Here is a 66,163-nt window from a genome sequence, read left to right as displayed (position 1 = left end):
CAATCATCGTTACTCAGCCCAAGACAGAAGTTTCCTGCTCACCCGTCGATGCTAATCTGAGTTGCTGACAAATCCCACATATATGTAAACATCGGAACCAGATTTCGAAAAGAAACTCAGATCATATATGTTGCCTGCTGCTGCCGTCGCTTTCACCACTCTCTATTTTCTCTCTCCCTCTCACGAGCCCACCCATCTGCATCTCGGACGTTGGTGCTGGCAGCGTCGGCACGGGGTCCTCCGCATCGGGGACGGCAGGCAGCCCCACGCGGCGAGCGAAGGCGGCAGCCAGCGACCTGCCCCCGCGGCGCAGGCGGCGGCGCGACGAAGGCTCCTGTGAAGCGTTAGCATGATATATTAATTTTCACTCTGTGGAGTTTGTGCGTTTTACATACGGTTCGTGTCTTCCAATTTGCTTGGGATAACTGATCTTTTAAACACTTCCGAGATGAGTGGCAAGTGATTCACTACGAGATCTTTACAAAAACTCTAATTTATGACAATCCGCTAAATTTTCAAGTGAAAGCAGTCATAACTCTCCCTAATGAAAAAGTGCCTTAACCAAGGATCATATATCATAAAGCCTCAAAAGGACTGAGCTGTACCCCGTCAATGCAATCCCTCTTGCCCTTTCGGAAAGATTATCATAAGCTAGAGTCTCTAATTAATTAGTCGAGATCAGTCAAAATTAGAGCCATACTTTATTGTGGTTGCACTGTTTTCCTAGGTGGTTCTCCATATTCCGATTAACAGATGATCTTGTGATTAACAACACAAAGAGCATGAACATGGATAAAATAGGTGTAGCATCATCATTATTATTATCATGATTACAAATTATTTTCAAATCAGAACCAGTCATAGCAACTAAGCAATAACTACCCAACACAAAGATAAAATTTAGGTTAGTAAAGAATGATCATTGCATATCCTTAATCAAGATTCATCTTAATTAAGATTCATCAGGTTAAGACACATGCATGCATAAAGAAAAGTTGTTTTTATTGTAATTGTTAGGATAAAAGAATGATCAAGAAAATAGTTGCCTTTATTTTAGAGAATAACTGTTCAGAGTCTTCAACTCTTATTCTTAAAACTCTTAATCTTCAAAAGTCTTCGATCGCGCTCCTTCTAACATCATACAAACATCGGGCCCAAGCATACAAGCAAGCAAATAAATAAGAACAACTAAGAATAGATACACCAAACAAAAGGAAAGCTTTAAAAGAGCGTACAAAAAGATAGTGCTCGCTGCTACGGTCACCAGAATGAAAGAAACGCGGAAAACGGAGCTACGATAGAAAAGAAACAACTGTCGGAAGATTTATATTATAAAGAGACAAAAAGAACTATAAACTTCATTTATTTTAATTTAGAAAACTAGGATATATTGAAAGAAATATCTAGATTATTATTAGCTTATATTATATTTGCATTTATAAAAATAAAGTAGAACTTAATCCAATTTTATTTATAATTGGCTAGGTATAAATTGCACTAGTTAAATAATTAATTAGCAAAAATGTTATGAGAATATCTAAACGCATAACTTCATATGATTCGTGTTGAACTAACAAATTATAATTAAAATATATTTATGCTGGTATTAATCAAGTTACGTTAATTAAGAAAACCGGAGTATAGATCTAATTGAATTTTAATTGGAAAAACTAGATGAGAGGTCATTAATCAAATTAAATTTATATTTAATTTTAAAAATAGAAACTATGGCACAACAACACTACTAAACAATAGCTTAGGGTTTTAGAAGACTAACGCAAAAAAAAAGGATCAAAACGGATCTAAAACTCGGAAACTACGCATGAAATAAGGTTGCTGAATAACTATAGATCTGGAGGGCTAGCAGCAAAGAATTGCAAGATATAGAAACAGTGCCCGCAAATTAGGAAAAGTATAGGGTTAGATTAAAAAAGACCACGGGTGGGGCTGGGTTGAAAAGATGCAATAGGTCCAGGGGGTTTTCTGCAAAGTTTCAGACACAGAAAAATACATGATAATTACAGATTTCTCTGGGGGCTAATTTGTAAAAGCTTCACAGAACAGCCATGGTGGCCGCCGGCTACTGTTTTGCAGATTCCCGACGTTCTAGGGCATGGAAGATCGCAAGGAGCGGGGCAAAAGAAAGAGGACGACGAGGGGATTCGATTTTGATGCTTACCAGCGGCGGGGACTCACCGAGGCGGCCGGAATTTGGCCGGCAAGGAGGCGGTGACGATCTGTTTTCGAAGAATAGACCTGGCAGCAGTGCAGGGGCGCCAGGGGGTGAAGGCGTGGCTGCATGTGGCACACGGCTTGCTGTAGAGGTGCACAAGGCTCACTGCAGGGGTGCGTGGTGAGGCAGGGAGCAAGGGAACCGACGGCGGCGGCTCGCTGCTCGGAATTGGCGAGCAGCCCGGGGCGGCGGCGCTAGGCAGGGCGCGTCTGGTGGCGGCGCACGGGCGCAGGGAGGCCCGTAAGGTAGGAGGACGGGGAAGGCCTTGGCGCTCGGCCTGCTGGGGGTGCTGCAGCGATTCCTAGTGATGGCGCACAAGGGTGATTCCCTGGTGGTGCTATGCGATGGGAGATGGCAGGGACGGGCATGGAGGTGGAGGCTAGGGTGCGATGCCGAGGGTTTTGCTAGCAAGGGCGCGGGAAGCCCTGGCCGTGCGATTTACAGGGGCGATGTGCATCCAGGCGCTCGTGTAGAGCACGCCAAAATGGCAGCGTGTGATGCAGTAAGGCTAGGGCAGGGATGCAGGCCTTGGAGACTGCTGAGGCCGATCTCAGCTGGCAGCTAATGGCGGGTTGGGTCACGCCGGGACATGTTCGTGTGGGCTGAAAGCTCAACCTAGGCTGGCCGAGCAGGTTCGGTTGGTGCTGGCTTGGAACACCGAACTGGGCTGCGGAAAGAAGAAAAGACGTGGAGGTGGAATCGGACCAGCGCAAACCGACGGGCTGGTCGAGAAAGAGGATTGAACGCGGATAGAACAAGACAGAGAGATAGAGATAGAGAAAGGTCGAGCGGGCTGCACAAATCCTTTCATAGAGCGTGGATTGCCGGGCTTGCGTGACGCACACGCCGAGGACAACCACGTGAGCCATCCAGTCTCGAATGAAACCAAAATGGCACGCACCAAACAACTAGCTCGGTCTGCAGGTGGCATACAAGAATATGATGAACTCGGGTATGTGTGGCTAGATCGGACTCGATCGACGAGTCCTACCACGCACACACAGGAAAGCTGAGTTTGGCATGACATAGCTGTCGTGTCGAGGAAGGAAAAAAAAGAGAGGAGAGGGATGTTGAGGGCTGAACAGGGACGGATCAGGTTTATGCGGAGGTAGGTTTGGCTCATTAGCGAAGATGGTCCGTTTGAGAGTACGGAAGAGAGAGAGAGAGAGAGAGAGAGAGAGAGAGAGAGAGAGAGGTCTGCAGCTACGATGCTAGGTGCCGGAGCTGGCGTTGACAACAACGGAGTATTACACAAAAATGCTGAAATCGAAGTACGACTTCGTTTCGAGTGAGATTTGATCGGGGGAGAAGGATTAGAGAATCGGAAGCTCGATGGAGCATCTTATGGTCTCGGATCGGATAGAGGAAAAAAAATAACGGATACTAAAGAAACGAATTGGTCCGGCTAGGACGAGATATTAGGAACTATACAGAGAAAGAAAGAAAGAGCAAACGGAAAGGCTTCTAGATAACTCCAGCTTTGTAGAGGAAGGTGATCGGCGGTGAGTGTCGGTCAGGTAGCTTTGATGAGCTATTAAGCTTTTGAAAGGAAGGGTAAAAGAAGAAAATAAGGGTGTTTCTTTCGATGCATCAAAGAGAAGCTTTTGATTTAATTTTTTATAGATAGTAAAGCAACGAACGACGAGATCAGGATAGTGGTTGGGCTCCAGCTTTTGCATGGCACGGTTCCAGGATCTAAGGCGGACTAGACCCAAAACGAGTTGAATCTAGTTCGAGATGAAAAGAAAATAAATTCATTTTCTAGAACATATATTCAAGCTTAAAATCAATCTAGAAAAGTCTAGGGCCCCGTTTAGATCGCTTCCAAATTCCAAATCTTTACACTCTCTCTCTATCACATCAATTTTGGGACACATGCATGGAGCAGTAAATGTATGTAAAAAAATAACTAATTGCACAGTTTAATTGTACATCACGAGACGAATCTTTTAAGCCTAGTTAGTCCATGATTAGATAAAATTTGTCAAATACAAACGAAAACGCTACAGTAGCAAAAAGTTCCAAATGTTATAAAGATTTGCGATCTAAACACCCCCTAGATAAATCTTTTAAACCATAAAAAATATATCCAGAAGAATACCAAAAATTTCGAGGAAACTCGGGAGGTAATTTGGGACGCGAGGAATCCAAATAAAATACTTGGAATTTAAGAAAAAGATTTTAGAACTTTCCAATAAATAGATTTAGCTCTACGGAAAAAGTGAATAATTTCCAGAAAAATTCTAAAACATTCTTGGAAAACCCTATTGATGGATGAACATATTTTAAAAGATACTTATATTCTAAAATTAAATATTTTAGGGTGTGACTGTGGAGGGGGCAGCGGCATGTGGCAGCGGCGCATGGCATCAGGAGCAGGCGCAGCGCAGGCGGTGCGTGGCAGCAGCCCTAGATGCTGATTTTCTTTGCACGTGCATTTGAACCTGCTCATCTAAATCTCGTCCTGTTCTGCAATTTCTTTGATGTCCTCATAGGCATTGTGAATAGCCACAAAATTGGCGTCTTTCTTGTTGATATTGAACTTCAAGTTTCAACTTGTATTTCTTGTTGTCAGATAATTTATGTTCATTCTTGTTTCTTCTTGATTCCTGTTGAGAATGATTCATGATCCAATCCTTCTTGATTCTTGTTGAGAACGATTCAGGGATTGTATTTTGCAAACTCGAGAACTTGCCAGTTTTGACTTCAGAGATTTCTGCTCATCTAGTGAACGAAGTAAGGTAGGTAAATAAAGTTCACTTGCAAGTTTCAAAATTGCCAAGCACTGTTTCTTAATCGATTCCTTTGGATCATTTAACTGAGAGAAAAAAGGGGCAGTGTCTTGTCGAGAAAATGTTCAAAAGGTTTCTTAAAAGCCGGCATGATCTCAGCGAGTGATGATAGAGCAGCCTGCGCCACTTTGTGATGGGAATCATCCAGATATCGAGAAACAAGCCTCAAAACCTTCTCAAAATTTTGTGCAACCTCCTGAATGCCTTTTGGTCCACGTTCTAACAAACACTGTCTTAAGAAATCAAATGCATATACCTTTATCATCCAATCTGTCCTTGGGTTAAGACCTAAAGAAAGTGCCTCCGTGAGAGATGAGGACATATCCATGTTGTTGATGAGTGCACTGATATAAAGCAACTAACGAGAGACTAACGGTGTTGAATGGGGGCAGGTGCCCACGAGGGCACGGAGTATTTTCCGTTGAAGAGAGTTTGGGATTCAGTAACCAGTGAGCAGCAGGCACTATTTCAAAAGGAGGTGTGGAATCTCTGAAGAAAGCAGAACCACCCTGCCTCATTTAGGTTTTTCTTGTTTAACAAAGCATGCCTCGTAGCAGAAGCATTAGTAACATCACAAGGCAATATTGCAGACTGCTCTGCGCTGATGGAACGATCCTGAACTGTGTACTGAAGATATGAATTTGCTCGGCTTCTTACGGTTCGAGGTGAAGTTTTTGATCACCAGGAACCTCGGATAGAATGCACTCTACGGTGTGCAACGACCGTATCACGATCGTTGCATGAGCAGTGCCTTTTTCGCCTGGGCCACCCATGAAGACATGGAAGTCCAACACACGCTGGACTCAACCGGCCATCGCGACCCGATATGACCCCATCAGTGACACTAGCACGCTAGTTTTGTTAAACTTCCGAAGGGTACTTTGGTGAAGATACCATCAGAGCCAGGAATTTTCAGCGAAATTGAGATCCAGGTCGCCACACGGACGCAGCGTGGCGCCGGGCCGGACAAGCACTAATAAAATACTTGGAGCTAGTAGTACACAACAAGTAAGACAACGAAACGAAGGAGACGGAGGAAACCAAGAAGAGCATCCACGCTGGCTAGTCCGGTCCTCGGTCCGCCGGTGACCCGAGCGGCGGAGCGGGTCAGGTTGGCATGACCCGCGGTGCCGGCGCGGGAGCCCGACGGCCCGGACACCCACCACTTCACCTCGTGGCTAACATTTATAAGCTGCTCCCCGTCGTCTCGGGTTGGAGTCAGGGCATAGCCTCGTCAACCCCCAGCCCACCATCCCCATCGATCCCCTTCCACTAGCTTCCTTTCGCCCAGGCCATCTTCCTCCTCCCTCGCTCCACCCAAGAAATCGGGTTCCAGCTCGAAACCTAACGCCCTAACCATACCAAATCATCCATGGACGAGGTTGGAGGAGGAACAATGTTTGATTTCTCATCGCCCGGCAGCTGGGTAAACGATCTGCTGAACGACGACGCCGCCCCGTACTCCGGCGGAGGCACCGGCGGCGTCGACTCGCTGGAGGCCATCGACCTGTCCACGGCCACCGACAAGGAGGTCATCGACTTCGTCCGCGCGAACTACGAGCGGTACAAGGAGAAGAACCTCTGCCAGCCGCCGGCCATCCACGACGACGACAGCCTCCCCCGGCTGGACCCCTGGGAGCTTGACCGCTCGTGGTTCATCAATAGCAAGAAGTTCGGCTCCGACGAGAAGACGCGCCGGGGATACTGGAAGGAAAAGGACAACGAGTTCACCGCGATCCGCGGCGACCAGTGGCGGCAGCCGGCGCAGCGCAGGCCCGTGTACATTGGGTTCAAGAGGACCCTAGAGTTCTACATGAACGACAGCACCAAGACGGAGTGGCTCATGAACGAGTTCGCCATGATCCATCAATCCGACGATGGCCAATTTTTTCTCAAGGTAGGATCACCACACGCGTACTGACAAAAATTTCTACAGGCACACTAACAGTTTCAAAAGATTCAAAAATACTAGTACAATTCTGATAAGTACTCTCTCGTGCTTGTATCTGTGCCTGCTTACTCGTAGGAGGAGGTCGTCATTAGCGAGGTATTCAAGAAAGACAAAGATGCGAACCTGCGCCCTCCGATGCATCCGCAGAATTGTCCCAGGGAAATGGCCAACGAGAACTGTCCCAGGGAAATGGCCAACAAGAACTGTCCGAGGGAAATGGCCAACGAGAACGGTAACTCCATTCACTGCTACGCTGCTATCTTCTTAATTTCTTTTTTTTTCTGGCTTTCTTTTTCTTCTATGAAATGAAGAGCAAAACGAACTTTGTACAGCCAGCCAGCCAGTTAGTCAGTAACCAAATACAAAGGACTAAAATCTCCATACCTTCCCTGTTCTAGGTGAGCAAGGTGATCGTGAGGATGAGCCGAACAGAGACGACAACACCGCCTCGCCCGGCGACCGGCCGCCGCGCCATGGCGCCGCGCGGAGCAACCTGCAGGCACCGACGGGGAAGCGCATGAGGCCCGACGACGATCCCAGCGGCAGCATCCGCGTCAGCGAATCAGAAGTCTGGCAGCAGCTCACCAGGGTGTACGTCGAAGTCCCGAAGGAGGCCGGGTCGTCGAGAAGGAAAGACAGCAAGAAGCTGGTGTACGCAGTGTGCGACCATTGCGACAGGGTGTTCAGAGCTTCCTCCAAGAACGGCACGTCGAGCCTCAGAAGGCACGCGGAAGGATGCCAGTGCAGGCACTCGAGCCAGGCGCGGGCGAGGGACATCGTTCTGCAACCGGGGCCAAGTGGCGGCTACGCTAGATGAGGGCCATGTCGTCATCAGAAGCCGAGGTTGCCAGTGCAGCAGGCACTTTAGCCAAGCACAGGCAGCGTCTACACTAGACTAGGCGTGCACGCTAGATGAGGGCCATGTTGTCATCAGAAGCCGAGGTTGCCAGTGCAGGTGGCACTTTAGCCAAGCACAGGCAGCGTCCGTGCGTTTGGTTGGGCTTTCCAACATGCTTTTGCAAAGCAAAAGCTAAAGCCAACCAAAGGGCTCAAAAGCCCTAGCTGTTTTTGCCTAAAAGCAGCTTTCACTGCAGTACAAATGCAAAATCATCTCTTCCCTTGCTTTTAGTAGCTTTTGAGGTAAAAAATTACCCATCTGCCACTGGTTATGAAAAAACAGTTCGCTATTCTATTCTCCCACCTGTCTCCCACTCGCCTCCCACCCACGCCTCCGCCCCGGCCGCCGCTCCGCCCCGCCTCCGTGCCGCCGTCTGCCACTGGTTATGAAAAAACGGTTCGCTATTCTATTCTCCCACCCGTCTCCCACTCGCCTCCCACCCACGCCTCCGCCCCGGCCGCCGCTCCGCCCCGCCTCCGCGCCGCCGCCTCCGCCCTGGCCGCCGGCCCGCCCTGGCCGCCGGCCCGCCCGCCTCCGCAGCGCCGCCTCCGCCCGGCCCCGGCCGTCGCCCTGCCGCCTATTTATGTGGATCATATGGATGTGGACCATATGGATAAAAAACTTAAAAAATTTAATATTTTTCTTTTAAAAAATACATTTACATGCGAGATAGTGAACATATTAGGTTCGTACGAGTATTTTGTATATAGACAGTCCCACAAAAACCTTCAGGAGTATTACAGGTATTTCACCCACAGCATACAGTTTCCCACAGCTCATAACCGTTCTAACCAAACGGTCTTCTACTTTTCCCACAACAGCTTTTTCACAGCAGCTTTTCCACAGCCCACAGCATAGGACAGGCTAATCCTAGGTCAGAAAAAATAGGATCTCTCAAATAACCTGGGTAGAGAAAAAACCCGCCCCCGCGTCGCCCAGCCTTGGCGACACCGGCGGCGACGACACAACTCCAACCCCTCCTCCCTCCCTCCCTCCTCGTGCCTCCTCGCCGCCACCGGAGCGCACTGCCGGAGGCCGCGTAGCCACATGATAGTGGCAGCAGGGCCCTTCCCCATCCTCTCTCCCTACTGATCTCCTTCTGGTCGCGGCTCCTCCCGATGGAGATGGTGGCTTCTCCGGCGGCCGGCAGCCGGATCCGCTCCCTCGGTGGCCGTATCTGGTGAGACCTCGGCCGGATCCGGTCCTGGCGCTGTGTGGCGCGGCTGGGCGCGGCCTGGCTCGGCGCGGACGGATGTGGCCGGGCGGGGCCTGGCGCGGCCTGACGCAGCCGGAGACGGCCGTCCACAAGGGGGAGGGTGGCGTCGGAGGCGGTGGTGCGGCGGCGCCCGCGGTGGTGGGATACACGCTTTGTGGGCTGCGGGTGGTGAAGTCGGCATCCACGGCGGTGGGTGCCAGAGCCGGCGTTGATGGTCTTTGACAGCCTCGACATATACGTGTTGCCCGATCGGAGGGAGTGGCGGCCGATGCAGCTGTGCGGCTGCTGCGTGCAGCCGGCGTGTTGATGCCCCTCTGAAGAGCCTGTGGGGTGGCGGGACAACGGCGATGGTGGTGTTGGATGGGTAGGGGCCCTGCTTCTTGGCGGACATCCGTGCTAGAGGGCTTCTTGGGCGAAAGCCTTAGCGATGGTGACGCCAGTGGGTGCCGCTTTCCTTGTTGGAGGCGTCGTATTCCCCTCTAGCTCCTTCATCCAAGTGTGAAAACCCTGCGACGGTGGTGCCACCGGCGTAGCTCCCTTCCTAAAGGCGTCGCATATGGATTTTTGTTGTGGCTTTGAAGTCTCCTTCAGTGGTTGCGCTTTGCTTCTTGGGACCTGGTTGTCACGTGGAGGCGAGTCTTGCAATGTGAAGTCAGAGCGGCTGTGTCGGGGACGTGGCTCTGCAACGATGACACACGGTGAGACCCCGTCCATAGAAGGTTGGGGCTCCACTGGGGGTTTGCAACAACTGGGGGCGAGGCGTGGCTCGTGTTTGGAAGTTGGAACTGCTCTTCGCGGGTGCTTGAGCTTGACAACAATGACCGGTCGTAGGCGCTTGCTTCGGGGCAGTTGGCGGATGGCTCGTGGGTGGCCTATCATGGGAAGTCGGAGCTGCTGGCAGCATTGCTTCCATGCTCGGTAACAATGACCCATGGCAGTGTGTTGTGTTTGTGCTCAACCGCGCCGCGTGGTTGCTTAGCCTCGTGGGTGCCCTGTTTGGCATCTCGTTCAGCTAGCATTCTTGTACATAAATTCTTTCATCTTAATTGAAGGTGCTATATTCTAGCTCTACTACTTCTGTGCTTTCTCATCCCCTCTTTTATTTTGTATCATGTAGGATGAAGGTGCTAGAATACGGAAGAAGAGGGTAGTACAACATCGGCTTCATGGACCTAGATGTTATTAACGTGAATAATGTACTCAAATGGTCAAATCGGATCGAGAACAATATATTCATAGCCTTGGATTTGCAATATACGCAGGGGCAGAACCCAGTGGAGGCGAAACTGGGTCCCCCCTCCCTGATGAAAGTTCTGACGCAATCAACAAAGCGCTATGAGAAATCTAGTATTTATTTAGCTAATAGCCTCCTGATAAATAGATTTTGGCAATTTGGCCCTCCCTTCCTTTTTGGTCACCGTCCGCCACTGAACATAGTTGTACATTCATTCTGTTGCCGTGCAATTTCAAGTAAGTCCTTTGACTCTATTTTCCATCCGTTCAATTTGATAAAAAAAGTATACCCAACATTTTATCTGTATATATATCAACAACTTTCACTGGGTCTTGCTCTCTATCGAGATTGATCGATCCCGAGTTGTGGTGTTTGACCCTAAGAAAAAACCGGTAGAAGAATATCAAAACCTCATAGACATCCTCCAAAAAGTATGGGCTCACTTCCATATAGTGTTTGAGACATGTAGAAGGAAATAACTTATGTGGCTACTACGTATGTGAGTTCATCCATAGGTTTTGCGGTCCAAAGAGAATGAGGCAACAAGAATTCGATGTACGTAAAAAAAAATAATTTTCTTATTTTGTTCCGTACATGTATTGATTTAAAATAATAATGATTGCACGTGATAGATTTGGCGAATGAAAGACGACCCCGTCGAACTGGAAAGAGTCAGGGCAATTCAAGAAGCACATTGTGGATTCCTGCTGGATGAGGTTATAAATTCCAAAGGAGAATTTCATACCGATCATAGGATAAGCGTGGGTCAACTTGATCCAAACAGGGGCGAGGACGACGATAAAGACTAGTAATATTTGAAGTACTTGTAAGGAAACAACTTACGTGGCTACTTGTAATATTAAAGTGTATAAAAATTATATATATATATAATATATATGTAATCTTTGTGTTGCTAGATACGAATACGAATATGAATACGAATGCTAGCTACACACAAACATGTACGAATACGAATTCGAATTAAAACTAAAAAGGAAAAGAAAAGAAACATAATAAGCAAACAAATAAAAAATAAAGAATTTAGTACCGGCTGGCGGTACTAAACTGCCGCCCCAACTGCCCTGTGTGGCGAGCAGTTTAGTACCGGCTGGTGTTATCAGCCGGTACTAAATGGCGCGCATTTAGTACCGGGCTGAAAGGACCTCAAGATGCCTAGAGGAGGTGTGTGTGGGGGGGGGGGTGAATAGGCTAACCTGAAACTTAAAAGACTTTGAACACTGTGAGTAACACAGATATCCGGATACTCCAGATATATGTCCGGATACTCCAGGATTTGTGTCCGGAGTTTCCGAAGATAAGGTCCAGACTATCCGGGTATGAAGCAATATGCATAAAAAGGAGATATTGATGCTGTAATTTAGATCGAGTAAATTTAGAAGAGCTAGTGGTACCTTTGGAGTGTTTCTTACCAGTTGTCTTGCTCTAGAGACTTGTATAATAGTAGATCGACCTCAACCCGTAGAAAGTTAGTCTCACAAGCAAATAACCAATAAAACAAGTAAGGAGCACAAGAGAGAGATATAATTTATTTCCCGAAGTTCACTCCTAAAGGAGCTACGTCTCCGTTGAGGAAGGATTCACGAGACGGTGCTCAAGAACCCTTATGCTCCTCTCCCAAGGGTGAGACCAACGCTCAAACTCAAGGTCACTTAATATAAGTTCCTTCGAGAGAAATGACGATTACAAACTTCCCGTGATGCTCACAACTTGCTTGAGCACTCACGAGCGACGCCTAGCCGTCTAGGAGCTTGAAGCTCCAAGAGTAACAAACTTGAATCCACCGGCTAGACAAGGATGATGTGCTCAAGGGATGGAATGGAGGCTCACTAGCACAAATCTTTGCTCTTGCAATAATCTCACTTAAATCCCTAAAGGTAATCACTCAAGAATGAAGAAAGGGGGAGTGAGAGAGTTTTTCTTAAGTTTGTGGGCGTTTCTGGTCGAAATGAGCAAGAGTTGGTGAGTGAAAGGGGTATGGGGGTATTTATAACCCCTCTCAAAGAAAACTAGCCATTGGCTAAAGGGTACCCGGATACTCCGGGTATATGTCCGGATATTCCGGACAATGGGATCCGAAGACTCCGGACTCAGAGCAATCTACGGCCGGGGAACAATTACTCGGATACTCCGGCTAAATGTCTGGATACTCCTGCACACTATGTCCGGACATTCCGGACCGCTACCCGGATACTCCGGGTTTAGTAGGGAATTTCACAAGAAAGCTGTTTATAGTGGTAGGTTTGATTATTATGGTTTTTGTAGGTTCTCTTGAGCTCAACTACCCCGTCCACACCTGTAGATCAAAGTCTCTCTTGATAGTACGCCGTTCCTGCACTCAATTTCAAAATAAAATCTACCCTTCAAGTAAATTTGAAACATCATTTTTTATTTTCCCTTTTAAGGGGTCATCCTTCGTAATACGCTTTGCTTAAACACCTAGAGCACCTGCACACATGCTTGATAACACGATTAAATATACATGTGCTTTGTCATCTACCACCAAAACCCACTAAGGGGCCTATATATCTTTCAATCTCCCCCTTTTTTGTGATTGATGACAACCCACATGTATCTCATTTGATAATCATAAAAATTTAAACTTAAGCATATAAAGAGCTGCCCCTTAATGTATGCCATGAATTTGAATTTCAGATTGACTTCTCAAAAGTCAAAGTTGGCACATTATGAAGAAAACTTGAAAGCTCTTTATAAATTCTACAGTGGGGTGAGCAAGTGTGTGCTAATACAATGTGTAATGCAAATGACAGGTTATGCATTCAAGAAAATTTTGTGTTGGCTGCGAAACTCGGAGGCTCCGGGTATATGTCCGGAAACTCCGGACCTTGTCCGGAGTATCTGTCTATATAACCGGAGTATCCGGACTTCCAGCACAGAACACAGAAAATAACAAGTCATCACAACTCAAATAAGCATCACACTATCATTTAAACCTTAGAAATGCTTCAAATGTGACAACCAAATAGTTTTAAACACAGTGTAGCACACATTACAAGTTTTCTCACACCACACAGTCATTACAAGAATGAGTTCAAGCGAGCGATAAAGCGACATTGTTCGATATAAGCTCAAATGAGTACATAGATTGTCATTTTCACTCCCCCTTTGTCATCAAGTGCCAAAAAGGAAATGAAAAAAGCAAAGTGGGCTTCTACTCATCATCGTCTGGGGCGTCCTCATCGGAGGTATCCTCGTCCTCATTGGAGTCGGGGAGCTCACGGTAGTCACGGGGCTCTTCTTCTTCAGTCTCCTCATCTTCATAAAAAATTTCTTGGCCACAAGGAGGAGAGCGACAAGAGCGAGTAGGTGCACGAGTGCGTCGACGTGGGCGAGGAAGAGGGGCATGAGCAGCAGCAATAGCAGCCTCATCCGCGGCATCCCATTCGGTGAAAGGATCATCAAACTCGGGCAACTCATGGTAAGGATCCGCAGGAAGCCCTAAGTGACTTTTGATCTCAATAATATCACGAGGGTTTTCATTTATTTCCTGAGTTGCTGTCTTGCACATGCAGAAGATACTCTTGAGTGCCCTCTTTATGAATGTGTCATGGTGACCATGGCGAGAGGAAGAAGAAACTCCAACAGTAGACAGAGGAGGATCAAATCGTGGATTCCTAGTGGCTCCAGCATGAAGTGGAGGTGCATGCGGTGCATCACCAGAGCGAGGATGAAGGTGAAGTGCCACATGCTTGCAGTCCTTAGGAAAGGTGACCTTTGTGACCCTCTCTATCATATACATGAGATATGGAGCAGACGGTAGAAATTTCTGTGGATCATTCATCGTCCTTCTCAACTCATTCCAAATGAAGTCCATGATTGAGAAGGGTCTTCCACCGGGCATGACACGAGCAAGAAGGTTACAAGCAAAGTATCGAAGTGCCATAGCATCTCCATCCTTAGCTTCAATGGTAGCATGAAAGAATTGATTCATCATGTAGTAGAAGGGTTGGAGGGTGCTTGCATTACCAGCTTCGGCTAGGATCGGATTGTAAAAGAGGGCCAGTAATTGATTTGTCTTTAACTGATGCTCAACGTGAATGGGATCCCTATTTTCATCTTCAGAGCCAAGCCCAAGCAAGCGGGAAAAAGTCATGTAATCCACTCCATACTTGACCCCTTCGGTCGTCCAAAAGAAAGCAATCTTCCTTGCATCATAGTAGAGAGAGGAATGAAACTGAGCAAGGATCTCCTCATTCCAATCATATGGAATGCCCATGATGTCATAGAGTCCAAACTCCTTGCACTTTGCAATCGCTTGATTGAAAAATGGATTGTTGAGCTTCTCAAAGTATGCCCAATCAACGTACTTGCAAGGAACAATAGGTGCCTTTCCCTTGCACAAGACCACGGACGAGTAGAAGTCTTGATGGAGTTGGCACCAAAATCTTCTTTCCAAATTTTCTGCCTTCTCATACTTACACACATCCTTCTTGCGTGCATTAGTCAGTGCCATGGTTTGTTTGAAGTAATTTCTCCCCATTTCAACCGCAAAATCGGGGACAATTTGAGGACGGGTGAACTTCGGGCACCTGGGATTTTGGCGTTGATCTACTTGAACCTCTATTTGCAGACGTGGAGATGTGCGAGGACAGATTTCCCAAGTAATTCCCTTTCGAGTTGGATTTGCCCGGGAAGGAGGAGGCACGGCCATGCTTGGCATCATGTAAGGAGCTTTCCGAGATGCACGAGATGGAGCTTGGTTGCTGCTGGCAGGTTCCTTGCCGGGGCGACGGTTTGGTCGTGGCTCCCTCGGAGGAGGACTTGGAGGAGATACTTCTTCTTGTTCAATTTGCGGATTATGATGGCGCTTTTGCCGACGTTGACCAGATGGTTCACTTGCTCTCCCTATTTCCTAGACAAGAGATGTGGTATGATTACGAACGAGTCTAAATAGATTTTGATGAAAAGAATAGGACCAGTCACACGAAGTCCGAAGACTCCGGATATATGTCCGGATACTTCGGATAGCAGGGTCGGAGTATCCGAGCCAGTATCCGGAGTATCCGAATGCTGTGCCCCAAAACCCTAGGTTCAAAGATTTGAAGATTTAGCCATGGGAATTGAATCAAACTTTAACCACATGATTCTAGACATGTGTAGAGACTACTTCCCAAGACATATTGACTAACACCAACCACATTGGGAGATCGGGAGATTTAAAGTTTGAATACCTTGAGAAATATTGAACAAGCGAAAACCGTCGAATCCGATGAATCCCCTGAGTTTCCGGAGAGGAGATCGTCCTTCCCTCAAAGATTTGCAAGATTTGTGTGTTTGGATGGTGAGAATCACCCCTAGGGCGAGAGAGAGGGAGAGGAGAAGAAAATGGAGGCAGCATCGGTGAAAAGAAGGGAATGAGAGTTTCTAACCGACCCCCTCCACGGTAAATATGGGATGGATTCACCGTCCGGAGTATCCGGACAGTTGTCCAGAGTATCCGGACAGTTGTCCAGAGTATCCGGACAAAAGACCGGAGTATCCGACTTCCCCTCAAACTGAGCAGAATTTCAATGAAGGATAGGATTGAATTTCGATAGAGAGATCTAGTGATGTGAGAGGCTCACTTAGCTTGAGACTAGCCAACAATTAGCAATATGAACAACAGTCTCAAGTAAGCAAGAAAAGATTCAAATTTTCTTGAAAATCGCATTCCTAACAATTCTAGTAAGTTTTTCAAAAAAAATTACTCTATAGCAATCAAACATGTGCATGATCTCAAACTAAGTTACAGGAGTCCAAGATATTTAGCTCACTCCTCAAGGTACAAAACCTTTGCTTATCAAGTGGTTTAGTGAAGATATCGGCTAGTTGTTTATCGGTGCTTACATGACTCAAAACGATATCTCCTTTGGTCTCATGGTCTGTCAAGAAATGATATCTTATATCAATATATTTGGTTCTTGAGTGGATTAATGGATTGTTTGCTAGCTTGATGGCACTCTCGTTGTCACACAAGAGTGGAATCTTACTAAAGTTGCAACCAAAGTCGCTCAAAGTAAATCTCATCCAAAATAGTTATGCACAACAAGCACCTGCAGCAACATACTCGGCTTTAGCGGTGGATAGAGCAATGGAATTTTGTTTCTTAGAGCTCCAAGACACAAGGGACCAACCAAGGAATTGACAAGTCTTCGATATACTCTTTCTATCTACTTTGCAACCGGCATAGTCCGAATCGAAATAGCCAAGTAGATTGAAAGTGGAGCCTTTAGGATACCACAAATCAAGGTATGGAGTGTAAAATAAATATCTTAGAATTCTCTTAGCAGCCATAAGATGACATTCCTTAGGATTAGCTTGAAACCTTGCACACATGAATACACTAAGCATGATATCGGGTCTAGAAGCACAAAGGTAAAGAAGTAATCCAATCATGGAGCGATATACCTTCTAATCTATGGCCTTGCCATCTTCATTTAGATCAAGATGTCCATTAGTTGGCATGGGTGTCTTGATGGGCTTGGCATTCTTCATGTCAAACTTTTTCAACATATCTTTAGTATACTTGGTTTGACAAATGAAAGTGCCTTTCTTGAGTTGCTTGATTTGAAATCTAAGAAAGAAAGTTAATTCTCCCATCATGGACATCTCAAATCTCTTCGTCATGATCCTACTAAAGTCCCCACACTAAAATTGATTAGTAGAACCAAATATAATGTCATCAATATATGTTTGGCAAACAAAAATACCTTTATCAACTTTGCGAGTGAAAAGAGTAGGATCTGCTTTGCCTATCTCAAAGTCTTTCCTTAAGAGAAAATTCTTAAGGCATTCATACTATGCTCTAGGTGCTTGCTTAAGCCCATAGAGCGTCTTGTGGAGCTTGTAGACGTGGTTAGAAAACTTATAATCTTCAAAACTCGGTGGTTGCTTAACATATACCAATTTGGAGATTGGTCCATTAAGAAAAGCACTCTTCACATCCATTTGGTATAGCTTGAAATTATGGTGAGTAGCAAAGAAAAGCAAGATAAGAATTGACTCAAGCCTAACTACGGGAGCATAAGTCTCACCAAAATCCAAACTTTCGATTTGTGTGAAGCCTTGAGCAACCAACCTTGCTTTGTTCCTTGTCACCATGCCATGTTCATCTTGTTTGTTTCGAAAAACCCACTTGGTTCCAATAACATTTTGCTTGGGTCTTTCTACTAAGGACCAGACTTCATTCCGTGTAAAATTGTTTAATTCTTTTTGCATAGCCATTACCCAATCCGAATCATCCAGAGCTTCTTCTACCTTAAGTGGTTCGAAGGAAAAAATAAACGAGTAATGTTCACAAAAAGTAGCCAAACGAGAACGAATAGTTACCCCTTTACTTATGCTTCCAAGGATGTTATCTACGGGATGATCCTTTTAGATATTTTGATGAACTCTTGCATGAGGAATTTGAGCTTTATGCTGTATTGGTTCAACTTCTTGTTCAGCCTGAGATTGATCATGATGTGGAGTTGAGGGTTCAATTTCAGTGTCCCGGATAGTCCGGTCCTCAGTCCAGATATTCCGGACAGGTGATCCGAAGTCTCCGGATATATGGCCGGAGCTTCCAGGTTGCGCGGCGGAGGTAGATGTAGATGACCCTTTGAACATCAACATATCATCATCATCATCTCCTTATTCTTGAGGCTTTATTTCACCAGTGGCTAGCTTCTTGATTGTCTTACTTGGTGATTCTTCCATGCTTACAACACTATCAACTTGCTCCCCTGAGAGCCATTAGATTCATCAAATATCACGTCACACTTAACTTCAACACAACCGGAGGTTTTGTTGAAGACACGATAACCATGAGCATTTGAGGCATAACCAAAAAGGAAACCTTCATCAACTTTATGATCCGGAGACTCCGGACTCAGAGCAATCTATGGCCGGGGAACAGTTACTCGGATACTCCGGGTAAATGTCCGGATACTCCTGCACACTATGTCCGGACATTCCGGACCGCTACCCGGACACTCCAGGTTTAGTACGGAATTTCACAAGAAGGCTGTTTATAGTGGTAGGTTTGATTCTTATAGTTTTTATAGGTTCTCTTGAGCTCAACTACCGCGTCCACACCTATAGATCAAAGTCCCTCTTAATAGTACGCCGTTCCTACACTCAATTTCAAAATAAAATCTACTCTTCAAGTAAATTTGAAACATCATTTTTTATTTTCTCTTTTGAGGGGTCATGCTTCGTAATACGCTTTGCTTAAACACCCAGAGCACCTGCACACATGCTTGATAACACGATTAAATATACATGTGCTTTGTCATCTACCACCAAAACCCACTAAGGGGCCTATATATCTTTGAATCTCCCCCTTTTTTGTGATTGATGACAACCCACATGTATCTCATTTGATAATCATAAAAATTTAAACTTAAGCATATAAAGAGCTTCCTCTTAATGTATGCCATGAATTTGAATTTTAGATTGACTTCTCAAAAGTCAAAGTTGGCACGTTATGAAAAAACTTGAAAGCTCTTTATAAATTCTACAGTGGATACAATCGCTGGATGGATCGGAGCACATGCATGTTGTAGTAGCTAGGCCCTGCTTGATATATAGAAGTAGTATTTCTCTTCCGTCTCTAGCTCATGCATGCCCTTGGTGGTAACGGTGGTGCAGGACAGCCATGCACATACGAGCAGCGTGCACGGAACAGTAATGATCTCCTCCGTAAAAAGGCTCCAGCTTCCAGCTGGTCAAGGTCACCGCACCACAGCTTCCAGTAGTATTATATTGTTGCATCCCATCTGCTAGAGTCCGAGAACTAGGATCCAAACGGAGGAGGGCCTTCTTCAAGTGTGTTCACGGCTGCTAGTGGCGTTGCATCTGATCATCATTTGCTCATAGAGCCCGAGAACTGTGACCCAACAAACGGGGGAGGGCCTTGTCCAAGCAGTGTGCTTGTCAGTGGCGAGAACGACGTCGTGCGTGCACTCGGGGAAGCGCGCAAGGAGCAGCAAGATCTACGAAGACGGCCCCGGTGGGGTGCTGACCTATGCAGTCTGCAACCACTGCTGCAAGGTGCTGAAAGGCGATTCCGCCATGGGGACGTCGCACCTGATCAGGCACCCCTGCTACAAAACGCAGACAAGGAGGGGTCTCGAGGGGCCAAATAATTTGAGAGGATTTGAACCGCTTGCAGTTGCTATTGTAGACTAATTGAAATAAATCCTATTAACTGCTATCAAAGAAATGTGTTGATCAGCACATCTCCACACATCTCATTGGGTGAATAACGAGGAGGCAGCAGAAAACAAACCAAAAAGACTACTACTTGAAGAATAAACTGAAACGAATGTCCAGCGGTTGGAGTCCTCGATCGATCGGTCTGTACGTTTGGTGATTCACCCAGGTAAGATGAGATTCAGAAGAGGTGCGCCAAGAGGGTCATGCAGTGGAGAAAGACGCTAGAGAAGGCGTCCGTCCGCTGCGGTGGACAAGAACCCCGTGCAATCAGGCCAGGCAGGCAACGCACCTAGCAGTCGATGAGCCATCACGCACAGAAAGGGACGCACCGTGTTCTTTTTTGTTCTGTATTATATTATGCCGTTGTCCGCCGTACTGGAGGCGGCTCTTTTCGCGTCGATGCTGACTCGTCGTGCACGATGACGGTGACTGGCGGCCGGCCGGCACGCGGGCTTAGGGGCGGCCCGACGACAGCACGCCATGGAATAATATTGCCCAGGTTGAGCGTGGGAGGCTGTTATCCCCGGCAGGATGTTTAACACAGTATTAAATATAATCTAACTATAAAATTAATTACATAAATGGATGTTAATTTATGAAAAAACTAATATATATATATTAATTATATATATATGTATATATATGCCCGTGCTCCCGTACCGGCTAGTAATTTTGAGTGTAATGATTATCAGAAATTCATGAAAAAAATTAAGGTCCATAGCTAATAATCAAAATTATTCCACCAGTTTGTGCATAGAATTATTCTGTGTGTTCATGAATTTCTCTATGGCTCTGTATGTTCTGTATGCTAGCTCTTCAAGAGTAAAGCTCTAGGGACTTCAGTTTGCGCATAGAATTATTCCAAAGATCATCCTAATCCTAAAGGAGAATTGTCCTTCCATGTGGAAAGGCCAGGTAATTTTATTGATTGAACAGTTTAAGCAATCCTTTCCAACAGAAGGATCATTTGGTACCTTGCCCTGTGAGTTTATCATTTGAATAGTAGTTATTCCATATAGGCTTTACCCAAGGTAAATTGTTGAGCCACATACTTAAGTAGGGAAAAGCACAATAAAAAAGGGCTAAGTGCGACTTTGCGGCAGTGGCTGCTGACTAATTCGACAGCCCAGTGCCGGGCTGTGGTAAGCCCGACGCATGACATGTAGTGGGCCATGGCCTCACAAGCTGCCAGCAGCCAGGTCACTATAAAATCTCAGGGCCTCAGGCAGGAGCTTGCCCATTCAGCTAAGCAAATCTTCCTCTGGCCTCCACCATCCCTTTCCCCTCCAGCGCCGGCCGCCCCTAACCCCCGAAAGAGAAGCTCCCAGCTGCAAGTCAAACTTGCCTCCTACCCTCGCCGGCTTTTCCAATCTCAATGGAACCCGATGGCGCCGCTGCCACGCTTCGGAACATCAACGACGCGATGGAGGAGGTGCGCCGCAGAAGCCTCCGCGATAGGGGCTGGACCATCAAGGAGGCGATGGAGGACATGCGCAGTGGAAGGTGGGAGTGGCGTCGCACAGTCTACCGCTCGCTGCAGGCCAACGCCGGCCTCGCCGAGGCTGACCCATGCCATCTCCCGGCTCAATTCGTCATGCCATGCAGAAGAAGCCGGGGAGCTCGAGACGGTGGACACATTCTGGGTACTGGGAAGAGAACGAAGACGAGTTCATCGCGATCCGCTCCAAGGGAGGAGGAGAAAGCTCGTCCTCGCCCTCCAGCTCGCCGTGCTACGAAGGGGTTAGGAGGACCCTGGAGTTTTACGAGCACAACGGCACCAAGACGGACTGGGTCATCCACGAGTACAACCACCTCACTGACAACATGTTTATACAGGTAACACCGACATCGCTGTATCTGCATGCTGAGAGATACAGCTGTTTTTTATGACTTTGAACTCCACTAACTCCAAAAAATTTTGTAGCTAAATACTCTAACTCCAAAATTTTATGGAGCTCTATAGTTTAAATAAATTTAAAGTTTTGGAGCATCTCTTTTGCAACCCCAGAAAACTCGATTACAGACCTAAACGTGGAGTTGTAGGATAAGTTACATAGAAAACCGGTTCATTTCTTTTCTCCACCCTCGAGTGCCGCCCCCCTCCTCCCCTCTGCCCAGCGCCGAGCGCCGTCCCTTCTCCGGCGTCGGCGGCCGGGGCGGGCCCGCAGCACCATTCAAGGGCGGTCGCGCCGCGCTGCAGAAGATGCTGCACGCGGCCTACAACCGTGGGGACACCTCCGTCGAGGTGCGCGTGCGCCGCCACGCAGGGCGACGGCAGCGGGCTCCCTCCCTCCCCACCGCCGGCGCCTCGGCTCCAACCGTTGGCGCTGCCTCCCTCCCCACTGCCTCCGCTCCCACCGCCGGCGCTGCCTCCCTCCCCACCGGTCCCGCACTCCCCGAAGGCCGCCGCCATCGTCGAGCGGCAGGCTGGAGGTGAGGCGGCGGCAGAACGCGGCTCCTGCACCGGGCGGGGCGACGGTGGGCTAGGAGTGGGGAGCGACGGGACCGGCGGGTGGAGGCGAGGCGGAGCAGAGCGGGTGACCGAGCATATCCGAAGCACGGACGAGACGGAGCCGGCCTCATGGGACCTGATGTGGGAGAGCTCGCCGGGAGCGGCCTCCAGCGTTGTCGAGCGGCCGGCTGGAGCGGAGCTGGGGTGCTGCCGCCTCTGCCGAGCTCCAGGGAGGATGGCCGCGGAGAGCGTCGATGGTGGGCCGTCGGCCGGCGAACGGACTAGGAAGAGTATGACACGTGGATCCCGCGAACCAAGGCAACGGTGGCAATACATCTAGAAAATTATATTTTTTTAGAGTTGAGAATACCTTTCTAGCTAAATACCACATCTAGATAGCTCTAACTCCATCTAGAACCAGCTCTACCTGAACCTTTGAAGTGGAGTTTTGGACTCATGCCAAATATGTCCTTAATTTCCGCAACAAAAAGAGATATATTAGTTATTAGATTTTTCTATGACCATCCCAAATAACACCTTTGATAAATGCCGCCTCAAGCGTGGATTGATTTTGCCCATACATTCATTGCTTACTTGTAGGATGATATGGTTCTTCGTAAGGTATTCAATAAAAAACACACAGATCGGGTCCGCTCTTATTTGGAGCCTCTTGACAATATAATGGAAACTTACCATGAAGCACTCGGCGAGCACGGTACATTTCATCCCCTGATAATTCCTTATTATATGTGATGATCCTCCTTAAGTTTTTGGCCAACACAATTTGTAATTATACCCTTGTAAAAGTCATTTCAAGTTGCAATTACAGGCTTGTTGCTTAGATGCCACACCCGCATATTCCCTAGCTTCTCTTTTGGCCAGATTCGTGGAGTAAGCTATTACAACAAAACATTTGATCTAATGTACTACTCAATGCAAGGTTGAATCTATCAAACATGTTGATATATGGCGTCAAATTAGAACACCAAGGGTGCACTTTGCAAAAGGATTGGACATTTAGACTACTAGGATGGTAAACAGCAACTATTCTAGTTGTAGGTCTTAATTCGCAATTATAGGTCACGACTGGCAGGGTTTTATTCTCGATTTGGAGCCGGTTCAGGACACCTTAGCGACGGAATTGTATTCTGCGAAGAGAACTCTGTTCTACGAGGTTAAGCCGTCCCTATGGGGAGGTTGTCAAGAAGCAGAATTTGGGTGTGGGGAGTTCCCAACTGCGTCCGCTGCTCCAGATGGAGAATCAGATGATGTTTGGCAGCACTTCACCAGGATAAACACCAAAGATCCCGATGTGGTGTACGCAGCGTGCTACCGCTGTGACAGGGTGCTCAGGGCTCATTCCAAGAATGGCACTTCTCACCTCAGAAGGCACCTTAAGACTCACACATGTACATGCAACAACAATCCATCATCCACCACTGAGGACCAGGAGATCCTGCGTGAGCTCCGCGCAAACCTCGATCTCTACAAGCAGGGGAAGATGGAGGGAAGGGTTGTCGACTCTCCGGACCTCAACGCTAGTGTGGATCCGTGGGATCTTCCCACCCCACGCTACTTCACGAGCTCGCTGAGCCGGAAGACGCATCAGGGGCGCTGGGAGGAGATTAAGAGTAATGACAAGCTCATCGCCATCCGCATCGGTCAGTTGCCGGTGCCGCAGTACGCGGGGCTGAGGAGGACCCTGGAGTTCCACCATGATGACGGCACCAAGACGGACTGGATCATGCTCGAGTACCACCAGGTCGATGAGTACAACACCCACGACCTGCTTCTTGAGGTATAAGGATCTCTCACAAACAAATAATTCTTCAAGTAACTAGCAACAAATACGTACTAAACATGTGAAAAATTTACTTACTTCTGTTATGTAAGAACCTCTATGGTACGTCCAGAATTCATATAATTAAACCAGCTAGTATACAAGTTGCAGCACCTTTGTTATGCTTTCATTTTCATTACACTTGACGTGCGCTTACTTGTAGGGGAGCATGGTGTTTCGCAAGGTAATCCAAATTTTCAAAGAGTTGGAAAGGATGTGGAATGGGGACGACGAAGAAGAAGAGCGCTACATCGGTAGGATATATTGAACAGCTTAATCCGCAAAATACTTCAATCACTGCAGCGAGTCTTCATTTACTTCATTGCATCAATTTAGCAGTAGAGAAAACTTTGCACGAGCATCAAGTATCAAAACTAACCTTCCGTACTTCCATCCGTTAGGTGAGCGTGAAGAAGAGGTGGAGGCGTGCATGAGCACCTTGCTCCGTGACTGCTTGCTCGGTGAGGTTGGTCAAAGTGATCAATCACGGGTTGGAAAGCGCAAGAGGACCGGTGCTCCGGAGGGCGGATCAGAAGTTTGGCTGTACTTCACTAAGATTTACACCATGGATCCTGACAGGGTGTATGCAGTGTGCCACTCTTGTGACAGGGGTTACAAGGGTCACTCCAAGAATGGCACCTCTCACCTCAAAAGGCACAACAAGACATGCTCAAGCAAGCACCGGAAAGTGTAGAGGAAGAAGTCTGGCAATTCGTACTAGTTTTCGGGAAATATGAACCTTGTGAGTTGTTTTGGCTACAACTGGCCTGCTCACCCTATTGAATTTTTCCTCTAGGCTTGTCTCACTGGATTCTCACTTGCCCTATTTTTCTTTTCAGAGAACAGGAGAAGGGAGAATGCGCTGAAGCTAGGAGCGAAAAGGATGACCTTTTAAGCTGTGTCTTTTTCTTCTTGTCAACGTTTCCTTTTCTCAGTTTGTTTTAGGCTTGATCTATCCTCAAAGTACTGTCTCTCTTCAGAAAAAAATTATGATGTCAGTATGGCTAAGTTGTTGAGTGAGTCTTATTGGAGGTCTAAAAGTATTGTCTTTCTTCAGAAAAATTGTAGTCTCAGTATGGCTAAGTCGTTCAGTTCTATCGGAGGTTGTTTTTACTTTTAGGTACAATGATACGTGGGCCACCTAATCTACGATTTGATATTTGAGGAGTACTATCTTCTGAATCTAAAAGGTGGAGACTGATTTAATAGTTAAGCTGCTAGCTGCAGTTTGCTTCCGAGATTTGTCATCCCTCTAGATATATCTTGTGCTAAACAAATGGGTTGGGCAGATGCGGACTTCCTCTTATCATTTGATTTGGGCACTGAATCCACACATATGAGGAAATTTCTTTTCAAAAAAAAATCTTGTGAGGATATTGCTGACATGGCCCCTGTTTGATTCAGTGTCTAATGTTACCGGCAGCCCACTTGGCATTGCTAATCCCTGCCAGGGTAGAAGTCTCGGCCGAAAATCATTTCTAGTGGCATTTTATGTGTTTCCAAATTCCAAGTGAACAGAAGGGCAACTTTGAACTCTGCTCTCCAGAGTTTTTAGGTCTGGTCTTGTCGTGCCGTGCCATCACTGATTAACTATGTTTGTGCTTTCTCTGGACGTGTGAGGTGCCCTCAGGGGGCCGTGGGTGACTTCTGGACTTCCCTCAGCTGAACCCGTGGGAGAGGGGTCAGGGCAGCTTCCCCTTCCAAATGCAGCTGAGAAACTGAGATTGGAGAGTCCAAATGCCCTCTTACTGGGATTATTTGAACAGTTTTGCAGTTTGGTGAAAAATTTGATATTAGCGTGCTTGTTAACAAACTATAATTAATCTATCTTGGGTCGTGGATTATTTGCCTAAATATTGTGAAAGGCAACGCAAAAGCAAATTAAAATCCATGACCCGGCCGGGCACCTGAGCTCACCCCCGTTATACTATAACGACCGGTCTCTGAAATCTGAACCCCCGTGTTAGGTTGATCTCCCGGAGACTATCGAACCCCAACGGGCCCGATGGGCCTCGTCGCACCCGCGCCCTGATCGGGGGCGCCCCAGCTCGTTCCTAGCTGGTGGGCCCCCGTCGCGCTGCGCTATAAAGAGAGGTGGGGGCCAGCGGCACAGGTCACGAGGTTCGTCGCCGCCGCCACCCCACCGACACCGTGAGCCCTAACCGATCTAAGGAGGCGCAGCAGCGGCGGGAAGCTCCACCCGTGGCCACCGTCAACGCCTTCGCCTCGACCCCGTGCCCGCGTCCGCGACCCCGAGCCTCGGCCGCCGCGAGCACCAGCGCCGCCCGACCATGGTGGGCATGTCTGCATCGCCTGCGACGCTAGGGCACGAAGGTATAAACCCCGTGCCCTTTTTTCCCTTGTCCATCTCTCTTGTGCTCGGATTGTTTTAGTGCCACTCGAGTTCTTTCAATCTAATCGCGCAGTAGCTGATCCCCATATCTAACAATGGTATCAGTCGCCTATCTACTTGTGTTGATTAGAATTTGGAAGACTCCCACAGAAAAGAAACCCTTGGAAAGAACCCACAGAAAACCCCGGAAAAACCCTAGGCAAAATCCCACAGAAACCCTAACCATAACCCTAGCAAAGAGAGGAAATGGGACGCCGGCGATGGGAGGGCTTACCTCTTTCTTGCGCCATCGGCCGTCGATGCGCTCGGGACGCCAGCGCCTCGACCCGATCCCGCGTGAGCCACCGCCGTGCCGCTCGCGCGCGCCGGACAGAGGCACCACGGTGATGCCGCTCGACGGCGGCGCGCTCACCTTGCGGTGAACGCGCGCGCCGGCGAGGGGGCTCGCCGTGGCGCCGCTCGCTCCGCGCCGCCGGTCGCCGCTCTCTCTCTCGCGCTTGCTCCGGGGGGAGGGAAGAAAGAGGTGCCGGGGGAAGGAGAAGGGAGGAAATGAGCTAGGGTTTCGGGGCTGAGCCGGTCGAGGGGTTTTGATCGGCCTAGAACCACGCACAGCCGTCGATCGTGATCGGACGGTCGAGACCGATCCGCGCGCCACTGGGCTCCTTTTGGCCCAGGCGGGAGAGGGAAATGGCGGCTCGGGCCCAGGTTGCGTCGCCCACGACCGCAAGCGCACGCGCGGGCGCGCGCAAGGGCGCGCAGGCTGGGCGTTAACGGGCCTCGGCCCAGCACAGACGCGCGCGCGTGCCTGTTTTCGCGTGGGTGCTGCGCGCGAGAGGGCCCAGTTGTTGTTGGGCCGTCACGAAAAGTTTGGGCCGGCTGGGCTGTTTGCAACAGAAAGCATAGTGCACCAATTTTTCAATTTCAGAAGTCTTTTGCTATAGAATTTGAATCAATTTGATGCATTTCAAATTCTAATTTGATTGAACTTTGATGCACTGCTTAGAAAAGATAAAATTAGACATATTTTTGATAGAATTAAGTTTTCCGCTGCAACGATTAAATAGTTTTATATTCTAATGATTAATTGTCTTGTTATTTAAATTTGAAACAACGGGATAATTTAAATTTTCGAGGCAAATGGATAATTTTTTTTTGAATTGTAATATTGTTATTATTTGACCAACGTTAACAATGACAATATTGCAATGACAATGGTATTATCTTTAATATATATTTTTCATGTATTATTTCTATTTATGCCCAACGGTGTTTTAGATTTAATACAAAAAGAAATTATGCTTTAATCTTTTGATAGATAATTTTCGTGTATTACCTCTAATTCTGCCCAACGGTGTTGACTTAATACAAAAGGTTATTGCATGTTTTAAATTCCGACCAACGTCGTATTTTTTTACATATGCAACAATATAATCGAGTTTATTTTAATGTTTTCACCACTCATGAATATTTTTTCAGGAGGGTTATCAATGATGATTTCCATCAATAACATTCCTATATTAAAGGGAGACAATTACCACGAATGGTACAGAAAGCTAGACCTGTATTTCATCATGGGTGAACTGGATTAGGTTCTAGCTACACCGACTCCCACAGAGCCTGTGATACCTGTGAGACAGGACACACACACAGATGCTTCTTGGAAGCAAACAGAGCTTTATTATAAGAAAGCAAAAGCAGATTATGAGAGGCTTTATGCAAAATGGTTCCCTGCCAACAAGAAGTGCTTGGCAGTGGTAAAGAACACGATTGAGCCTGCCATTATGGGCTCAATCCCAGATTGTGCCACTGTAACAGAGTATCTTGAGAAATTAAAGAATCAGTACACTGGTTCTTCAAAGACTTATGCAACCCAGTTAATTAAACAACTAGTTTCAGAAAGATACAATGGAGGTGGCATCAGAGAACATATTCATCGCATGGTCAACCAAAACAACAAGCTTAAGTCATTGGACCTTGCCTTCAAGGAGGATCACATTGTCCATTTGGTTTTTGCTTCGCTGCCCAAAGAATTTGATACTTTGTTGTCAATTATAACACCCAACCACATACTTGGGACATAGAAAAGACCATTGCGATGTGTGTTCAGAAGGAGAAAAGGATAAAATCCGCCACTGGCGGATCTTTAAACTATGTGAACAAGAAGAAGCATGCCAATTTCAAAGGCAATTTTTCATCTTCTTCTTCATCCTCCTCTAAAGGCAAAAGCTCTCATCAACACAGACCTCAAGAAGGACAGGTTCTAGTTGAGAAGGACCAGTGTCTTTACTGCAAAGAAAGGGGACACTACAAGAAGAACTATCACAAATACTTAAAGATGATCATGGAGAAGAGAGGTGAGAACATTATTTCATTCGTAAATGAATCCTTGTATATAGAATATTCAAAAACCACTTGGTGGATTGATTCAGGAGCAACTGTTCATGTTGCAAATTCATTGCAGGGATTCCGTTCGACGAGGACCACTCAAAGAAGCGAAAGGCAAGTTAAAGTTGCCAACGGAGCCCAGGCAGATGTTGAAGCAGTAGGAGATGTTCATTTTGAACTAGACACTGGCTTTAACATAATTCTTAGAGATGTTTTATATGTACCTTCTTTACACAGAAACTTAATTAGTACGTCTTGCCTGGACAAAGATGGTTATACCTGTCTATTTGGAGATGGTAGGTGTTTGATAGAATGTAATGATACAGTTATTTCCATTGCATTCAGAAGAAACGATCTTTATTTGATATCGTTGCATGAAAGTGTAAATTCCGTATGCGATAACAACGTGAATGTATTCTCGTCTACACTCGCAAATAGAAAACGGAAAAGAACTCAAGATGCGTCGTCGAAATTATGGCACTGTCGTTTAGGTCATATTTCGAGGGGGAGAATAGAAAGATTAGTTAAAAATGAAATTCTTCCTCCATTAGAGTTCTCTGACTTAGAACAATGCATTGAATGCATACAAGGAAAATTCGTAAAGAAAATAAAGAAAAATGCTAAGAGGAGCGCACGTGTATTAGAGATAATTCACACAGATATCTGTGGTCCGTTCAATGTAAAGAGTGTGGATGGCTATGACTCGTTCATAACGTTCACAGATGATTATTCCCGTTATGGATATATTTATCCAATTAAAGAAAGATCTGAGGCTTTGGATAAATTTAAAATATTCAAGGCCGAAGTAGAAAATCAACACGATTTAAAGATTAAAATCGTAAGATCCGATCGTGGAGGGGAATATTACGGTCGACATACCCCATATGGCCAAGTTCCAGGACCTTTTGCGAAGTTCCTGATGGAGCAAGGCATAGTGGCCCAGTACTCGATGCCGGGCGAACCTCAGCAGAACGGAGTGGCTGAAAGACGTAATCGTACCCTGATGGATATGGTACGAAGCATGATCAGCTACTCTACGTTGCCAGTGAGTTTATGGATGGAGGCTTTGAAAACCGCCATTCATATTCTCAACAGAGTTCCTAGTAAATTGGTGCCGAAAACACCGTATGAGATGTGGACAGGGAGAGTACCCTCAGTGAATCACTTACGGGTATGGGGGAGTCCTGCTGAGGCAAAAGTATTTAACCTGACTATTGTGAAACTAGATTCCAAAACAGTATCTTGCCATTTCATTGGCTATCCAGAAAGGTCAAAGGATTTTCGTTTCTACTTCCCAGACAGATCCACAAAATTTGTAGAAACGAGACACGCAGTCTTACTTGAAGATCAAATGATCCGGGGGAGCGGAACAGTTAGGAAGATTGATCTTGAGGAGAAGCGGGTATATACGCCTAATCCCGTGATTCAGGAATCATTCTTCTCGCTGCCCGCTGTTACTGCGCCGCCAATGCAAGTCACTGCGATGCCAACACCTGCAGTAGCCCCCCTGTGGTAACAGTGAATGAGGACGTGGAACCTATTCATCAGGCTCCTGACGAGCCTATTGCCACACAAGAAGGGGAGCAACAGCAGCCCCAAACAGATGAGGCACCGCAGGCTCAGGCCCATGGGAGACCTCAAAGAATAAGGAAGCCCGCTATTCCCGACGACTATGAAGTCTATAATAGCGAAGAAGTTCAAATAGAGGATGATCCCACTTCATTTGAAGAAGCCATGAGAAGTGAACACTCGTCTAAATGGCTTGACGCCATGAAAGATGAAATAAAATCGATGAGTACCAACAAAGTGTGGGACTTAGAGGAAATTCCTAAAGGAGCCAAAACAGTAGGCTGCAAATGGGTCTACAAAACTAAATATGACTTCCAAGAGAATATAGACAAATTTAAAGCACGACTCGTGGCAAAAGGATACACACAAAGAGAAGGAATTGATTACAATGAGACTTTCTCTCCAGTCTCATGTAAAGATTCTTTCAGAACTATAATGGCCCTTGTGGCCCATTATGATCTAGAATTACATTAGATGGATGTGAAGATAGCATTCCTGAACGGGGACGTAGATGAAACCGTCTACATAGCACAGCCGAAAGGTTTTTTTATGGAAGGTAAAGAAAAACTGGGATGTCGTCAAAAGAAATCAATTTATGGGCTAAAACAAGCTTCAAGACAGTGGTACTTGAAGTTCGATAAAATAATAAAAGAATTCGGGTTCAAAGAAAATGTTGAGGACAATTGCGTTTACGCAAAGTTCAAGAATGGAAAGTATATCTTTCTGATCCTGCATGTGGATGACATCCTACTGGTAAGTAGTGACGTCAGTCTGCTACTAGAAACGAAAAGGTTTTTATCCTCACATTTTGAGATGAAAGATCTTGGTGAAGTAAGATTCGTTTTAGGAATCGAGATTCATCGAGACAGAATGAAAGGGGTATTAGGATTGTCTCAAAAGATATATATAGAAAAGGTCCTAAAAAAATTTAATATGCATAAATGCAGTGCCTCACCTGTACCTATAGTTAAGAGCGACAGATATGGGGAGTTTCAATGTCCCAAGAATCAATATGAAATTGATCAAATGAAAATGGTACCATATGCTTCAGCCGTGGGAAGCTTACAGTATGCACAAGTGTGCACACGCCCTGATATAGCTTACGTTACCGGGTTGCTTGGCAGATTCCAGAGTAATCTAGGACCAGAACACTGGAAGTTAGTAAAGAAGATTCTGCGCTATTTGCAAGGAACCAAAGGCCTCATGTTAATATACAGAAAAATAGAATCTCTGCGTATCGTAGGATACTTAGACTCCGATTATGCAGGAGATGATAGAAAATCCACGTCAGGATATGTGTTCACCCTTGTCGGGGGAGCAATATCGTCGAAAAGTTGTAAACAAACCGTCACTACGTCGTCCACAATGTATGCCGAATTTGTTGCATGTTATGAGGCTACGGGGCAGGTGAACTGGCTAAAGAAGTTTATACCCGGTTTAAAAATGGTCGACGACATATCTAGACCATTAAAGTTGTACTGCGATAATGAGCCCGCAGTAATGTATGCACACAACATAAAGACAAGTGGTGCTGCCAAACACATTGATATAAAGTATTATGTTGTCAAAGATAAAGTCCGAGATCAGATTATAAATCTCGAGTATATAAGCACAGTAAAAATGCTTGCGGATCCGCTAACAAAAGGCTTACCACCTAGCGTGTTCAAAGAACACGTAGCCGGCATGGGGCTAAGGGATAGCCTGTGATCTTCGGACTACAAGGGCCCAAAAGGTTAAAAAATCCGTCTTTGAATGGAAGTGTGTATTGTAGCTGTTAAATCTATCGGCAAATGACCGTGACGATGAGGCATGCTCTATGCACAAATCTATGACGAAACACAAAAAAGTAAAAGGAAAAGAAAAGTGCAGGGTGAGATCAAGGGGGAGACTGTTAGGTTGATCTCCGGGAGACCATCGGACCCCAACGGGCCCGATGGGCCTCCTCGCACCCGCGCCCTGATCGGGGGCGCCCCAGCTCGTTCCTAGCTGATGGGCCCGTGTCGCGCTGCGCTATAAAAAGAGGTGGGGGCCAGCGGCACTGGTCACGAGGTTCGTCGCCGCCGCCACCCCACCGACACCGTGAGCCCTAACCGATCTAAGGAGGCGCAGCAGCGGCGGGAAGCTCCACCTGCGGCCACCGTCAACGCCTTCGCCTCGACCCCGTGCCCGCGTCCGCGACCTGAGCTCGGCCGCCACGAGCACCAGCGCCGCCCGACCATGGCGGGCATGTCTGCATCGCCCGCGGCGCCAGGGCACGAAGGTATAAACCCCGTGCCCCTTTTTCCCTTCTCCATCTCTCTTGCGCTCGGATTATTTTAGTGCCACTCGAATTCTTTCAGTCTAATCGCGCAGTAGCCGATCCCCATATCTAACACCCTGGACTATGCAGCAGGGTGAAAATAATAATAATAATAACTGAAGCATGGTTACTTTGGATCAACTTGATCTGACTGTTGTAACAATACAATACAATACAATAAAATCATATCACAGCATCCAAGACCTATTTTAACTGCACATATTTCTTTCATCATGAAGAGAGTTTGGTTTCGCCCGGAATATTGTTTCCTCGATTGTTTCGCGCAGAAGAGAATCTGTGGCATTGCCGTGAACATAGGCGGAGCTCCCCATACATACCGCAGGGTGGGGCAGCCAGCTACCCCGCGGCGCGAAAACCCCCTCCCCCTCTCGTCCCAGTGCGAATTAAAGCTTGCGGCAGCGTCTGGACGTCAGGCGTCTTGTGGTTGGTTGAAGACGACGATGAACCGATATGGGCCGGGGGTAGATGGTAGCCCATTAGACATTAGGTAGGTGGTGACGCTTCAGTCTTAAAGCAGCTAGAGAACGGTCGACATGCCCAAGCGGGGCAGCTCTCCTATATGCGTCTGCGTAGCTGTGCGTGCTGAGGCATCACAGAAGTGCGTGCTTTGCTTGTAGCATTCAGATGTGGCACAAGGGCACTCACTGGAGCAGGTCAACGTCTTATATCCTAGCAAACTGATGGAACTATAGTGCATGCTTTTATGCTTATGGGATTATTCATGTGTTTCCATGATCTTTGTGATGCATCGATGGTGCTCATCACGAATGTAAATGGGTCACTGAACTAGTTTACCTTGTAGGACAATTGGTTAAATTAAAGATGAAATAATCTCATCTATGTTTCTCTATGACCAAAGCCGCAACAACATGACGGCTATGGCCAGCGAACAAAGCTGCAATAGTCGTAGGAACTAGACAAGGTGGATTTTGGGCAAGCACTGTTCAATACCATTCAAAGTTGACGTAAATTCTGCCCCAGCTAAAATTTCTGGCCAGCTCCGCCACTGGCCGTGAACTGAAGCACGCGTGATAATAATAATAAAAAAACGATAAGAAGCGGTGATGCGAATCTTGCTGACTTGTAGTACGACGCTCAGCCGGGTCGCCGGAGCCCGACGGGGGTCGTCGGGGTCCACACCAGTGCACGACACAACGTGTCCCTGGAAATAAGAGAAAAGAGGACCCAATCAGGCCGGCCGGGCAGATCAATTTTGGCCCCGAAGCTGTAAATATTGGCATAAAAAAGAATCTTACTATTTAGAAATATTAAATAAATAAAAAATTTCACATATGAATGCTAATTCGTGAGACAAATCTAATGAGCCTAATTAATTTATGATTTGCAACAGTGATGCTACAACCGTAACTATCCACTAATCATGGACTAATATACCTTATCAGATCCGTCTCGTAAATTAGGCCTGGTTTCTGCAATTAGTTTTGTAGTTAGATTTTATTTAATATTTTAAATGATAAAATTTTCTTTGATGCGATGGGCTAAAATTCGAGCCAAACACCCTTTTGATTTGTGCTGTTTTGCACAAAAGGAGAAGCTAGGCGTGCTTCTCTTCTCTCCCGGTCAGGTCAGGTCGCGCGACGCAACACGCAAGCAGTTGCGCGAGTGGACGCGTCCTTTTCTCTGCCGGGTTAGGGGATGCCCGAGAGCTCGCCATGGGAAGGGTGCCCAAGCTGAGCGTTGGAGGGTAATTGGTTTTAACCCTGTGATTTTGTACTTCTCAAACCTGCCTACCTCCAACCTCCCGGTCCAATGCATGTCGTCATCAGAAGCCGAGGTTGCCAGTCCAGCAGGCACTTTAGCCAAGCACAGGCAGCGTCTACACTAGACTAGATGTGCTCGTTTTGTAGTTGTTGATCCTGTTCAGAGTCAATCCGAAGAGCTCGCAATTGCTGACATGGCCCCTGTTTGATTCAGTGCGTTTATGCTCCTAGTAGCACAGGACAGGCTAATCTTAGGTTCACAAAAAATAGGATCTCTCAAATAACCTGGGTAGAGAAAAAACCCGCCCCCCGCGTTGCCCAGCCTTGGCGACACGGGCGGCGACGGCACACCTCCAACCCCTCCTCCCTCCCTCCCTCCTTGTGCCTCCTTGCCGCCATCGGAGCACGCTGCCGGAGGCCGCGCAGCCACATGATAGTAGCAGCGGGGCCCTTCCCCATCCTCTCTCCCTCTTGCTCTCCTCCCGGTCGCGGCTCCTCCCGACGATGATGGTGGCTTCTCCGGCGGCCGGCAGCTGGATCCGCCTGCGGCCAGATCTGGTGAGGCCTTGGCCGGATCCGGTCCTGGCACTATACGGCCCGGCTGGGCACGGCCTGGCTTGGCGCGGACGGATGTGGCCGGGCGGGGCCTGGCGCGGCCTGACGCAGCCGGAGACGGCCGTCCACAAGGGGGAGGGTGGTGTCGGAGGAGGTGGTGCGGCGGTGCCCGCGGTGGTGGGGATACAGGCTTTGTGGGCTGCTGGTGGCGAAGTCGGCATCCACGACGGTGGGTGCCAGAGCCGGTATTGATGGTCTTTAACAGCCTCGACGTACAACGGTGTTACGCGTGCGGCGGAGTCAGGTCCGGCTTTACGTGTTGCCCGATCGGAGGGAGTGGCAGTCGATGCAGTTGTGCGGTTGCTGCGTGCAGGTGGCGCGTTGATGCCCCTCTGAAGAGCCTGTGGGGTGGCAGGACAATGGTGATGGCGGTGCTGGATGGGTAGGGGCCCTGCTTCTTGGCCGACATCCGTTCTAGAGGGCTTCTTGGGAGAAAGCCTTGGCGATGGTGACGCTAGTGGGTGCCGCTTTCCTTGTTGGGGGCGTCATATTCCCCTCTAGCTCCTTCATCCAAGTGTGAAAGCCCTGCAACAGTGGCGCCATTGGCGTAGCTCCCTTCCTAAAGGCATCGCGTATGGATTTTTGTCGTGGCTTTGAAGTCTCCTTCAGCAGTTGCGCTTTGCTTTACCTGGTTGTGACGTGGAGGCGAGTGTCGGTGTTTTACCGGCTGCACACCGAGGGGTATATCCAAGGTGATAAATTTAGGTGAGGAGACACCGAGATCAGGAACTTAAAGGTGCAAGGAACATAAGATTAGACAGGTTCGGGCCGCGAGGTGCGTAATACCCTACATCCTGTGTGATGGTTTGTATTGCTTTGGGTGTAGAATAATCCTTGTTTGAGGGGGTCCCTGCCCCCCCTTATATATCCAGGAGGTCAGGGTTACATGAATCCTAACCAACGCTAGCTAGGGAATCGTAACCGAATACAACTCGAGTAGATTCCTTCTGTACCGACTTGCTTTATCTCCTACTCAAACGAGCAGAAAACAACTTAAATAAGAGATATATCTCTTAATCCTGTTTAAACTACATTATGTACACAACCCCGTGGCCCCGGGTCTGACAAGCCCCCGAGCTCTTCGTAGCTGAGTACTGTAGACTTCTCGAGTACTTTCGAAGTAGTCTTTGGCTTCTTTTGAAGCTCCTTCTTGAAGTTCTTCTTCGAGTACTTGCTTGGCTGCATCGAAGCTATGAGGTGCTCATGCCCCGAATTACTTCTTTGGTATGGTGTGCGATTGAAAAATCGCACTCCATATGGAGTAGCCCCCGAGCCTTAGGTTGAATTGGAGAATCAGGCTGAGGGTAACATTAATCTTGAATCTTCCTTACTTTTCAAATAAATTTAAAAAAATAAGTAGTTGATGCCATTATCCCGCAGCCCCCGAGCCTTGAATCCAAATCTCTCATGTTTGGAAATAAGGATCCAAGAATCGTGGCATTGGTGTTAGTCTGAAATTATGAGAAAAACTCTTCGCCTTCTGCACAGTGAAATCGAGCCTCCCGCTGGTTTATTTAACCGTGCGGTGACTTAGGATTTCTTCTGCACTCTCGGTCTTCATATGAGTCATCTTCGAGTAGTTTTGCAGCGTCCAACCCCGAGCTTACGGGCCAGGAGAGCCGAAGGAGCCATGTCGAGTAGTGTGCATCGCCCAGCCCCCAAGCCTGGGGACTAGCGGAACTATGATGGCACGCCGTACTGCCTGGAGGGTTGTTGCCGAAGCTTGATCTGAAAAAAGACAACGCATACATTATGTAGCATAATGCGAAGATACCGAGTAGTACTCAGTAATAATGTGACGACGCCAAAATTTATTCGGTGTAAAAATTGCTGTGTCGAGCTCTTTTTTAGGCCATTCAAATCTCCCGAGTAGTATGCCTGTTACGTTTAAGCACCTGGTCCTGTTTTAGCCATTGCTCATAGCGTGTATGAGATCATTGTCTCGTGTACGCATAAAGGCATTAGGCGTGACAGAAGAGCCGAGATTTCACGGATTAAGGCATGTGCTACCTGAGTAGATTAGCAACCGTTAAGAGGAGACAACGAGCAGAAAGTAGTCATCATACGACAAAGAGGATGCGCGGTGCGCAAAAGTAGTCGACAAATTGTAGCTCTGGAGGGTTTCAATGCCCATCGAGAGTCATACACGGATAAGTAGTCGGCGAAGTGTAGCTCTGGAGGGTTTCAATGCCCGTTGAGAGACGTACACAGATAAGTAGTCGATCATGATGTAGCCCCCGAGGGTTTCATGCCCATCGAGAGGCATACCCAAAAAGGTAGCCGATCTTGTGAAGAACAAGTCGGAAAAGATATAAGTCACTTAGCTTGATTCGTGGACGAATGTCGACAAAGCGTGGAGCTCGTTGATGAAGCTGCGATGGTTTGTTGATGAAGCTCGACTAGTCGGAGTCGATTCCGACTAGTTTTCAAGTCAAGATGAATAGTTGATGTAGTCATTGCTGTGAGGCTCGCTCTCGACTAGCTTCTAGTCGAGAGGAGTAATCGTCGGCGGGCCGCCGAGCCTCCTCGCGAAGTCGAAGTAGTCGAACTCGTTGCTGCTGCGCGCGGGCATTGCAGCATAAGCCGAAGTTGAACCGGGTCGTCGAGGTCGGCGGCTGCAGTGCATCGACGTTGCAGCGCAAGGTGAAGTCGAGCCGAGTAGTCGAGGTCGATATAGCCGTTCGCTAAAGGATCCAATCTCGAACTCGATGAATCCATCCGCCGATGCATATGTATGAAGTAGCAATCCGCCACCTTGAGTGGATTGATGTTGATGAAGAGGTCCTTCAAATTCGCCCAATGATCGCGACGATCAGCCCCACGGTGGGCGCCAGCGTGGAGAGGGACTCGGAGATGGCCTCCTGAGGATCAATGGCCAAATTGCGTAGACCAATTTGTGATCGGCTACGCGAGACCTCAGATTGGAACGAGTCCAACCCATGCAAAGTTGTTGCAGCGCTGGATGGAGTCGCGCCGAAAGCAGACTCCTCCTCGGTCCTCGTAGCGGATCCACGGATTGACAAGTCATCAAGATTATTGACGAGCTTGTCGAGATCGCTATGGAAACTCGCCGCAGGAGTTTTCGGCTTCATGTCGACGAGGAATCAACGAAAACTGCCCGCGCCATCTGCGACGCAGACCCACGAGCCAAAAACAAATGTCGTGCCCTGAGAGGGTACTGACCTGGTGAATTGGAAAGATGCCATCGAGTTCGCCGATGGATCTTCAATGCGCTCCCCTACCTGGCGTCCCAGCTGTCGGTCTTTTACCGGCTGCCCACCAAAGGGTATACTGTGACACCCTGAAAATTCACCAAATTAAATTACGCGTTAGAGTGCTCCATTTAAAAACCTAATCATCGTCAAAGCCCAACCAAACCCTAGCCCTAACCCTCTCTGTTTTCCCCGCCATCCTGACAACCGACACGAACTTGACCGCCGTCCCATTCCGCACCGCTCGGTGGCTGTCGCCCACGCATGACCACGCGCCGCGACCGGCGCCGACGCGATTCCCCCCCCCCCCTCTCTTTCTCCCCGCGTAGTGCGCAAATGACGCGCGCGTGGCCGACCAGCCGCGGTCGCCGCCGTGAAAATCGCCGACGCGCATCACCTTTTCTTTCCCTTTTTCCTCCCCTTTTTCTTTCTCCCATTCTCTTTTCTTTCTCCTTCTCTTCTTTTTCCCCCTTTTCTTTTTCCTTTCTTTCCCTCCCTGCTCTTTTCCTTTTTCCCTCCTCCTCCCCTCTCCTCTCCCCTTCCCCTGCTCCCGAGCACCACCAGGCCCCCGGCCTCCGAGCCACGCCGCCTCCCTTCCTCGCACGCGCGCGCACGCGCAACGCGTGGCCGCGCGCCGCGCCGTGCCGGCCGTCGCTCGCGCCCCGCCCCGGCCCGCGCCTCGCCGCACCGCACGCACACGCGCGCGCCGCCCGTCGCCAACCGCACAGCCCGCCGCTGTCTCTGCTGCCGCACCCCGCACGCGCGCTCGCCACTGTGACCGCACAGCTCTTTCCCCCCACGAGCGACGCCTCGGCGCCCTCGCCACACCACGACAGCCGCGAGCGGCCAAACGCCATTAATGGCGCCCGCCAGCTCGGTGACCGGCCACCGCACGGCCCCGCCTCTCCACCGCCTCGAGCGCCTATAAAAGGGGCCGAGGAGCACCCCCGGCGCCCCCACGAACTGCAGCACCAATTAGCCCCTCACCTCCCTGCCCCTACCACCGCCACCACGCACGCCACCACCGGCCGCCACCCGCCCACCGCGGTCCCGCCTCCTCGCTGCGTCCCAAGCCGAGGTGAGTAGGGGAATACGACCCCCTCGCCTCCCTCCCCCTTTTCCCTTCCGCCACGACCGCCGCCGGGCCCCGGGCCGGCCGGATTTGCCACCCCCGGCGCCCCCATCCCCTCTCCTCTGTTTCCCGTGGGGAGAGGAGGAGGAAGGTGGTCATTTGTCACAGAACCCCTGGCCTCTCCCTTTTTCCCAAAAGAAACCCCCTTGTGCCACATTTAACTGCAGGTCCTCCTGTTTTTAGCCATTCAGGAAAAACTAAAACCCCCGTCTCATAAACTTAATTTTAATTAGGTCCCTACACCTTTCTAGTATACCCCAAGTACCCTCAGGAGTTATAACCAAGCCCCGCCACCTCTAAAACATTTACAAACAGGTCCCTGACTCCTTGTTTAACCCTTAGACCTTTATAGAACCTATCATTTTATGCGCCAAACGACCTCCGATCGACCTAAAACTTTACCACGCCCTTTCTAGTATAGTTCTAACCATGCCATTAAGAAACCACCCAAAACTATTACCCCTATCGCCATAACTAAATTATTTCCGATTCAAACTCAACGACGAGAGCTTTTGGTTCTTTCGCTTGATTGTGTGCCTGTGTGCTTGCGTCGTAGGACACGGAGTGAACGAGGAAGGTCTCGACTGTGATCAAGCGAACGAGGACCAGTTCTGCGACCCCGAACCCGAGGGACAGTGCTTCGATCAGGACCTCCCGCAAGGACTTGATGATGGCAAGTTCAACTCCGCCCTTTGATGCATGTTTCTGTCCTAGTTTTTACAAACACAACCCAATGGCCTGTTTTATAAAATTGCATGATTTTGCTCACTGAAAACATGGTAGGATAGCCACCCTTGTTTGTGATAACCATACCTTGACCACCTGGTTTTATAAAGAAAGTGTGTGTGTGTGTGGGAAGGGATAAAACGTGGTTTTGAAAGACGAGTCAGACGGGATGGATGGCATTTCTGTGTGAAATGCCGTTGGTGTGCTCGTACCTGTGTGGTCGAGCGAGGAAGGGAGATATCCATCTTGCCACCCCTAAGGACCGAGTTGATGTGTCATCTCACCTAGCTTCCTGTCGTGCAAACCACTTGACCGTTGTATGGGCAACGGCTTAGCATAAATCCCACTAGTTAGTATTAAGAATAAGTACCCCCTCCCCAGGATTGATGACCTTTTCGATCAGCTAAAAGGAGCCAAGTACTTTTCCAAGATCGACCTAAGGTCAGGATATTTTCAGCTCAAGATTAGAGAAAGTGACATCCCTAAGACAGCTTTTGTCACCCGCTACGGGCAGTTCGAGTTCACCGTAATGTCCTTCGGACTAACCAATGCCCCTGCCTATTTTATGAACCTCATGAACAAAGTATTTATGGATGAGCTGGATAAGTTTGTCGTAGTCTTTATCGACGACATACTTATCTACTCCAAGTGTATTCAGGAACATGAGCAACATCTGCGGGTAGCATTGGAAAAGCTGAGGACACATAGGCTTTCCTTGGTCACATTCTGACCGCGGAAGGCGTAGCAGTGGACCCAGAGAAGGTCGAAGCAGTTTCCAATTGGAAGCAACCGACCAATGTTAGTGAAATCAGAAGTTTACTTGGATTAGCTGGGTACTATCGGAGATTCATCGAGGGGTTCTCCAAGATAGCCCGACCCATGACGGAACTTCTTAAGAAGGAGAAGAAGTTCGCCTGGACGGAATCGTGTGAAAGAAGTTTTCAAGAATTGAAGCAAAGGTTGACAACTGCCCCAGTGCTGACCCTACCGGACATTCATCGGGATTTTGTCATTTATTGTGACGCATCCCGACAAGGATTAGGGTGTGTGCTGATGCAAGACGGGAAAGTCGTTGCATATGCCTCCCGCCAACTCAGGACTCATGAGCAGAACTATCCGACCCATGATTTGGAATTTGCAGCCGTAGTGCATGCCCTTAAGATTTGAAGGCATTACTTGATTGGAAATAAGTGTGAGATTTACACCGACCATAAGAGTCTGAAATATATCTTCACCCAGTCGGATTTGAACTTAAGGCAGAGGAGATGGTTGGAGTTGGTTAAGGACTACAATTTAGAGATCCATTATCATCCCGGGAAGGCAAACGTGGTAGCCTATGCCTTAAGTCGGAAAACCTATGGACCCAAAGACAACCATCTACGCGAGGAAATGGCACAATTAAATGTGCACATTGTTCCTCGAGGTTCCAGCCATGTGCTGAACGTCCAATCAACACTAGAGGATAGAATTAGAGAGGCTCAAAGCTCGGATCAAGAGTTAATAAAGATCTACAAACAAACTGGAGAAAATAAAGCACCAGGTTTCAGAGTGGACAATAAGGAAACGCTATGGTACGAGAATAGGATTTGTGTACCCCAGGATGGAGACTTTCGGCGGATAATCATGGATGAAGCCCATAACTCGGCCTACTCCATCCACCCAGGGTCCACCAAAATGTATATGGACATAAGGCAAAAATATTGGTGGAATGGAATGAAGGCGGATATTGCACGATTTGTGGCTCATTGTGATACTTGTCAAAGGATCAAGGCCGAACCTCAAAAGCCAGCAGGATTGTTGCAACCCTTACCTATCCCGGTGTGGAAATGGGATGAGATAGGAATGGACTTTGTAGTGGGTCTACCCAGGACACAGAAGGGACACGATTCTATATGGGTAATAGTGGACCGACTCACTAAATCGGCTCATTTCATACCCGTACGAACTAGTTACGGTGGAGAAAAGCTGGCAAAGCTATATGTGGAAAACATAGTAAAGTTACATGGAGTGTCTAGCAGAATTGTCTCGGATAGAGGACCCAATTCACCTCTAGGTTTTGGAAAAGCTTGCATCAAGCCATGGGCACCAAGTTAGATTTCAGCTCCGCATACCACCTACAGACGGATGGTCAAACCGAAAGGGTAAATCAGATTATGGAAGATATGCTGAGAGCATGCGTCCTGACCTATGGAAAGGATTGGGAGCAGAGTCTGCCCTATGCAGAATTCTCGTACAACAACAGTTACCAAGCCAGCTTGGGCATGTCGCCATTTGAAGCTCTCTATGGAAGGAAGTGCAAAACTCCCCTGATGTGGTCAGAAGTTGGAGAACGTGCCCTAGTAGGACCCGCGCTTATAAAAGAAGCAGAAGAAAAAGTAGCGGAGATCCGCGAGAAATTGAAAGCGGCTCAATCCCGACAAAAGAGCTATGCAGACAAGAAAAGGCGAGAAATAAATTTCAACCCAAGAGATTTTGTTTATCTCAAGGTCTCACCTATTCGAGGGACCTGAAGGTTTCAGGTACAAGGAAAGCTAGCCCCTCGGTACATTGGGCCGTACCAAGTTCTGAAGAAAGTCGGAGCCGTAGCATATCGATTGGAGCTACCCAGAGAAATGGCAGATATACACCCAGTGTTTCATGTCTCGCAATTAAGAAGGTGTTTGAGAGTACCCGAGGAAGAACACGTGTCGGTGGAAACAATAGATTTACAGCCGGATCTGCGATACCAGGAAGTACCGATCAAAATTCTGGCCACTGTCACTAGGAGAACAAGAAACTCCGAAGTACGGATATGCAGGGTTCAATGGAGCAGACACGGAATAGAAGAAGCGACGTGGGAACGCGAAGAGGCTCTAAAGAAGGAGTTTCCCATCTGTTTAGGAACCAGCCGAATCTCGAGGACGAGATTCATTTTAAGTGGGGTAGGTTTGTGACGCCCTGAAAATTCACCAAATTAAATTACGCGTTAGAGTGCTCCGTTTAAAAACCTAATCGTCGTCAAAGCCCAACCAAACCCTAGCCCTAACCCTCTCCATTTTCCCCGCCATCCTGACAACCGACACGAACTTGACCGCCGTCCTATTCCGCACCGCTCGGTGGCTGTCGCCCACGCGTGACCACCCGCCGCGACCGGCGCCGACGCGATTCCCCCCCCCCCTCTCTTTCTCCCAGCGTAGTGCGCAAATGACGCGCGCGTGGCCGACCAGCCGCGGTCGCCGCCGTGAAAATCGCTGACGCGCATCACCTTTTCTTTCCCTTTTTCCTCCCCTTTTTCTTTCTCCCATTCTCTTTTCTTTCTCCTTCTCTTCTTTTTCCCCCTTTTCTTTTTCCTTTCTTTCCCTCCCTGTTCTTTTCCTTTTTTCCTCCTCCTCCCTTCTCCTCCCCTCTCCTCTCCCCTTCCCCTGCTCCCGAGCACCACCAGGCCCCCGGCCTCCGAGCCACGCCGCCTCCCTTCCTCGCACGCGCGCGCACGCGCAACGCGTGGCCGCGCGCCGCGCCGTGCTGGCCGTCGCTCGCGCCCCGCCCCGGCCCGCACCTCGCCGCGCCGCACGCACACGCGCGCGCCGCCCGTCGCCAACCGCACTGCCCGCCGCTGTCTCTGCTGCCTCACCCCGCACACGCGCTCGCCACTGTGACCGCACAGCTCTTTCCCCCCACGAGCGATGCCTCGGCGCCCTCGCCACACCACGACAGCCGCCAGCGGCCAAACGCCATTAATGGCGCCCGCCAGCTCAGTGACCGGCCACCGCACGGCCCCGCCTCTCCACCGCCTCGAGCGCCTATAAAAGGGGCCGAGGAGCACCCCCGGCGCCCCCACGAACTGCAGCACCAATTAGCCCCTCACCTCCCTGCCCCTACCACCGCCACCACGCACGCCACCACCGGCCGCCGCCCCCCACCGCGGTCCAGCCTCCTCGCTGCGTCCCAAGCCGAGGTGAGTAGGGGAATACGACCCCCTCGCCTCCCTCCCCCTTTTCCCTTCCGCCACGACCGCCGCCGGGCCCCGGGCCGGCCGGATTTGCCACCCCCGGCGCCCCCATCCCCTCTCCTCTGTTTCCCGTGGGGAGAGGAGGAGGAAGGTGGTCATTTGTCACAGAACCCCTGGCCTCTCCCTTTTTCCCAAAAGAAACCCCCTTGTGCCACATTTAACTGCAGGTCCTCCTGTTTTTAGCCATTCAGGAAAAACTAAAACCCCCGTCTCATAAACTTAATTTTAATTAGGTCCCTACACCTTTCTAGTATACCCTAAGTACCCTCAGGAGTTATAACCAAGCCCCGCCACCTCTAAAACATTTACAAACAGGTCCCTGACTCCTTGTTTAACCCTTAGACCTTTATAGAACCTATCATTTTATGCGCCAAACGACCTCCGATCGACCTAAAACTTTACCACGCCCTTTCTAGTATAGTTCTAACCATGCCATTAAGAAACCACCCAAAACTATTACCCCTATCGCCATAACTAAATTATTTCCGATTCAAACTCAACGACGAGAGCTTTTGGTTCTTTCGCTTGATTGTGTGCCTGTGTGCTTGCGTCGTAGGACACGGAGTGAACGAGGAAGGTCTCGACTGTGATCAAGCGAACGAGGACCAGTTCTGCGACCCCGAACCCGAGGGACAGTGCTTCGATCAGGACCTCCCGCAAGGACTTGATGATGGCAAGTTCAACTCCGCCCTTTGATGCATGTTTCTGTCCTAGTTTTTACAAACACAACCCAATGGCCTGTTTTATAAAATTGCATGATTTTGCTCACTGAAAACATGGTAGGATAGCCACCCTTGTTTGTGATAACCATACCTTGACCACCTGGTTTTATAAAGAAAGTGTGTGTGTGTGTGGGAAGGGATAAAACGTGGTTTTGAAAGACGAGTCAGACGGGATGGATGGCATTTCTGTGTGAAATGCCGTTGGTGTGCTCGTACCTGTGTGGTCGAGCGAGGAAGGGAGATATCCATCTTGCCACCCCTAAGGACCGAGTTGATGTGTCATCTCACCTAGCTTCCTGTCGTGCAAACCACTTGACCGTTGTATAGGCAACGGCTTAGCATAAATCCCACTAGTTAGTCTGATATCCATCAGGAGAGCTGAGAGCAACAGGTGATCAAGGAGAAGGGATAAGCTTTGTGTGACTTATGCCCCGGTTAAACCTCGGAGATAGGTCGAATGACCCCTTGATGGATCCCGTGGTGGCTAATCAGGTCTAGTTAAGGTGGGTAATGGCTTTGATGGGATCTGCACTGACACTAAGGTGATCGTGCTGTGGTACCCCACCTGTGGGTAAAGTTGCACACCTCTGCAGAGTTAAAATCTATTCGAATAGCCGTGCCCACGGTATTGGGCAAGTTATGGTGTGGTCACATAACTAGTGTTTCTCTCCGGGAATGGTTGGGCTGGTGTGGGTTGTTTGGAAAGTGTCCGGCAGTTGTGCCGTGTGCTACGGCGGACGGGGAGTCCGGTAGCATCTTAAAACTTGAATCCTGTGTGGATCAACATCCTGTGCTCCTTGGTACTAGAAAACATGTTTTGGAAATGTTTTAAACGAACCTTTGCATACAACCGAGTTTTCTGCGAATGAACCATAACCTTATCCTTGGATTGTCCTGTGCATTGATTTCTGTCATAACCCCTTCCGTGGGTGTGATTGGACTTGCTGAGTACGTTTGTACTCACCCCATTCTTACTTTTACAGTGGAATATCCAGACTACATCCCCGAAGACGTCGAGTAGGGTTTCGTCCTGCACCCAGACTTGCCTGTGGTTAAGGCCACCGCTGGAACTCCGCATGGCGCAAGACTCTGATGACCCTCTTTTCGTAGCTAGTGTAGTAGTGTGGGTTTTAGTTGTAATCCTCGCGATAGTGGCGCTTCACTGCCCATTACCGCGTAGAGTTGTACGGTGAAGTACCATCTGATGTAATAAAAGTGTTATCAGCCTCCTGGGACTGATAAAGCATCACTTTTAAGTCTCCCCAGATGGGGGGGACGCTTCATATATCCAAAGTGGTAATTTAGGTGAGGAGACACCGAGATCAGAAGCTCGAAGGTGTAAGGAACACAAGATTAGACAGGTTCGGGCCGCGAGGTGCGTAATACCCTACGTCCTGTGTGATGGTTTGTATTACCTTGGGTGTAGAATGATCCTAGTTTGAGGGGGTCCCTGCCCCCCCTATATATCTGGGAGGTCAGGGTTACATAAATCCTAACCAACGCTAGCTAGGGAATCGTAACTGAATACAACTCGAGTAGATTCCTTCTGTACCGACTAGCTTATCTCCTACTTAAACGAGCAGAAAACAACTTAAATAAGAGATAAGGCGGGCTTTATCTCTTAATCCTATTTAAATTACGTTATGTACACAGCCCCGTGGCCCTGGGTCTGACAGCGAGTCTTGCAACGTGAAGTCGGAGCTGCTGCTTTAGGGACGTGGCTCCGCAACGATGACACGTGGCAAGACTCCATCCATAGAAGGCTGGGGCTCTGCTGGGGGTTTGCAACAACTGGGGGCGAGGTGTGGCTCGTGTTTGGAAATCGGAGCTGCTCTTCGCGGGTGCTTGAGGTTGGCAACAATGACCGGTCGAAGGCGCTTGCTTCGGGGCAGCTGGCGAATGGCTCGTGGGTGGCCTGTCATGGGAAGTCAGAGCTGCTGGCAGCATTACTTCCATGCTCGGCAACGATGACCCATGGCAGCGTGTCGTGTTTGTGCTCAATCGCGCCGCGTGGTTGCTTAGCCTCGTGGGTGCCCTGTTTGGCCTCTCGTTCGGCTAGCATTCTTGCACATAAATTCTTTCATCTTAATTGAAGGTGCTATATTCTAGCTCTACTACTTCTATGCTTTATCATCCCCTCTTTTGTTTTGTATCATGTAGGATGGAGGTGCTAGAATACGGAAGAAGATGGTAGTACAACATCAGCTTCATGGACCTAGATGTTATAAACGTGAATAATGTACTCAAATGGTCAAATCGGACCGAGAACAATATATTAATACCTTTGGATTTGCAATATAAGCAGGGGCAGAACCCAGTGGAGGCCAAACTGGTCCCCCCCTCCCTGATGAAAGTTTTGACGCAATCAACAAAGCGACATGAGAAATCTAGTATTTATTTAGCTAATAGCCTCCTGATAAATAGATTTTGGCAATTTGTCCCTCCCTTTTTGGTCACCGTCCGCCACTGAACATATTTGTACATATATTCTGTTTCCATACAACTAAATCCTTCGACTATATTTTCCATCCATTCAATTTGATAAAAAAGTATACCCAATATTTTATATATACATATATATATATATATATATATATATATATATGTCAACAGCTTCACTGGATCTTACTCTCTATCAAGATTGATTGATCCCGAGTTGTGGTGTTCGACCCTAAGAAAAAACCGGTAGAAGAATATCAAAACCTCGTAGACATCCTCAAAAAAGCATGGGCTCACTTCCACATAGTGTTTGAGATATGTGGAAGGAAATAACTTATGTGGCTACTACATATGTGAGTTCATCCGTAGATTTTACGGTCCAAAGAGAATGAGGCAACAAGAATTCGATGTACGTAAAAGAATAATAATAATTTTTTATTTTATTCCCTACATGTATTGATTTAAAATAGTAATGATTGCACGTGATAGATTTGGCGAATGAAAGATGACCCATCGAACCGGAAAGAGTCAGGGCAATTCAAGAAGTATATTGTGGATTCCTGCTGGATGAGGTTATAAATCCTAAAGGAGAATTTCATACCGATCATAGGATAAGCGTGGGTCAACTTGATCCAAACAGGGGCAATGACGACGATAAAGAGTAGTAATATTTGAAGTACTTGTAAGGAAATAACTTATGTGACTACTTGTAATATTAAAGTGTATAAAAATTGTATATATATAATATATATGTAATCTTTGCGTTGCTAGATACGAATATAAATATGAATACGAATGCTAGCTATACATAAACAGATACGAATACGAATTCGAATTGAAACTAAAAAGGAAAAGAAAAGAAATATAATAAGTAAACAAATAAAAAAACAAAGAATTTAGTACCGGCTGGCGGTACTAAACTGCCGCCCCAATCGCCCTGTGTGGCGAGCAGTTTAGTACCGGCTGGTGTTATCAGCTGGTACTAAATGTATGCCAATTTAGTACTGCCCAGGCTGTAACGGGTGGGGAACCGGTACTAATTGGGGTTCCCACCCGGTACTGGTGCTCATATCTCTAGTTGTGTCAGCAGTTCTCCAGGTGAAAATTTAACTTCGGCTTGTCGGATGGGTGACGACAGCGTTTTGAATGTCGTGTTCTCCTTGGAGGCGTCGTCCTGGAGTTCTGTGTACCTATACTCATTGCCTAGGCGGAATCTATGCATGTGGTTTCTACGTGGAAGGATTTCGTGGGCAACCAAAGATTCAAATATCAAATTTCTAAGCAGACGAGAGATGTGTTGGATTAGTGCTGCGCAAAGCTATTGCAGGATTGAAATGTGAACCAAGAAGAAGACTGAAGCGTAGTCTTCTAGCTTATAGAAAACTAACCAGGAGGCGTCGGTGCTGACTCGTCGTACACGATGACGGTGACCGGTGGCCGGCCGGCACGCGAGGTCAGGGGCGGCCCGACGACAGCACGCCGTGCAATAATATTGTCCATGGAATAATGTTTGACACCAATTAAAAGTATTAAATATATACTAATTACAAAACTAATTATATAAATGGAAACTAATTCATAAAAAAAATTATATATATATATATATATCAGCCCGTGCTCCCACACCGGTTAGTAATTTTGAGTGTAATGATTATTAGAAATTCATGAAAAAAAGTCCATTGCTAATAATCAAAATTATTCCACCAGTTTGTGCATAGAATTATTCTCTGTATTCAAGAATTTGTCTATGGCTGTGTATGTTCTGTATGCTAGCTCTTCAAGAGTAAAGCTCTAGGGACTCCAGTTTGTGCACAGAATTATTCCAAAGATCATCCTAATCCTAAAGGAGAATTGTCCTTCCATGTGGAAAGGCCAGATACTTTTATTGATTGAACAGTTTAAGCAATCCTTTCCACCAGAAGGATCATTTTTTACCTTGCCCTGTGAGTTTATCATTTGAATAGTAGTTCTTCCATATAAGCTTTACCCAAGGTAAATTGTTGAGCTACATACTTAAGTAGGGAAAAGCACAATAAAAAAGGGCTAAGTGCGACTTTGCGGCAGTGGCTGCTGACTAATTCGACAGCCCAGTGCCGGGCTGTGGTAAGCCCGACGCATGACATGTGGTGGGCCATGGCCTCACAGGCTGCCAGCAGCCAGGTCACTATAAAATTAATGCTCGTCACGCCAACTCGTGGCTATCTCAGGGCCTCAGGCAGGAGCTTGCCCATTCAGCTAAGCAAATCTTCCTCTGGCCTCCACCATCCCTTTCCCCTCCAGCGCCGGCCGCCCCTAACCCCCGAAAGAGAAGCTCCCAGCTGCAAGTCAAACTTGCCTCCTACCCTTGCCGGCTTTTCCAATCTCAATGGAACCCGATGGCGCCGCTGCCACGCTTCGGAACATCAACGACGCCATGGAGGAGGTGCGCCGCAGAAGCCTCAGCTATAGGGGCTGGACCATCAAGGAGGCGATGGAGGACATGCGCAGTGGAAAGTGGGAGCGGCGTCGCATAGCCTACCGCACGCTGCAGGCCAACGCCGGCCTCGCCGAGGCTGACCCATGGCATCTCCCGGCTCAATTCGTCATGCCCGTGCAGAAGAAGCCGGGGAGCTCGAGACTGTGGACACATTCTGGGTACTGGGAAGAGAAAGAAGACGACTTCATCGCGATCCGCTCCAGGGGAGGAGGAGAAGGCTCGTCCTCGCCCTCCAGCTCGCCGTGCTACGAAGGGGTTAGGAGGACCCTGGAGTTTTACGAGCACAACGGCACCAAGACGGACTGGGTCATGCACGAGTACAGCCACCTCGATGCCAACATGTTTCTCCAGGTAACACCGACATCGCTGTATCTGCATGCTGAGAGATACAGCTGTTTTTTATGACTTTGAACTCCACTAACTTCAAATAATCTTGTAGCCAAATACTCTAACTCCAAAATTTTATGGAGCTCTGTAGTTTAAATAAATTTAAAAAATTTAGTATCTCTTTTGCAACCCTAGAAAACTCGATTACAATCCTAAACGTGGAGTTGTAGGGTAAATTACATAGAAAACCGGTTCTTTCTTGTCTCCACCCTCCAGTGCGGCCCCCCTCCTCCCCTCTTCCCGGCGCCGAGCGCCGTCCCTCTTCTCCGGCGTCGGTGGCCGGGGCGGGCCCGCCGCACCATTTAAGGGCGGTCGCCCTGCGCTGCAGAAGCTGCTGCACACGGCCTACAACCGTGGGGACACCTCCGTCGAGGTGCGCGTGCGCCGCCACGCAGGGCGACGGTAGCGGGCTGCCTCCCTCCCCACCGCCGGCGCCTCGGCTCCCACCGCCGGTGCTGCCTCCCTCCCCACCGGCCCCGCACTCCCCGAAGGCCGCCGCCATCATCGAGCGGCAGGCTGGAGGTGAGGTGGCGGCAGAACACGGCTCCTGCACCGGGCAGGGTGACGGTGGACTACGAGCGGGGGGCGACGGGACCGGCAGGTGGAGGCGAGGCGGAGCAGAGCGGGTGACCGAGCGCAGATCCGAAGCACGGACGAGACGGAGCCGGCCTCGCGGGACCTGATGTGGGGGAGCTCGCCGGGAGCGGCCTCCAGCGTTGTCGGGCGGCCGGCTGGAGCGGAGCTCGGGCGCCGCCGCCGCTGCCGAGCTCCAGGGAGGATGGCCACGGAGAGCGTCGATGGTGGGCCGTCGGCCGGCGAACCGACTAGGGAGGAGTATGACACGTGGATCCCGCGAACCAAGGGCAATAATAGCAATACACCTATAAAATTATATTTTTAAAGTTAAGAATACCTTTGTAGTCAAACACCACGTCGAGATAGCTCTAACTTTATCTAGAGCTAACTCTACCTGAAGCTTTGAAGTGGAGTTTCGGAGTCATGCCAAATATATCCTTAATTGCCGCAACAAAAAGAGATATATTAGTTATTAGATTTTTCTATGACCATCCCAAATAACACCTTTGATAAATGCCGTCTCAAGCGTGGATTAATTTTTCCCATACGTTCCTTGCTTACTTGTAGGAGGATATGGTTCTTCGTAAGGTATTCAATAAAAAACACACACATCGGGTACATTTCATCTTGGAGCATCTTGAGTGGATCATGGAAGCTCACCGTGAAACACTCGCCAAGCACAGTACATTTCATCCCCTGATAATTCCTTATTATATGTGATGATGCTCCTTAAGTTATTGGCCAACACAATTTGTAATTATACCCTTGTAAAAGTCATTTCAAGTTGCAATTACAGGCTTGTTGCTTAGATGCCACACCCGCATATTCCCTAGCTTCTCTTTTGGCCAGATTCGTGGAGTAAGCTATTACAACAAAACATTTGATCTAATGTACTACTCAATGCAAGGTTGAATCATATCAAACATGTTGATATATGGCGTCAAATTAGAACACCAAGGGTGCACTTTGCAAAAGGATTGGACATTTAGACTACTAGGATGGTAAACAGCAACTATTCTAGTTGTAGGCGTTAATTCGCAATTATAGGTGACTTGCAGGGTGGTATTTGCATTTTTTTTAATATTAGCTCTTCCACAGGTGAACAAGAAGCGCTGATCAATTATGTGAAGAAAACTCTGTTCGACGAAGTTATGCAGTCCCTACGGGAATCTGGGTGTGGGGAGTTCCCAACTGCGTCCTCTGCTCCAGATGGAGAATCAGATGATGTTTGGCAGCACTTCACCAGGATAAACACCAAAGATCCCGATGTGGTGTACGCAGCGTGCCACCGCTGTGACAGGGTGCTCAGGGCTCATTCCAAGAATGGCACTTCTCACCTCAGAAGGCACCGTAAGACTAAGACATGTACATGCAACAACAATCCATCATCCACCACTGAGGACCAGGAGAGCCTGCGTGAGCTCCGCGCAAACCTCGATCTCTACAAGCACGGGAAGATGGAGGGAAGGGTTGTCGACTCTCCGGACCTCAACACTAGTGTGGATCCGTGGGATCTTCCCACCCCACGCTACTTCACGAGCTCGTTGAACCGGAAGACGCATCAGGGGCGCTGGGAGGAGATTAAGAGTCATGACAAGCTCATCGCCATCCGCATCGGTCAGTTGCCGGTGCCGCAGTACGCGGGGCTGAAGAGGACCCTGGAGTTCCACCATGATGACGGCACCAAGACGGACTGGATCATGCTCGAGTACCACCAGGTCGATGACTACAACACCCGCGACCTGCTTCTTGAGGTATAAGGATCTCTCACAAACAAATAATTCTTCAAGTAACTAGCAGCAAATACGTACTAAACATGTGAAAAATTTACTTACTTCTGTTATGTAAGAACCTCTATGGTGCATCCAGAATTCATATAATTAAACCAGCTGGTATACAAGTTGCAGCACCTTTGTTATGCTTTCATTTTCATCATACTTGACGTGCGCTTACTTGTAGGGGAGCATGGTGTTTCGCAAGGTAATCCAAATTTTCAAAGATGCGGTCAAAGAGTTGGAAAGGATGTGGAATGGGGACGACGAAGAAGAAGAGCGCTACATCGGTAGGATATATTGAACAGCTTAATCCCCAAAATACTTCAATCACTGCAGCGAGTCTTCATTTACTTCATTGCATCAATTTAGCAGTAGAGAAAACTTTGCACGAGCATCAAGTATCAAAACTAACCTTCCGTACTTCCATCCGTTAGGTGAGCGTGAAGAAGAGGTGAAGGCGTGCATGAGCACCTTGCTCCGTGACTGCTTGCTCGGTGAGGTTGGTCAAAGTGATCAATCACGGGTTGGAAAGCGCAAGAGGACTGGTGCACCGGAGGGCGGATCAGAAGTTTGGCTGTACTTCACTAAGATTTACACCATGGATCCTGACAGGGTGTATGCAGTGTGCCACTCTTGTGACAGGGGTTACAAGGGTCACTCCAAGAATGGCACCTCTCACCTTAAAAGGCACAACAAGACATGCTCAAGCAAGCACCGGAAAGTGTAGAGGAAGAAGTCTGGCAATTCGTACTAGTTTTCGGGAAATATGAACCTTGTGAGTTGTTTTGGCTACAACTGGCCTGCTCACCCTATTGAATTTTTCCTCTAGGCTTGTCTCACTGGATTCTCACTTGCCCTATTTTTTTTTCAGAGAACAGGAGAAGGGAGAATGCGCTGAAGCTAGGAGCGGAAAGGATGACCTTTTAAGCTGTGTCTTTTTCTTCTTGTCAACGTTTCCTTTTCTCAGTTTGTTTTAGGCTTGATCTATCCTCAAAGTACTGTCTCTCTTCAGAAAAAAATTATGATGTCAGTATGGCTAAGTTGTTGAGTGAGTCTTATTGGAGGTCTAAAAGTGTTGTCTTTCTTCAGAAAATTGTAGTGTCAGTATGGATAAGTCGTTCAGTTCTATTGGAGGTTGTTTTTACTTTTAGGTACAATGATACGTGGCCCACCTAATCTACGATTTTGATATTTGAGGAGTACTATCTTCTGAATCTAAAAGGTGGAGACTGATTTAATAGTTAAGCTGCTAGCTGCAGTTTGCTTCCGAGATTAGAAACCTGATTTGGCGCGGCAGCTGCTCTGTAGATTTGTCATCCCTCTAGACATATCTTGTGCTAAACAAACGGGTTGGGCAAATGCGGACTTCCTCTTATCATTTGAATTGGGCACTGAATCCACACATATGAGGAAATTTCTTTTCAAAAAAAATCTTGTGAGGATATTGCTGACATGGCCCCTGTTTGATTCCGTGTCTAATGTTACCGGCAGCCCACATGGCATTGCTAATCCCTGCCAGGGTAGAATTCTCGGCCGAAAATCATTTCTAGTGGCATTTTATGTGTTTCCAAATTCAGTGCCATTTTATGTGTTTCCAAATTCCAAGTGAACGAATGTCCAGCGGTTGGAGTCCTCGATCGATCGGTCTGTACGTTTGGTGATTCACCCAGGTAAGATGAGATCCAGAAGAGGTGCGCCAAGAGGGTCATGGAGTGGAGAAAGACGCTAGAGAAGGCGTCCGTCCGCTGCAGTGGACAAGAACCCAGTGCAATCAGGCCAGGCAGGCAACGCAAGCAGACGCGCCCTTCCGGTTCTCCCTGCCTCAGTCACGCGTACGGCAGCCAGCCGGGCCGGGGGCGTCCGACCTAGCAGTCGATGAGCCATCACGCACAGAAAGGGACGCACCGTGTGCTTTTTTGTTCTGTATTATAATTATCCCGTTATCCGCCATACGGGAGGCGGCTCTTTTCAAAGTAAAACTAAACCAGGAGGCGTCGATGCTGACGGTGACTGGCGGCCGGCCGGCACGCGGGGTTAGGGGCGGCCCGACGACAGCACGCCGTGCAATAATATTGCCCCTTAATAATACCAATTAGAAGTATTAAATATAGACTAATTACAAAACTAATTATATAAATAAAAACTAATTTATATAAAAAATAATATTATATATATATCAGCCCGTGCTCCCATACCGGTTAGTAATTTTGAGTGTAATGATTATTAGAAATTCATGAAAACAAATAAAGTCCATAGCTAATAATCAAAATTATTCCACCAGTTTGTGCATAGAATTATTCTCTGTATTCATGAATTTCTCTATGGCTCTGTATGTTCTGTATGCTAGCTCTTCAAGAGTAAAGCTCTAGGGACTCCAGTTTGTGCATAGAATTATTCCTGACTTGTAGTACGACGCTCAGCCAGGTCGCCGGAGCCCGACGGGGGTAATTGGTTTTGACCCTGTGATTTTGTACTTCTCAAACATGCCTACCTCCAACCTCCCGGTCCAAACGAAACGCCAGCACACGTAACTGCAGAAAACAAATGAAATTATTGTTCCAAACTGATAAGAAAGAAAGGTTCTAAGGGAGTAGATGAGTTATTACAATGGCGAACCATTCCAGACAAAATTAAGAATGTAGTGGAATTTTACCATCGGCAAGCCTCTAGAAAATTATTTCATAGAAAAATCAAAACATTCTAGTTGAAATAAAAAATATTTGAAATGAGCGAAAATATTTATGAAGAATATGTAGCATAACTACCTCAGAAAATTATATTGTAACCATTGCGGCATAGTAGAACAATAATAAAGAAAGAAGAAAAAAGCAAATAAAAAATACTACCACCCCTCTCCCCCGTCAGCCGAGCGGGCAGGCAGAGCCCGGCGCCGGGCTGTGGTAAGCCCGACGCGGCACATGCCGCGCCATCAGCCAGGCCAGGCCACGACAGTCTCGGAGCTTGCCCATCCAGTTAAGCAAGCAAGCTTCCTCTGTCGCCGCGCTCCAGCTCTGCTCCCCCTCCACCAACGCTTTTCCTTCAGCGCCGGCCGCCCCCAGCCCCCGAAAGAGAAGCTCGCTCCCGGCTCCCAAATCAAACTTCCCTCCGCCTTCCGGCCTCCTACCCTCGCCGGCGCGGCTCTTATTTCCACCCAAGATTAGCCTCCGCAGGAGGAGCTCGACCATCGAGGAGGCGATGGAGGACATGCGCCGCGGGGAGACGGAGGCGGGTCGCGGGACGAGAGGGAGCTGGGGCTCGGGACGAGAGGGAAACGAGCCAAGAACGAGTGGACGAGGAGGAGGAGGAGGTGCTGGCCGTGCATTGCGAAATTCACTGCATCTGTGCCATCGGCTGATCCGGCGCGACGCACGCGCCTTGGTCACCGTCCCGCTCGGGCAGATCCCAGCAGTTACGTGTCTGGTGCCACTGCACGTACTTCTTCCGGCGAGGTGGTACAGCTCGACGCGATCAACGTGACCGGCCTTGCGCTCCGCGACGCCCGGAATCGAAGCCGCGCCGGCATGGCCTAGCCTACATGTGGCATCGCCAGTACTAGCAGGTCAGCAGGCCTAGCTGTAACTCGGTCCATCGTGACAGTGAGCACGCGTGGTGACTGTGCACTGCTGCCGTTGTACCGCATGGCAGTGAGTAAATAAATTGACAACCAACCTCGACCAGATTAATCACTTCGCGCGGCCCGTCGCTGATTGCCGTGCGGATCGCCGCGCGCGGCCGGGACGATCGAGCACCGGAGTTACTCCGGTGGCCCTGGAGAACTCTAGGATCTGATTTCTTTTAATGACAACTTGTGTATTTCTATTTCTTCAGGTCATAACATGATAGGAATTGAAAGTTTTGACGGTGCAAATGAAGTCTGGCAAAAGAATCCATCGAGATACCAGACACCCACCGTACCAACAAAAAATGGAGTAGTAGTGAAGACTGATGCTCACTGGTGCAAACTGAATGGCCATGGAATTGACACACACATTGCACAAAAATCAAAGGCTCAGATCCCCGGAAAGTGCAAACCAAAGAGTGGCAACGGAGTTTACATCCATGCATGGCGATTCAAGCGTGGCAGCAGCAAAAATTGAAACCCCGGTGCATTGATGGATGCTTGCACATATAGATGCTAATTTGTGAGACAAATCTAATGAGCCTAATTAATAATTAATCCATAATATGCAATAGTGATGCTACAACGGTAACTATCCGCTATCCACTAACCATGGACTAATATATCCGTCTCGTAAATTAGATCAGATTTCTACAATTAGTTTTGCAGTTAGACTTTATTTAATATTTTAAATAATAAAATGCTCTTTGATATGGGGCTAAAATACGAACCAAACACCCCTTTTATTTTGCACAGAAGGAGAAGCTAGGCATGCTTCTCTTCTCTCCCTGGGTTAGGGGATGCCCGAGAGCTCGCCATGGGAAGGGTGCCCAAGCTGAGCGTTGGAGGGTAATTGGTTTTAACCCTGTGATTTTGTACTTCTCAAACATTCCTACCTCCAATAAATGGATTTAGTTCTACGGAAAAGTGAATAATTTCTAGAAAAATTCTGGAACATTCTTGGAAAATTCTATGGATGCACGAACACATTCTAAAAAAATACTCACATCTTAAAATTAAATATTTTAGGGTGTAACTGTGGAGGGGGCAACGGCATGTGGCAGCGGCGCATGGCATTGGGAGCAGGCGCAGCGCAGGTGGTGCGTGGCAGCAGCCCTAGATGCTGATTTTCTTTGCACGTGCATTTGAATCTGCTCATCTAAATCTCGTTCTCTTCTGCAATTTCTTTGATGTCCTCATAGGCATTGTGAATAGCCACAAAATTGGTGTCTTTCTTGTTGATATTGAACTTCAAGTTTCAACTTGTATTTCTTGTTGTCAGATAATTTGTGTTCATTCTTGTTTCTTCTTGATTCCTGTTGAGAATGATTCATGATCCAATCCTTCTTGATTCTTGTTGAGAACGATTCAGGGATTGTATTTTGCAAACTCGAGAACTTGCCAGTTTTGACTTCAGAGATTTCTGTTCATCTAGCGAACGAAGTAAGGTAGGTAAGAGAGAATCAATAAAATAAAGTTCGCTTGCAAGTTTCAAAATTGCCAAGCACTGTTTCTTAATCGATTCCTTTGAATCATTTAACTGAGAGAAAAAAGGGGTAGTGTCTTGTCGAGATAATGTTCAAAAGGTTCCTTAAAAGCCGGCATGATCTCCGCGAGTGATGAGAGAGCAGCCTGTGCCACTTTGTGATGGGAATCATCCAGATATCGAGAAACAAGCCTCAAAACCTTCTCAAAATTTGTGCAACCTCCTGAATGCCTTTTGGTCCACGTTCTAACAAACACTGTCTTAAGAAATCAAATGCATATACCTTTATCATCCAATCTGTCCTTGGGTTAAGACCTAAAGAAAGTGCCTCCGTAAGAGATGAGGGCACATGCATGTTGCTGATCATTTCACCTAAAGTGTATGGGGTCGGGTGGGTGGAGCAAAGAGAAAAGTAGCGGAAGAAGACAAAAGATGATGAGTGCACTGATATAAAGCAACTAACGAGAGATAAAGGTGTTGAATGGGGGGCAGGTGCCCACGAGGGCACGGAGTATTTTCCGTTGAAGAGAGTTTGGGATTCAGTAACCAGGGAGCAGCAGGCACTGAGTATTTCAAAAGGAGGTGTGGAATCTCTGAAGAAAGCAGAACCACCCTGCCTCATTTAGGTTTTTCTTGTTTGACAAAGCATGCCTCCTAGCTGAAGCATTAGTAACATCACAAGGCAATATTGCAGACTGCTCTGCGCTGATGGAACGAACCTGAACTGTGTACTGAAGATATGAATTTGCTCGGCCATGTTGTCATCAGAAGTCGAGGTTGCCAGTCCAGCAGGCACTTTAGCCAAGCACAGGCAGCGTCTACACTAGACTAGATGTGCTCGTTTTGTAGTTGTTGATCGTGTTCAGAGTCAACCCGAAGAGCTCGCAATTGCTGACATGGCCCCTGTTTGATTCAGTGTGTCTAATGCTCCCAGTAGCACAGGACAGGTTAATCCTAGGTTCAGAAAAAATAGGATCTCTCAAATAACTTGGGTAGAGAAAAAATCCGCCCCCCGCGTTGCCCAGCCTTGGCGACACGGGCGGCGACGGCACACCTCCAACCCCTCCTCCCTCCCTTCCTCCTCGTGCCTCCTCGCCGCCACCGGAGCACGCTGCCGGAGGCCGCGCAGCTACATGATAGTGGCAGCGGGGCCCTTCCCCATCCTCTCTCCCTCTTGCTCTCCTCCCGGTCGCGGCTCCTCCTGACGATGATGGTGGCTTCTCCGGCTGCCGGTAGCCGGATCCGCTCCCTTGGCGACCGGATCTGATGAGGCCTTGGCCGGATCCGGTCCTGGCGCTGTGCGGCCCGGCTGGGCGCGGCCTGGCTCGGTGCGGACGGATGTGGCTGGGCGGGGCTTGGCGTGGCCTGACGCAGCCGGAGACGGCCGTCCACAAGGGGGAGGGTGGTGTCGGAGGAGGTGGTGCGGCGGCGCCCGCGGTGGTGGGGATACACGCTTTGTGGGCTGCTGGCGGCGAAGTCGGCATCCACGGCGGTGGGTGACAGAGCCGGCGTTGATGGTCTTTGACAGCCTCGATGTACAGCGGTGTTACGCGTGCGGCGGAGTCAGGTCCGGCTTTACGTGTTGCCCGATCGGAGGGAGTGGCGGCCGATGCAGCTGTGCGGCTGCTGCGTGCAGCCGGTGCGTTGATGCCCCTCTGAAGAGCCTGTGGGTGGCGGGACAATGGCGATGGCGGTGCTGGATGGGTAGGGCCGTGCTTCTTGGCCGACATCCGTGCTAGAGGGCTTCTTGGGAGAAAGCCTTGGCGATGGTGACGCCAGTGGGTGCCGCTTTCCTTGTTGGGGGCGTCGTATTCCCCTCTAGCTCCTTCATCCAAGTGTGAAAGCCCTGCGACGGTGGCGCCATCGGTGTAGCTCCCTTCCTAAAGGCGTCGCGTATGGATTTTTGTCGTGGCTTTGAAGTCTCCTTCAGCGGTTGCGCTTTGCTTCTCGGGACCTGGTTGTCACGTGGAGGCGAGTCTTGCAACGTGAAGTCGGAGCTGCTGCTTCGGGGACGTGGCTCCGCAACGATGACACGCGGCGTGTAACATCCCAGATTTTCCTGAATGTTATCTTGGTGCAAAAATCGTGAATTTCAAAAACTTTTCGTGTTGTGCCCTAGTTAGAACATAATATAAGGTTAATTTCTCTCTACCTCGAGCTCTTAGTAAATTTAATTGAAATTAAGGACTATTAAATGCTAGTGTGAATATTTGAAGTCCTTTTGAATTTAATTGCAATCTCCTTGTTATAATTGATTGTTGGATTTTCTTGTTTGGCTTTCAATTTTGTGTGAACCAATTGTGTGGACTTTGAATTTGAATGGGCCATTCAAATTAAAACTCAGACTCTAATACCCCTAAAACCCCTTTGGCCCACAGCCCAAACAAGACCAACACCTCTTTCCCTTTCCCTTCCACGAGCGCGGCCCAGCCCACCAGCCGGCCTTACCCACTCATGCGCCCCTTTCCCTTCTCCCCCGCGAGATGCCTGAACTAGCCCAGCCCACGAGCCACCGCAGCCTAGCTCCCCGTCGCCCCAGCCCACCGACGGCCGCGCCCCGCGCGCCCCTTCACCTTTCCCCCGGGGCGGCTGACGAGCGGGCCCCGCCAGTCAGCTTTCCCCTTCCTCCTTCTCCCGTCGCGACCCGAAGCTTCTGCTCCGCTCTGCTCCGCTCCGCTTCGCCCCACCGTGCTTCGCCCCGCCCCGCAGCACCCCGCTCCGCCCCGCAGCGCCCCGCTCTGGCCGCGTCGCCGCTCGCCCGCTCCGCGACAGGAAGCCCAACCGCCGCGCCCCTGCTTTCCCCTTCGCCGCGCTCCTTTTTCCCCTTTTCTCTTTCACCGTGGCCCGCGCTCGCCTGCGTCACCCCGCGCGCGCCTGTCCCCGCTCCGCGACGGCGCAGTGCAACCGTCGCGCGCTCCCTTTTTCCCCCGCACCCCGGCCGCCCGCACCGCGAGCCCTAGCCCTGCCCCGCGCCGCAGCCGCCGCGATGTCGCCACGCGTCCTGGCCCGGCCGTCGAGAACCCCCACCCGCAGCTACTCCCGAACCCTCGCGCCGGGTATAAGAGCCCTTGCCGCCCGAAACCCTAGACACCCGTGCCCCTTTTCCCTTCCGCCGTCGCCACACCAGAGAGAGAGGGAGAAGCAGAGGAGGAGCAGGAGCCGCGCGAGGAGAAGAACGATGCCACGCCCCGGAGCTTCACCGAGCCGGCGCCCCGATCGTCTACACCGGCGAACCCGCGCTGCCCGGCCCTGCATCGCCTCGCCACGGCATCGCCTCTCAGCCGCACCGAGCGCTTTCCCCCTTCAGCCCCGCCGGTGAGGATCGCCGCCGCCGCTCCTTCCCTTCCCTCTCTGCTGCCGGCGATGCCGAGGAGCCTTCCGTAGCAAACCCTAGGCACCCTTTCCCTTCCAGCCGCCGTGCCGTCTTTTGTGCAGGAGCCCGACGCGCCGCAATCCTCTCCCGCTGCCGCCGTCGCCCTACCGCCGCCGCGTCGTGCCGCGGGCCCGGGATGCCGGTGCCCCGCGCACGGCACGGCCACGCCACGGCTCTGGGAAGCCAGGCCCCGCGCGCGTGCGTGCGCACCCGCGCCGCGAGGCCAAGCCGAGTCCCCGCCTCGCCGCGTCCCTGTTAAAGCACTCCGAGCCCGAACGCCTAGCCTCGCCATGCCCACGCCACGGCCTCGCCGTGCGTGTCCACCCCCGCGATGTCGCGTTCGTGTCGCGGCCAAGCCGTTGAGGCTTTTCCCCGGGCACCCTTCGGGCGTCCGCACTCGCACGCGCGCCATGGAGCCCACACGCCCACACGCACGCCCTTCTGCCGCACCGGATCCAGCCCCGCCGCACCTGATCCCGCAGAGACTGACGCCTGGGCCCGACCTGTCAGTGAGAAGGAAAGAGGAGGAAGCCGCCAGCGTGGAGGAGAAGAAGAAGAAAGGGCCGCCAGCCCAACTGTGGCCCATGAAGGAGTCAGGCCGAGATCACGTTGAGCCCGCGAAGAACCTAGACCCCCAGGCCTGCCTACACGGCTGGATAGCCCACCTGCCCGCGCCGGCCTGCTGAGCCGTAGGCCGAGCTGACCCCGTGAGCCAAGCCGAGCCGTTGGGCCTTGAGCCGGCCCATCACCACTTTCGGCCCAGAACCAAACCGAGACCTTTCTTCTTTTTCCTTTCCGGCCTGACCCGAGGGGCCCACCTGTCAGCCTCAGGGCGAGGCTGACCAGTGGGGCCCTTTGACCGTGGACCCACCTTGACCGTTGACCGTTGACCGGTCAACGTTGACCGGTCAACGCTGACGTCAGCAGGGCCCACTGCTGACGTCAGCAGACCTGGACCCCCCTGCTGACGTCATGCTGACGTCAGCATGCCACGTGGCACGCCCTGGTGCTGCCACGTGTCACTGTTTAGTGATTTTCTTTTCCGAAACTCTTTTATTAATTTCAGAAATAGGGTTTTCCTTAGAAAATTCATAATAAATCAACCGGACCTCCGAAAATTATGAAACCAGTTCCATAATTCTTCTAAAATCATGAACCACCCGTAAGAGTAGGTATTGTGGTGATTTGGATCTTATTTGCAGAGTTTTGTGCATATTTACACTTTGGCCCCTACTCTTACTCGTATTTACGAATAGGACCCGACCACGAGGAGTTGACCGACGGCCAGGACTACCCGGAGACCCAGGAGGACTTCGAAGAGACGCCAGGTTCACACCCATCTACGATTTGAATCCCTATTAGGCATTGTTTGTAGATATGCTATCGCTATATGTGTACTTATATCGAGATGAACCTGCATGGCCTATTTCATGTACCTTGCTCCTTGCCAACCTATCATACTTGCTTATTATATGAAATGCCTTGTAAATCCTTGAATGTGTATGTGTGGAAAATGGATGGATAGTCTTGGCGTGTGTGAAGTGGTTCTCTTCAGGAGTTGGTGATTAGGGTTTTAGCCGGGAGTGGGCAACCTAACTCGATCGTGGATCGAGGGCTTGGGGTGTGTATCTTGGCACACCCTACGGAGTACCTGTGGTGGGTACAGCTTTGGTTACGAGTTGAGGTGTAGAGGCACCCGTTAAGGGTGCAGTTGCGGACCACCGTGGTGGATACGCTTTTGACGAAGATGCCCGCTTCGGCAGTTAAGGACCGGGTGAGAGTAACTATGATTTGTGGGAATCTGTTAAGCGTGCACACCACTTACCCATTATGAGGGTGGGCCCGGTCCCGGTCCGGGGTTAGCAAGCGCGGTACCAAGCCGGTAGGGGGATCGAGTATCGGTGCAGGGGAAGGAGGTGCTGACCTCACGTTCCCCGAGACGCATGGGAGGCTTCACAGTCCCGGGGCGACCTCCCGTGGGAGGATGCGCCCAAGACCCGGGAAAGCCGGATGGTGCCGTGGCTCCTAGTTCCGTTTCTGTAGACCGGTGTTTCGTATACTAGACGGCTGATCTCCGGCTAGTGTCGATTCGAGTGGGTCCAGGTGTACAACCCCTGCAGGGTGAAAACTATACGTATAGCCGCGTCCTCGGTCATGGACATCCCTACTCCTCTGTTGCTCTTATTAGTTAGTGTTACTCATGATTTCTACCTCCCTCTAGAATAACTTCCTGCCAGGGGGCAGCTGAGATGCGAGGAGAGGGAGTTCTCGCATCGACTTGGTGGTTTTGGAAGGTGTGTGTTGACCGGGAGTCCGGGATGCCGGAAAGGCCCGAGTCGGGAATGAAAGGAGATGTGTAAACTTATTCTTATATATATTGCATGCATAGGGAAACCCCAGCTTTACCTCTTGAACTCTGTTATATCCGTAGTATAGGCCACGATAAAGCTTGCATTCAGATGGTGGCGTGAACCTATCCCATTCCTTCGGGATAGCCTGGTACGATGCAGGATCCGATCCGGAGTTCGACCCCAACGACAACGGATGGTACGACTGAGGCCCGAGCTACGCTCAAGCCACCTGTGGAGGAGGTTCCCGAAGATGAAGGATGGCCGAAGACCTAGCTACCGTTTTGCGCCTTCTGCTTGTTCGAACTAGCCGAGAGGCTCGTAATAAATTCCGTACTACAGATCCTTTGGATTTATGTAATAATTAAACCCGTGTTTGACCTTATGATGAGTATGACTGTGATATTATGCCTGAAATAAGTTCTGTATGTGATAGCGCTTGATGCAGGGACTATCACGATGATACAGGGAGTCGGATTCCTCGATTCGGGAATCCGGTTCGTTTCACGGCGATACCCCATCCATAGAAGGCTGGGGCCCTGCTGGGGGTTTGCAACAACTGGGGGCGAGGCGTGGCTCGTGTTTGGAAGTCGGAGCTGCTCTTCACGGGTGCTTGAGCTTGGCAACAATGACCGGTCGCAGGCGCTTGCTTCGGGGCAGTTGGCGGATGGATCGTGGGTGGCATGTTATGGGAAGTCGGAGCTGCTGGCAGCATTACTTCCATGCTCGGCAACGACGACCCATGGCAATGTGTCGTGTTTGTGCTCAATCGCGCCGCGTGGTTGCTTAGCCTCGTGGGTGCCCTGTTTGGCATCTCGTTTGGCTAGCATTCTAGTACATAAATTCTTTCATCTTAATTGAAGGTGCTATATTCTAGCTCTACTACTTCTGTGCTTTATCATCCCCTCTTTTGTTTTGTATCATGTAGGATGAAGGTGCTAGAATACGGAAGAAGAGGGTAGTACAACATCGGCTTCATGGATCTAGATGTTATAAACGTGAATAATGTACTCAAATGGTCAAATCGGACCGAGAATAATATATTCATAGCTTTGGATTTGCAATATAAGCAGGGCAAAACCCAGTGGAGGCCAAACTGGGTCCCCCCCTCTCTTATGAAAGTTCTGACGCAATCAACAAAGGGCCATGAGAAATCTAGTATTTATTTAGCTAATAGCCTCCTGATAAATAGATTTTGGCAATTTGGCCCTCCCTTCCTTTTTGGTCACCGTCCGCCACTGAACATACTTGTACATTTATTCTGTTTCCGTACAACTAAGTCCTTCGACTATATTTTCCATCCGTTCAATTTGATAAAAAAAAGTATACCCAATATTTTATATATATATATATATATATATGTCAACAGCTTCACTGGATCTTACTCTCTATCAAGATTGATTGATCCCGAGTTGTGGTGTTCAACCCTAAGAAAAAACCGGTAGAAGAATATCAAAACCTCATAGACATCCTCCAAAAAGCATGGGCTCACTTCCACATAGTGTTTGAGACATGTAGAAGGAAATAACTTATGTGGCTACTACATATGTGAGTTCATCCGTAGATTTTGCAGTCCAAAGAGAATGAGGCAACAAGAATTCGATGTACGTAAAAGAATAATAATAATTTTTTATTTTATTCCGTACATGTATTGATTTAAAATAATAATGATTGCACGTGATAGATTTGGCGAATGTAAGATGATCCATCGAACCGGAAAGAGTCAGGGCAATTCAAGAAGCACATTGTGGATTCCTACTGGATGAGGTTATAAATTGCAGAGGAGAATTTCATACCGATCATAGGATAAGCGTGGGTCAACTTGATCCAAACAGGGGCGAGGACGACGATAAAGAGCAGTAATATTTGAAGTACTTGTAAGGAAATAACTTATGTGGCTACTTGTAATATTAAAGTGTATAAAAATTGTATATATATAATATATATGTAATCTTTGCGTTGCTAGATATGAATATGGATATGAATACGAATGCTAGCTATACACAAACAGATGCGAATATGAATTCGAATTAAAACTAAAAAGGAAAAGAAAAGAAACATAATAAGCAAACAAATAAAAAAATAAAAAATTTAGTACCAGCTGGCGGCACTAAACTGCCGCCCCAACCGTCCCATGTGGTGAGCAGTTTAGTACCGGCTGGTGTTATCAGCCGGTACTAAATGCGCCATTTAGTATCGGGCATTGCGCCCGGTACTAAATGTATGCCAATTTAGTACTACCCAGGCGGTAACGGGTGGGGAACCGGTACTAACCAGGGTTTCCGCCCGGTACTAGTGCTCATATCTCTAGTTATGTGAGTAGTTCTCCGGGTGAAAATCTAACTCCGGCTTGTCGGATGGGTGACGACGGCGTTTTCAACGTCGTGTTCTCCTTGGAGGCGTCGCCCTGGAGTTCTGTGTACCTAAACTCATTGACTAGGCGGAATCTATGCATGTGGCTTCTACGTAGAAGGATTTCGTGAGCAGCCAAAGATTCAAACGTCAAGTTTCTAAGCAGACGAGATATGTGTTGGATTGGTGCTGCGCAAAGCTATTGCAGGATTGAAATGTGAACGAAGAAGAAGGCTGAAGCGTAGTCTTCTAGCTTTTGGAGTTTTCTTTCTTGTGCCTTTTAATCCCTCATTTTCAGGTTTAGAGCCTAAGAGCTCTTGTAGTTTGGCTGTAAACATTCACATGTGAATATTTAGGGTTGGAATTTTTCTTAGTATAAAAATTTATATATTATTGCACATAATTATTAACTCCAGGATACAATCGCTGGATGGATCGGAGCACATGCATGTTGTAGTAGCTAGGCCCTGCTTGATATATAGAAGTAGTATTTCTATTCCTTCTCTAGCTCATGCATGCCCTCGGTGGTAACGGTGGTGCAGGATAGCCATGCACATACGAGCGGCGTGCACGGAACAGTAATGATCTCCTCCGTAAAAAGGCTCCAGCTTCCAGCTGGTCAAGGTCACCGATCTCAGCTTCCAGTAGTATTATATTGTTGCATCCCATCTGCTAGAGTCCGAGAACTAGGATCCAAACGGAGGAGGAGGGCCTTCTTCAAGTGTGTTCACTGCTGCTAGTGGCGTTGCATCTGATC

General features: G+C 48.7%; 3 protein-coding genes across 3 annotated transcripts; all 3 read left to right on the top strand.

Moving 5' to 3' along the window:
- Window positions 1–6,397: 6,397 nt before the first annotated feature.
- Window positions 6,398–8,088, top strand: LOC112885598. The gene is made up of 3 exons (XM_025951184.1): window positions 6,398–6,922; window positions 7,052–7,208; window positions 7,375–8,088. Exons 1-3 carry the CDS (start codon window positions 6,398–6,400, stop codon window positions 7,791–7,793), a joined length of 1,101 nt encoding a protein of 366 aa, XP_025806969.1. The 3' UTR covers window positions 7,794–8,088.
- Window positions 8,089–20,776: 12,688 nt separating this feature from the next.
- Window positions 20,777–25,038, top strand: LOC112885747. The gene is made up of 6 exons (XM_025951384.1): window positions 20,777–21,376; window positions 22,593–22,707; window positions 23,072–23,790; window positions 23,996–24,086; window positions 24,234–24,574; window positions 24,672–25,038. The coding sequence occupies exons 1-5, from the start codon at window positions 21,110–21,112 to the stop codon at window positions 24,524–24,526; spliced, it is 1,485 nt and encodes a 494-aa protein (XP_025807169.1). The 5' UTR covers window positions 20,777–21,109; the 3' UTR covers window positions 24,527–24,574; window positions 24,672–25,038.
- Window positions 25,039–49,226: 24,188 nt separating this feature from the next.
- LOC112885746 lies at window positions 49,227–53,502 on the top strand. Its single transcript, XM_025951383.1, has 6 exons — window positions 49,227–49,841; window positions 51,021–51,135; window positions 51,552–52,207; window positions 52,413–52,515; window positions 52,663–53,003; window positions 53,100–53,502. Exons 1-5 carry the CDS (start codon window positions 49,380–49,382, stop codon window positions 52,953–52,955), a joined length of 1,629 nt encoding a protein of 542 aa, XP_025807168.1. The 5' UTR covers window positions 49,227–49,379; the 3' UTR covers window positions 52,956–53,003; window positions 53,100–53,502.
- Window positions 53,503–66,163: the final 12,661 nt, after the last annotated feature.

This window comes from Panicum hallii, chromosome 3 (genome assembly GCF_002211085.1).
Source record: "Panicum hallii strain FIL2 chromosome 3, PHallii_v3.1, whole genome shotgun sequence".
Taxonomy (NCBI): domain Eukaryota; kingdom Viridiplantae; phylum Streptophyta; class Magnoliopsida; order Poales; family Poaceae; genus Panicum; species Panicum hallii.
The sequence above is the reverse complement of the archived record's forward strand: the minus strand, read 5'-3'. Positions and strand labels throughout refer to the sequence as shown.

Bases quoted from the DNA above. Each gene is read 5' to 3' on its own strand.
- LOC112885598 (XM_025951184.1), top strand. From the start codon at position 6,398: ATGGACGAGGTTGGAGGAGGAACAATGTTTGATTTCTCATCGCCCGGC. The intron at 6,923-7,051 runs GTAGGATCACCA...GCTTACTCGTAG, and splicing joins ATGGCCAATTTTTTCTCAAG to GAGGAGGTCGTCATTAGCGA. The intron at 7,209-7,374 runs GTAACTCCATTC...TCCCTGTTCTAG, and splicing joins GGAAATGGCCAACGAGAACG to GTGAGCAAGGTGATCGTGAG.
- LOC112885747 (XM_025951384.1), top strand. From the start codon at position 21,110: ATGCCATCTCCCGGCTCAATTCGTCATGCCATGCAGAAGAAGCCGGGG. The intron at 21,377-22,592 runs GTAACACCGACA...GCTTACTTGTAG, and splicing joins CTGACAACATGTTTATACAG to GATGATATGGTTCTTCGTAA. The intron at 24,087-24,233 runs GTAGGATATATT...TCCATCCGTTAG, and splicing joins AGAAGAAGAGCGCTACATCG to GTGAGCGTGAAGAAGAGGTG.
- LOC112885746 (XM_025951383.1), top strand. From the start codon at position 49,380: ATGGAACCCGATGGCGCCGCTGCCACGCTTCGGAACATCAACGACGCC. The intron at 51,136-51,551 runs GTACATTTCATC...GCTCTTCCACAG, and splicing joins TGAAACACTCGCCAAGCACA to GTGAACAAGAAGCGCTGATC. The intron at 52,516-52,662 runs GTAGGATATATT...TCCATCCGTTAG, and splicing joins AGAAGAAGAGCGCTACATCG to GTGAGCGTGAAGAAGAGGTG.